This window comes from Suncus etruscus, chromosome 17, assembly GCF_024139225.1.
Source record: "Suncus etruscus isolate mSunEtr1 chromosome 17, mSunEtr1.pri.cur, whole genome shotgun sequence".
NCBI classification, from domain to species: domain Eukaryota; kingdom Metazoa; phylum Chordata; class Mammalia; order Eulipotyphla; family Soricidae; genus Suncus; species Suncus etruscus.
The window spans coordinates 52640669-52712757 of NC_064864.1; the positions used below are offsets into that span (position 1 = coordinate 52640669).

The window sequence follows — 72089 nt, forward strand, 5'->3', positions numbered from 1 at the left end:
AATTGATTAAAATTGAGGAGGCAACACAAATAAACACATCTTAAAGGTGTTATAAGAGCTAATTTTTTTAGAAATGAAAATATGAAGCACTAACATGTTCTACAGATTCTAACTATACACACATCTTTAATAAGTGGGCTTTAGGAAAAAACTTATTTCATTTCATTGTTCCACAATGAGTAAACTCTCTGTGACTTAGTTACCTTTTAATTATGAACATTTTCTAATAAGTTTTTGATTTGGTGAGGTTAAGTTGGGATAAAAGTAAACACTATATGTTGGAAAATAGAATTAGAATTTCATAGTGAATTGAAGTAACATGCTATGCATACCAAATTTTAATTGAAGTAACATTGGTTTATAAGAGTTAAAATGGTTGAAGCTTAGAAGTATATAAGTTACTTTTAATGACATATTTTCTAATGCTATAGTGATACAATACAATGTCAACAAAAATTGATATTCAATCTATAAGTCATCATACCTTTCTTTCTGAAAGAAATTGCTTTTCTTTGTGCTTTAGAAAAGATTAATGACACATACATTTGTTGTTTCTATTTTAGAGCAGTTTAATTTTTTAAAATTTGCATTCATTTATCATTCTTTAGCAACATTGTTGAATCAGGAGCTAAGCTTCACACCTCTATCTCTATCTACCCAGCCACTAGAAAAAGCCACTGTCCTCCCATACCAAAACCACCCCTTTAATTACTTCTTCCACTCTTCTTTTTTTCTCCTTTAGCACTCATAGTTTTTAGTAAATGTAGGACTAAGTTTTGTTGGCTTTTTCTCTTTTTTAAAATAATTTTATTCATATTCCCTATGTGTGAAATCAAGCAGTAATTTCTTTTTAAAAATATTTCACTTAGCTGGGGCCTAAGAGATAGCATGAAGGTAAAGTGTTTGTCTTGCATGCAGAAGGATGGTGGTTTGAATCCTGGCATCCCATATGGTCCCCCGAGCCTGCTAGGAGCGATTTCTGAGAGTAGAGCTAGGAGTGGTCCCTGAGCGCTGCTGGGTGTGACCCAAAAAACAAAAAAAAAAAATTTTTTTTTCACTTAGCATGCTTACTTCAAGATGGATTAAAGCTGTTCCAAACAACGCATGTTCATCTTTTAATGACAGACAAGCATCCCATTATTTATAAATCCACAAAAACATATATATGTATATATATACATATTTCATAGTTTCCTAAATCTTTATCCAGTTATTTGTCAAGGGAAATTTAGGTTGAGTCTATGTTTTAGCTAGTGTGAGTAGTGCTGCTATAAAGAGAAAGGAGTAAGGAGCCTAAAATAAGTTTATGTTATCCCTAATTATAAATGTCTAAGAGTAGTATAGTGGGATAACATTGGATTCTTTTTTGTTGTTGTTGTTGTTCTTTTAAGAGGCCTTCCCAAACTAGATGTAAGGTCTTAAGGAAAAAGTAGCAGCAAAATGGACCCAGCAATGTGATTGTTCTTGGGCTCAGTGGTGTTTAGGGTATCAGTTCACACTGTGCAACATATGAGAAGAAAAAATATCACTTATCAGAGTGATCATCAAGGTACAAACGTATCCATTTCAGTTCTGGAGCTGTGAGGGTCTCCATGGGAGTTCCCGGTTATCTACAGAAACAGCTACATTGGTGTTCAGGGGGTGTACCACTCAAGAACAGAACTTTGAGCTTCATGCAGGAAGGACAGCACTCTTACCTCTAAGCCCTTTTCCCAGTTCCTTCAATTTACATCTTTTGAAATTTCTATACTGCTTCAATATGAGCTAGGTCAACTAAAAATTCACTAACAGTGTCCCAGCATTCTTTATTCTTCACATTCTTATCTGAAGGAAGATGCGCAAATATCTCCTTGCAATTAGTAGATTGCCTGTTAAATTTTGTTCTTTTTTTACTGTGTAAGAAAATTTTAATTGATATAGTCATTATTTATCTTTGCTTTCATTTACCTTGCTGTGAAATTGAATCTCATATTTTTTCTTAGTTCTACCTTTTTTTGTCCAATCACACAGAGCTGAAGGTACATCACATTTTTTCAGTAGTTTGCCAAGAGATTAATTTCTCTTTTAATTTATTCAGAATTAAATCAAAATTATTAAGACGTATATCACTAGTAGCTAGAACTTTTGTTGTTTTATAAATCAACTTGTGTTGATTTATAGTTTCATACCATGTAATAGGAAAATATGTTTGATATGATTTTAATTTTCACATACTGCTTATTTTTATTATTTTGGCTTAGGATTTAGTTCTGGCTCTTTGCTTTGGGATCATTCCAGTGATGGAAGACAATATATAACCCTGAGAATCATTCTAGGGATCCAACCCTGAGTCAGCCACAAATAAGACAAGCATATAAAACTGCATACTACCTCTGGCTTGATGCATATCTGAGAATGTTTCATTTTGTGAAGAAAGTTCATTTAATATTTTCAGGGTACAATTTTTATATAACTTTCTTTTATTCATTTAAAGCGGTATTTAATTTGGGTAGAAAGTAGCTCATAGCCAGTAACTCTTCCTGACTATGTTGCTGGGGAATGAATTTATATGATAAGTGTTCAAAACTGGGATCATGCAGGATGCAAGGCAGGAGCCTTAATCCTTACAATATATATACCATTTTTGGGATAAATTTGTAATTTGATGATCATTCTGATAAGTGATATTTTTTCTTTTCATATGTTGCACAGTGTGATTTTTCTCATTTCACTAATGTTTATGTATCTTCAATTTTGCTCTTTGATCTCTTCTCATACTCAAGAATTATTATTTTCGTTTTGTTTTGTTTTGGGGCCACACCCGAGAGCGGCCCTCAGGGGCTACTCCTGGCTCTGTGCTCAGAAGTCGCTCCTGGCAGGCTCAGGATACCATATGGGATGCTGGGAATTGAACCATTGTCAGTCCTGTGTCGGCCATATGCAATGCAAATGCCCTACCGCTGTGCTATCTCTCTGATCTCTCAATAATTATTTTCAACATTGATTACAGATCTGGAAAAGCATTAGAAAACATAGCAAATTTTCTTTATCTGAAGATTTCTAGTTAGGGGGCCGAAGCGGTGGCACAAGTGGTAAGGCATAAGCGGTAAGGTGTCTACCTTGCTTACCCTAACCTAGGATTGAACGCGGTTCGATCCCCTGGTGTTCCATATGGTCCCCCAAACCAGGAGCAATTTTTGAGTGAAAAGCCAGGAGTAACCCCTGAGCATCACCAGGGGTGGCCCCCCCAAAAATACTGAAAATTTTATTATATTCGAATAATAATTTTATGTAGGAAAAAATTTTTGACTGGAATTTTTTATATCTTTTTCTAATATTAAAATATACTAGCTTTCTGTTTAGTTTGTAGAATTTCTTACTAGAAGTCTGATAAAATGCTTATTATAAGTGCCTTTGTATGTTACCATTTTCTTTTCTCTAGGAGCTTTTAATACTTTCCCTCTGTCATTCAGTTTTGAAAAGTAAAGAATACCTATCTTGGTTTAGGTAATTTTTTCATTTATTTGTGGCATCTGACAATATTCTGGACATCTTTAGTTGGTTATGTTTTGGTGTGGTTTTGGGAAGTTTTCGAATGAGCTATGATTTTTCATTCTTATAAATCCTCTGCTTGCTTCTCTTCTTACTTTCTTTTTTTTTCCAGCCGCCACTCAACTCTTTTCTTACTTTATAAAATTCTTATGACCTTATTGCTTACTCATTTAATGGACTCTGATAATCCACAGAAACTTTCATCACTTTTCCTAAATCTTATTTCTCTCCTCACTTTCCATTTTAATTATTATTGTGATATTTACCTCAATTTATTATATCATTTATTCTGAAATATAGACTGATTTGTTGTGTTTACTATATCTGTATTTAAGCATTTTTATGAAACCTCAGTGTGGTCTTCATAGTCAGAATCTCTGTTTAGGGTTGTTGTCCCTATTTCTTGTATTATTTGTACTCCTTTAGCTTTATTGATATCTTGAAACTGTTTCTCTGTTTTCAGTTGAAATTTATTAACTTTATAAAATTTTATTATATAAAGTTTATATTATACAAAAAGTTCTTTGTTACCTTCTCTGTCTCTAAGGTTGCTCTCAGAATTTTCATTTGTCTCTGACAAATTCCATCTACTGTTTAAAATGTTGACTGTATTTATTTTTTATCTACTTAGTCATCTATATTAGCTTGTTTTGTTTTCCTGCAGGTGGCACTGTGGTTTTAGTGTTAGAGTTTTCTCTTGTTTCCTTAATGCAAGGTCAAGCTAAAGGTGACAAATAGATGGAAACCATCTAATTAATGGGTATAGTGTACCTACTTGTAGGGAGAGGGATGACATAAAACAACCCAGAAAAAGAATACATATTGTTCTCCACTTCTGTTTTCAATACTGGTTCTGATCCATGCCAAAGTCTATATCATAATTTTGTTCCTATGATTTGCAATATGATCACTCTGCTATTCATTGAAGGACAGTGTAAGTAGGAACCAACTGGTCCAAATAGCTACTAGTATAAAATACAAAGATCGTTTGCCTCTCGCCCTTTGACTCAATTTACTCAAACAGAATAATCACGCACATCTGTGGAGTGTAAAAAAAAAAAGACATACTACGAGAACAATACCCAAGATAATATGAAAGATGTAGTGGGGTATTGTTAAGACAGAAGTGAGCACACAGACAATATAGTTGGAAACTATCTTGCTGGACAAGAACTTAGAGCTGAAAGGAAGGGCAAAGGTGAGGGAGGGGAGAAAGAAGGAGGGAGGAAGAACAATACAAACAGAGACTGAGGCATAAGGGAAATCTTAGGGGAAGAGGGTAACTGGAGAAATTGGTGACCAAAATTGAACACTAGTAGATAGTGTTGGAATATTGTATGTCTGAAACTCAAAACATCAACAACTTTTTAACTGTCTCTCATGATGATTTAATAACAAAATAAAATCCCAGGACTTTTTATATTTTTGTAGTTTGTTTATTTATTTATTTATTTATTTATTGTTTTTATGGGGGACCACATTCGGTGATGCTTAGGGTTACTCCTGGCTATGCACTCAAAAATCGCTCTTGGCTTGGGCTACCATAAGGGACGCCAGGGGATCGAACCTCATTCTGTCCTAGGCTAGCGCGGGCAAGCAGAAGCCTTACCCCTTGAGCTACAGCTACAGCCCCTGTAGTTTATTTTTTGTCACAGAGGTCAGTTTTTATTATCAGATATATTTTTGTTCTCATCTAAAAGGATAATGGTTTTTATGAAATACTATATCTAAATTATTTGATTTTCCCCAGAATCTCAGCCCAAAATAGTTAAGGCTGGTATGTGTCACATCATGTCATGGATATATTTTTTGATAAACCCACTTCCAATTTCATGCATGGTTATTTTAGCCATAAATATTCATGGGTATCTCAACTCAAATTCTCTCAGTTGATTTGGTTTTATGTATGAAATACAGTTGATTTCATGTTGTACATTAATATAAAGATTTTTCTAGTATATATATTTTTATCATTTTGCAAAAATTACTAAAGTATTCTTTTATGTCTTTATCAATGCAATTGTCATTTGACAATTTATTTAAATGCTATTTCAGATTGATTATTTTAATGAGACGAGAACAAGGAGGATCGAGTTGTCTGGATAAAGGAATGTTTTCAGTATAAAAAGAAAAATATTTTTTCTAGGAAATTTTTCTAGAAAAGAGTTTAGAAGAGTCCAGATCCACAGATGGCATTAGTAGAATATTGGGATGGAAGATAGCAAAGTATTGTATATTTTCTACATAGTTGATTATTAAATTAATTATTTCTACCATATTTCCATTTAAAAAATGTCAATGGGCTTAATGTGGAAGGACAGAAGTTGAAAGATTATGTTGTTTACTTCACCAAAAAATTACTAAAAGTAATGAACAAACAAGTATGATTCCAAATATGTTAATGTAATGCCCTTGAACCAATGAACGTTGTCTTTGGTCAGAATACTGGCAGTATGTTTACAACAACAGTAAAGGACATTAGCTATAATAGGTAGGTGCCCATTTAAAATGAGAGTGTGGGGGCTGGAGAGGTGGCGCTAGAGGTAAGGTGTCTGCCTTGCAAGCGCTAGCCAAGGAAGGACAGTGGTTCTATCCCCCGGTCTCATATGGTCCCCCCAAGCCAGGGGCAATTTCTGAGCACTTAGCCAGGAATAACCCATGAGCATCAAACGGTTGTGCCCCTTCTCAAAAAAAAAAAAAAACAAAAACATAACAAAAATAAATAAATAAAATGAGAGTGTGAGGGGGCCAGAATGATAGTGCAGCCGTAGAGTATTTGTCTTGCATTCGGCTGACCCAGAACGGAACTGAATTTGATCCCCAGCGTTCCATAAGGTCCCCCAAGCCAGGAGTGATTTCTGAGCATACAGCCAGGAGTAACTCCTGAAAGTTGCCGGGTATGACCCAAACAAAAACAAACACACAAACGAAAATATGAGTGTGTGTTACAAGGAACTCTTTGCAATTTCAAGCTATATCCCAAACAAGGTTCATCTGTTCTCCACTATGAAACTGTCTTAAATTCACTATATCAGCAAAAAAAAAAAAAAAAGTGTCCTGCATATTCAAATGTCATTTACAAAACAGATTTACCCTTCATTTTCAAACAGATTGTGTCCTTTTAGTATAGAAACTAATAGCATTTTAAATCACAAATATAACCCAAACTAAGACCAGAAACACTAAATAAGGGGCTGCTGCTCTTACCAGGTTCAGAAATGTTATCTGCTGTGAGCTAATTATCTCTAAAATGTACTTCATTAAGACATTTACATTAAATGAAGTTTTGCCCAACAGTAATAGTTTGATTAGGAATTGCGAACCTTTTATACTTTTGATCCTGGCTTAGCTTGCATATTATTAGAGCCAGTTGGCTGGAGCAATTTTCCTTTTAAATTGGAAATGAAAGCAAAAAATTAATTAATAAAAAATCATGGAGGTTTAGAGGACAATCAAGATCCTGAAATCATAGACTTCATTAATCTTAAGTGCCTAGTATTCGAAACCCATGGCAAATTGAAGTACTTTGTTTAATTACATTTGATTTTTTGACTGATATTAATGCCACATTCATTGCTATTGCACTGTGCTATTAAAAAAGTACTCCACCCAACCCAGAAAGAGTGACTTGAAATTGATGTCAAAAATAATTTAATCTGACCTCACATTTGAGGGATTTCCATTGTGTTGGTGTCACTTTATTAAACAAGTTTACTTATTGAATTAGACAGAAGCTGAACTTTTGAAATGGAAAGAAAGCATTTTGCTATAAAGGCCTTAATATAACCCCCAAATTACTCTGTGAATATTTTTCTCTAATCTTAGAAGATACATATAATCATCCAGCAAAATTTTACATAGCAATACTGTAAGGCATTTTGTGTTGCCATCTTTGTGCAGAGCAGTCCTTTTTCTATAAATATTGTACTTCCACCCACACAATGTCTTGCTAGAAAATATGAAAGACTATAACCACTTAAAATATCTTTAGGACCATCTACTTTCTCCTATAATGCAATTTACATGATTCAACACAATAAGATCTTGTTTCTTAATTTGTTTCTGTTATTATTTATTATTGAACTAATTCTTGATGTATTTGATTATTCCCTGCTTTGGTAGCAACTTATTCTCTTTTCTTTTACAAGTAGTAAGTAATGGGGTCTCTCCTGTTTCTACATCATCCTATTTTGAGAAAGTACATGGGATTCCTTAGATGAGAAAAGGAAACTGGAATCTGTACCAAAACTTAATAATAAACAAAAGAATATTTTAAGAAATGTTAAAAGGAAACAAAATAATATAGTGGGTATGTCACTTGATTTGCATGTGGCCAACCATTCTTTCCTTGATACCTTGATACCTCTTCTGAGTACAACAATCAAGAGTGATCAGAGCCAAAAAATAAAATCCCTTGGTACCATTGGGAGTGGCCCTCCAATATTTATTCAAATATGAGATAAAATTATCATGTATATGTACTGAATATATATAGTTTATTAGAACCTTGGCTAACTCTATGAATTAAAACCTTACTTAGATAGAGAAAAGAACATTGCATATTTTTTCTCTGTGATGATATGGCTTGGCAAATGTAGAGGCAGATGAGTGTAGATACTCAGAATATATTTTCCATACAAAATTCATCAGCTAGTTACTGGAGTCTGAGTTATCATATAATGTTGAAGATATCAAGCAACCAGAATGAAGAATATGGAGTTCTGAAATCAACAAAATCTATATAAATTATAGTTAATTAGCTTTGTGAGAATAAACTATCTTTTCTGACTTCAACATTCCTATTAGTAAAGTGGAATGAATACTAAATCTTTAGTTAATAATAAAACGTTAAAGAATATATTTATAAATTATTTCATAATCTATATTGTTAAGTATATAATACATTTTATAAAATAAATTATTGCTGAAAATTTAAATACTTCTCTTTAAATATTTTAATGTTAGCAAATGAGTTCTCAATACATTTACTGAAATACAATTTTACACCAATGCATTAATAAATATATTTAATTTCATTTATACTAGCACAGTATTTTTATTGTCCTATGATACTGATATATAAAGTATCATGCAACTAGGTTTAGGGAGAAAGTATAGCAGGTAAAGCTCTCATCTTGCAATCAGCCAAGAAAGGTTTGATCCATCACTTCTAGATGGTTCCTGGAGTGCAACTGGGATTGAATACTGAGTCAGAATCAAGAGTAAAATGTAAGTAAATTAGTTGTGATCCTCTAAATAAAGTAACAATAAAACAAGCAAATAAGTAGTTTTGAAATGAAATAAAAGAGTTTCAATAAAATGGGATTCTAAATTCTTTAATCAACAATATTTAAATATGTGAGGAATTGATATGAAAGTAAGCAATCTTACAGGTTATGGTAGCAAGTTCTTTATCCTCCATAAATTTTTTTTCATGTTGAAAGCAATTGTTTTTTGTTTTTTTTTTGTTTGTTTGTTTTGGTTATTGGGCCACACTCAGTGATACTCAGGTGTTACTCCTGGCTATGCACTCAAATTTCCTGGCTTGGGGTACTATATGGGAGCCGGGGATCGAACCGAGGTCCATCCTGGGTCAGCCACGTGCAAGAAAAGTGCCCTACTGCTAAGCTACTGCTCTTGCCCCCAAAAGCAATTCTTTTTTTTTTTTTTTTTTTTTTTTTTTGGTTTTTGGGCCACACCAGGCGTTGCTCAGGGGTTACTCCTGGCTGTCTGCTCAGAAATAGCTCCTGGCAGGCACGAGGGACCATATGGGACACCGGGATTCGAACCAACCACCTTTGGTCCTGGATCGGCTGCTTGCAAGGCAAAAGCCGCTGTGCTATCTCTCCGGCCCGCGAAAGCAATTCTTAACCATAAATCACGGTTTTTTTTTGTTTGTTTGTTTTCTACTTTTCTTATAAGAACTGTTCCAGTATATCTTTCTCTTGTATTAGGAATTTTCATGTAATTTTTCATGGAAGAATATTGAAATGTATTAACAATGGATATAGTTTATTTATAAGTAAATTTGGAATAGCAGCCTAGAGAAAAATCAGATATGATAGGAAAAGCTCTTCACCATTTAAATGATTTATTTAAAATTTTTTTTTAGTAACCACATATCATGGACCATGACGTCTACTTGAGTTTTAAATATTTTGGTGATTATTTTTAATAACTTATTTCAGTAAATATTCACCTAAATAATAGAGGTAAATAATACAGACTATTTCCTACTACACATTACTGTGCTCAATGTCAATATATTTTTATTTATTTAGTTTAACCAAAGAAATCAGTAATTATTTATAAGTAATAAAAATGATTGATGAATGAGATTGGAGCAATGGCACAAGCAGTCGGAAATCTGCCTTGCATGTGCTAACAAAGGACAGATGGTGGTTCAATCCTCAGCCACCCATATGGCCCCCAAACCAGGAACAATTTCTGAGTGCATATCCAGGAGTAAGCACTGTGCATCACTGGGTGTGTCCAAAAAGCCAAAAAAAAATATTGATGAAGACCTATTTGTTTGTATTTTTTTGGGGGGAGGGGGAGTTTAGTAGTAGGAAGTTGCCAAACACCATTACAAATAAAATGAAGAAAATGTTACAGCCAGTATTAATAAAAATTTCAATAGTTCAAATAAAGAGTAAATAAGTTCCCTCTTTGGGGACTCTTCCTAACTTAGCATGTGCCTTAGCATAGTGATTTTAGTAATCTCTAACTATTTGGTTCATTGTCAGTGAATTGGTCCAGTGAATTTCAAATTGGTATTTAAGTTTGAACTGAAGTCTGATGAGAGAACAGTTAGCTTAACCAAGAAACAGATTTAACTTTACTACACGTTTAAAATAGCTCATGCTTCCTGAGGACCTTCTACCCCTTTCTCCCTGGTGGTTATCATGCATTTATAACCCTGGATCCCATAAAAATGAATTTCTAAAACTAACAAAGGAGCATACATGCTACTAAGACCACAAAAAAAAGAGAGAGAGAGAGAACAAAATTTTCATTTTCTATGTGTCAAATGGTCAAATTGGTATTAAAATTGAACTGTTAGAACAGAATTCTCATTTTGAAAATGAATTCCAAAAAAGTAGAGATCCTGTATGTACCATATGCTTTTTGAAATAAGACAATCCTATTCCTTAAATTTAACAATTATAATTTATCATATTTAAAATAAAATGTGTCGCTCTATTTTACAATGCAGTCTAAGGGAAAATAATTTACTCTCTTTTGAATAATTCTGCATTTCTGATAGTGCTTTGTACATTGTGGCTATTCTATACATCTTTTTTTAGACTAACATATTAAAATAATCTCATCACATATTATATCACATAGGAGAATAAAAAGCAGAAAATATTCACATTTATAGGTATATAGAAATTATTTCTGAATTATTGGAACTGTTACCAAGTATCTTCTCCTAAGATTATTTTTTTACTTCCAAGTGAAAGGTAATCTGGTGTAGTTAATAAATAAGTTTCTTAGGATTTCTCAAATGCATCTTAAAAGTTCACAAAATTTTTCATTGCACCTGTTGGAAAATATGTGGCTAAGTGCACAACTTAGCATTTTTCCCATTTCTACTGAGATTTACTTTAAATTTTCAGTATGACTGTGAGTGCAAGAATGATAGAGAAAAGACAGAGAAAGAAAAAGAAAGTTGAGATGTGCATGTGAAAAATGCATCTTATAGATAGAAATGCATATAATATCAAAGCAGAATCACTTAGAGTCAGTGTATAAATCTACTTAATTTTCTTTCCCTTTAGTTAATTTACTATTGTGATTGATTTTAATATTTAAGAAAAACTACCACTGATTATGAGATTTAGTTTCTATTTTTCCTTCATAGAACAGATTTTAATTTTTTTGCTTAAATTCAAATTGATATTTTTGGTTTTATTTTATTTTTAAATTTTGCTACACACATGGCTGTGCTCATGGGTTGTTCCTGCCTCTATTACCAGGGATCTCACTCCAAGAAGGGCAGGTAGGACAAAATGCAATACTTAAAATTGAACCTAGCTTCACCGCCGGCTAAGAAACACCCTACTCACTGTATTATCACTCTGACCCCTTAATTCAAGTTTATTTTTGTGTTAGAAGAAAGAAGAGAGATTTTTCTGGCATTGACTAGGTAGACAATGCCATTAATCTTTCAGAAATTATATAGCCTCATTCAAAGTCAGTAATAAAATAATAATGGTGAACAGAGAACCCAGTAGCTGAAGGTGTCACTATAAAAAATGAACAATGTACCTTCTCTGGAGGAAAGTGGATGGTTTCTAAAGTACCACAGGGAAAAACATATACATATCTAGAAATGAAAGTGAGTTTATTGTAATCATGTCCTGAGAGGAAAACAAGGGGATGGTTGAAAATCATAAATATGTTGTAAATTTCCATAAACTAAGGTAGATACAAGGAAGTTAAACCAGAGACTTTTGTTTACAACTTTTGTAGATATTCAGAGTTGAAAATATATTTCAAAGGTAGGTGATAATACAATGGGTTTTATTAATTGAAATACCGGGGTTCAATATCCAATAGGATAATGAAATTAAAGTAATCCCAGAGAAGGAGTGTCAGATTTGTTCAGGTAAGTTATGTATCTTCAACTTCTTTATCTTAACCAACATCACTTCCTCCCAAATGCCTGTAATCCTTTTTCTTTTGACATCAAAGCTTCTTTGGCCAATTGCACTTACAAAATCCTGAACTTTTACAGCTGAATAAAGTTGTAACCAAAAAAATGATTTCACTGAAATTGGTAAAACAAAAAGTTAAGATATTTGTTCTTGAATTTGTATTTATAATATAATAGTGCTTAAAAACGGAGTCAACATTTTACAAGATTTAACTTCATCAGCCCTAGATCTCTCAGATCTATCACTACATAACTAGGAATAAGGAAAAACATACTGTAATGTCTCCTTGACTTTATTTCACTTCTAAGATCCATTTAAATAACCTGTACAAAGGAGAAAAGGAGACCATCAGATGAAAGAATTCTCAGAGTTTGAGCATAGTTTTGACAATTTTAATGAGAAGATTGGAAGAATAAATGTTAGAATTTTTTAGAGAAGGAAAAAAGAATTATCATCATTACAACTTCATAAATGAGACAGGTATATTCCACGGTAAAGGAAAAAATATGATAAAGAATATCTAAAAGTCAAAAGAACAAAGAGTTGATTTATCAGCCACAATAACTGACACATATTAAATGAACTATAGTGTAATATAAACTTTATTACTATCCTTGTCCCATAGCAATCAGCAAAAAGTACAACAGAATTTGTACTATTTTTTTCTTTGATTTGTAATTTCTTTTATGCTTAAAATTTTTTTGAAAAAAATTAATAAAATAGGGCTAGAGTGATAGCACGGCTGTAGGGCATTTATCTTGCACGTGGCTGCCCAGGACTGACCTCTGTTTGATCCCCAGAATTCCATATGGTCCCCCAAGCCAGGAGCAATTTCTGAGCACATAGCCAGGAGTAACCCCTAAGCTTCACCAGGTGTGGCCCAAACAACAACAACAACAACCAAAACAAATACTATAGATAGATAGAATACTAAAAAGCAAAAAGATCAAAAGGGGTTTTACATTCAAAGAAGCATCCTTAAGATTTACAGCAGATATGTCACAAGAAACACTCAAAGCCAGAAGACAGACGTGGGAGATTGTGACAAGACTTAATGAAATAGATGCTTCACCTAGACTACTGCACATGGCGTGACTCACATTCAGGTTTGAAGGAGTGATACATAGCTTCACAGATAAGCAACAACTCAGAAACTATACAGATGCAAAATCAGCCTTAAAGAAAAAACTGAAATGTCTACTTTAAGACAATACATAACAAAAGACACATCAAATTTATACACAAAGATGACATACAATTCTATGACATTCATTTCCCTCAATGTTAATGGACTAAATGCACCAATATAGAGACAGAGTGGCTAAATGGATCAAAAAAATGAACCAACCTTCTTCTGCCTAAAACAAACACAACTGAAAAGTCAGACCAAACATAGACTCAAAATCAAAGGCTTGAAGAAAATCATCCAAGCAAACAACATCCTTAAAAATGCTGGGGTGGCCATATTAATGTCAGACAACTCAAAGTTTAGACTCAGAAAAGTTGTAAGGGATAAAAATGGACACTTCGTACTAATAAAGGGATATGTGCAACAGGAAGAAACCACACTACTAACCAAATATGCACCCAATGAGAAACCAGCAAGATATCTAATATATAATTATTGACAAATTTGAAGGACATCAATAATAACATAATAATTGTGGGAGACCGCGGCCCTATCAATGCTTGTTAGGTAAACCAGTCTGAAACCCAAGAAAAATATAATAGCTCTGAAAAGAGAAATGTAAAAAAAAGGCCTAGTAAATATATATAGACACTTCATCCCCAGATGTCTGGATATATATTCTTCTACAAAGTACATGGATCATTCTCCATGATAGACCACATACTGGCACATAAAACATACCTCCATAAAATTAATAGAATAGAAATATTGCGGGCTACATATGCAAACCACAAGGATCTGAAATTAGATGTGAGTTACGAAAGGACACAGAAGAAAAACTTTAACACCTGGAAATTAAACAGCCTACTATTGAACAAACAGTGGGTCTGATATGAAATCAAAGAGGAAATCTAAATTTTTTTGGAAACAAATGACAATGAAGACACAAACTATCAGAATCTATGGTACAGCAAAAGTGGTACTGAGAGGAAAATTTATAGCTTTGCAAGCACACATCAGGAAGAAGGAGCATACATGAATAGCTTAATGATCCAGCTTATACAATTAAAAATGATCAACAAAAAGAACCAAAAATAGGGAGGCATAAGGAAATAACAAAGTTTAGAGCATAAATCAGTGAAGTGGAAACCCAAAAACTACAATCCGAAAAATCAACAAAAGCAGAATTTGTTTCCTTGAAAAAATAAACAAGATTGATAGGACATTGGCAAAACTCACAAAGAAAGAGAGAAAAAATTGATAATCCGTAAAAGAAATTAAAAATGGGAGATCACTACAGATATTGCAGTAATCAGAGACTTCTTTGAGAAACTGAATGCCGCAAAACATGAGAACCTGGAAGAGATGGACAATTTTTTGGACTCTTACAACCCTCCATGGTTGAATAAGGAGGATGTAGTATATCTGAACACCCCCATTATAATTGAGAAAAATAAAAAGTTAATCAAATGTCTGCCCCAAAACAAAAGCCCAGGCTCAGATGCATTCACTAAAGTATTCTTTCAAAATATTCAAGAGTAATTACTACCAATCTTGGCAATGGTCTTTCATGAAATTAAAAAAACAGTAATACTTCCAAATAGCTCTTATGAAACCAACATCACCTTAATAAAAAAAAAAAAACAGAGAGAGTTTGACAAAAAGAACATTACAGACCATTTCCCCTGATGAACATAGATGCAAAGTTCCTCAACAAAATCCTGTCAAATATGATCCAATGCCTCATCAAGAAGCTCATTCACTATGATCAAGTAGGTTTTATCCCAGGAATAAAAAGATGCTTTAACATTCATAAATCTATCAACATAATACACAAAATCAACAAGTAAAATAAAAATCACATGATCATATCTATAGATGCAAAAATATTTGATAAGGTCCAAAACCAATTCTTGATAAAAAAAAAAACTCTCAGCAAGATGGGAATGAAAGGAACCTTTCTCAATATATTAAGACCATATACCACAAGACAATGGCAAATATCCTCAATGGAGAAAAAATAAAAGCCTTCCCTCTAAATTCTGGTACAATACAAGGCTGTTCCCTATTTAACATAGTACTGGAAGTACTTGTTATAGTGATTAGGCAAGAAAATGATATTTAGGGAACACAGATAGGAAAGGAAGAAGTCAAGCTCTCACTGTTTGCAGATGACATGATACTCTACTTAGAAAACCCTAAAGACTCTACCAAAATGCTTCTAGAAACAATAGATTTATATAGCAAGGTGGCAGGCTACAAAATTAACACTCAAAAATCAATGGCCTTTTTATACACAAAAGATGATAGAGAAGAAAGGGACATTAAGATAACAACTCCATTCATAATAGTGTCACAGAAACTCAATCATCTTAGAGTCAACTTGAGCAAAGACATAAAGGAACTATACAAAGTAAATTCTAAAATCCTACTACAAGAAAGAAGAGAGGACATGCAGAAATGGAAAAACATACCCTGCTCATGGATTGGCAGAATTAACATCACTAAAATGGCAATACTCTCAAAAGCATTGTAAAGATTTAATGTGATCCTTCTAAAGATACCCATGATATACTTCAAAGTAGTGGATCCAACAGTTCTTAAATTCATTTGGAACAATAAACACCCTCAAATATCTAAATCAGTCATTGGGTAAAGGAATATGAGAGGCATTACTTTCACCAATTTTAAACTGTATTACAAATCAATAGTTATCAAAACAGCATGGTATTGGAATAAAGACAGACCCTCAGATCAGTGGAATAGGCTTGAGTAATCAGAGATTTTCCCCAGACATACAATCACTTAATTTTTGATAAAGGAGCAAAAAAATCCTAAATGGAGCAAGGAAAGCCTCTTCAACAAGTGGTGTTGGCACAATAGGTTATCCATTTGCAAAAATGTGAGCTAATACCCCAGCTAATGTCATGTATGAAGGTAAAATCGAAATGGATTAAAGACCTTGATATCAGACCTGGAACAAAAAGGTATATAGAATAACACATAGGTAAAACGCTCCATAACATTGAGACTAAAGGCATCTTCAAAGGGGAAAACAATCTCCAAGCAAGTGGAAGCAGAGATAAACAAGGGGAATATATTAATCTGAGAAGCTTCTGCACCTCACAGGAAATATTGCCCAGGATACAAGACACCCACTGAATGGGAGAAATTATTCAGCCAATATCCATTAGATAAGGCTATAATATCCAAATTGTAAAGGCACCAATTAAACTTTACAAGAAAAAAATCTAATCCCATCAAAAAATGGGGAGAAGAAATGAACAGATACTTTGTAAAAGAAGAAATACAAAAAGGCACATGAAAAAATGCTCCACATCACTAATCATCAGGGAGATGCAAATCAAAACAACTATAAGGTACCATTTTACACCACAGAGATTGGTGCACATCACAAAGAATGAGAACAAGCAGTGCTGGCAGGGATGTGGAGAGAGAGAAACTCTTATTCACTGCTGGTGAGAATGCCATCTCATTCAAACATTATGGAAAGCGATATGGAGATTCTTCAAAAAACTGGAAATTGAGCTCCCATATGATCCAGCTATACCACACCTGGTAATATATCCTAGGAACAAAAAATACAATACAAAAATCCCTCCATCAAACCTATATACATTGCAGCACTATTTACAATATCCAGACTCTGGAAACAACTAAGATGCCCTTCAACAGATGTTTGGCTAAAGAAACTGTGGTACAAATGCACAATGAAATATTATGTAGCCATCAAGAGAGATGATGTAATGAAATTTTCCTATACATGAATGTACATGAAATCTATTATGCTGAGTGATATAAGTGAAAGGAAGAGAGATAGACACAGAATAGTCTCACTCATCTATGGGTTTAAAGAAAAATAAAAGACATTTTGCAATGATTTTCAGAGACGAAAGAGAGGAGGGCTGGAAGATCCAGCTCACGACATGAAGCTCACCACAGATTAATCTGTGCAGTTAGAGAAATAACTACATTGATAACTATCATAAAAAAGCAAATGAATGAGGGAAGAAGAAACTCTGTCTAGATTACAGACGGGGGTGGGGTGTGGAGGAGGGAGATTCGGGATATTGGTGCACTGTTGAATGGGGGTGTAACACATTTACATGACTGAAACATAACTACACTCAATTATAATCAAGGTGTTTAAATAAAGATATAAATAAGAAAAGAAATTTACCAAAAAATATTACACTTCTTTCTTTAACTAAACTCATCACTCTTTGTGGTGAGCTTCCTGAGGTAAGCTGGAACTTCCAGCTCTTTTCTCTTTTGTGTCTGAAAATTATCATTGCAAGAATGTCTTTCATTTTTCTTAAAACCCATAGATGAGTGAGACCATTCTGCGTTTTTCTCTCTCTCTGACTTATTTCACTCAGCATAATAGATTCCGTGTACATCCATGCATAGGAAAATTTTATGACTTCATCTCTCCTGACAGCTGCATAGTATTCCATTGTGTATATGTACCAGATTCTTTAGCCATTTGTCTGTTAAAGGGTATCTTGGTTGTTTCCAGAGTGCTGCAATGAATATAGGCGTAAGGAAGGGGTTATTGTATTGTATTTTTGTGGTCCTAGGGTATATTCCTAGGAGTGATATAGCTGGATCATATGGGAGCTCGATTTCCAGTTTTTGGAGGAATCTCCATATAGCTTTCCATAAAGGTTGAACTATATGGCATTCCAGCAGCAGTGGATAAGAGTTCCTTTCTCTCCACATCCCTTCAAACACAGTTTATTCTCATTCTTTGTGATGTGTGCCATTCTCTGGGGTGTGAGGTGGTACCTTATAGTTGTTTTGATTTGCATCTCCCTGATGATTAGTGATGTGGAGCATTTTTTCATGTGTCTTTTGGCCATTTGTATTTCTTCTTTGTCAAAGTGTCTGTTCATTTCTTCTCCCCATTTTTTGATGGAATTAGATGTTTTTCTTGTAAAGTTCTGTCAATGCCCTGTATATTTTGGAGAATAGCCCCTTACCTGATTGGCATTGGGTGAATAGTTTCTCCCACTCAGTGGGTAGCTCTTGTATCCTGGGCACTATTTCCTTTGAGGTGCAGAAGCTCTCAGCTTAATATATTCCCATCTGTTAATCTCTGCTTTCAGTTGTTTGGAGAGTGCAATTTCCTCCTTGAATATGCCTGTAGTCTCAATATCCTGGAGTGTTTTACCTATGAGTTTTTCTATATATCTTATGGTATTGGGTCTGATATCCAGGTCTTTAATCCATTTAAATTTTACCTTTGTACATGATGTTAGCTGGGTGTCTAAGTTCAACTTTTTGCAAGTGGCTATCAAGTTGTGACAACACAACTTGTTGAAGAGGCTTTCCCTGCTCCATTTAGGATTTCCTACTCCTTTATCAAAAATTAGGTGACTGTATGTCTCTGGAACATTCTCTGAGTATTCAAGCCTATTTCACTGATTTGAGGGCCTGTCCTTATTCCAATACCATGCTGTTTTTTATAACTATTGCTTTGTAGTAAAGTTTAAAGTTGGGGAAAGTAATTCCTCCCATATTCTTTTTCTCAATGATTGCTTTAGCTATTCTAGGGTGTTTATTGTTCCAAACAAATTTCAAAAGTGCCTGATCCACTTCTTTGAAGAATGTCATGGGTATCTTTAGAGGGATCGCATTAACTCTGTATAATACCTTTGGGCGTATTACCATTTTGATGATGTTAATCCTGCCAATCCATGAGCAGGGTATGTGTTTCCATTTCCACTTGTCCTCTCTTATTTCTTGGAGCAGAGTTTTATAGTTTTCTTTGTATAGGTCCTTCACATTTTTAGTCAAGTTGATTCCAAGATATTTGAGTTTGTGTGGCACTATTGTGAATGGGGTTGTTTTCTTAATGTCCATTTCTTCCTTATTACTAATTGTGTATAGAAAGGCCATTGATTTTTGTGTGTTAATTTTGTAGCCTGCCACCTTACTATATGAGTCTATTGTCTCTAGAAGCTTTTTGGTAAAGTCTTTAGGGTTTTCTAAGTAGAGTATCATGTCATATGCAAACAGAGAGAGCTTGACTTCTTCCTTACCTATCTGGATTCCCTTGATATCTTTTTCTTGCCTAATCACTATAGCGAGTACTTCCAGTGCTATGCTGAATAGGAGTGATGAGAGAGGACAGCCTTGTCTTGTGCCAGAATTTAGAGGGAAGGCTTTTAGTTTTTCTCCATTGAGGATAATATTTGCCACTGGGTTGTGGTAGATGGCCTTAACTATATTAAGAAAGATTCCTTACATTGACATCTTGCTGAGAGTTTTGATCAAGAATGGGTGTTGGACCTTATCAAATGCTTTCTCTGCCTCTATTGATATGATCATGTGGTTTTTATTTTTCTTCTTTTTGATGTTGTGTATTATGTTGATAGATTTATGGATGTTAAACCATTCTTGCATTCCTGGGACGAAACCAACTTGATCATAGTGGATGATCTTCTTAATGAGGCATTGAATCCTATTGGCCAGGATTTTGTTGAGGATATTTGCATCTCTATTCATCAGCTATATTGGTCTGTAATTTTCCTTTTTTGTAGCATCACTGTCTGGTTTAGGTATTAAGGTAATGTTGGCTTCATAAAAGCTATTTGGAAGTGTTTCCGTTTGTTCAATTTCATGAAAGAGTCTAGCCAGGATTGGCAGTAGTTCTTCTTGGAAAGTTTGAACGAATTCATTAGTGAATCCATCTGGGCCTGGGCATTTGTTTTTGGGAAGACATTTGATTACCATTTTAATTTCATCAATAGTTATAGGGATGTTTAGATATGCTACACCCTCTTTTTTCAACCGTGGAAGATTATAAGAGTCCAAGAATTTATCCATTTCTTCCAGTTCTCATTTTTAGTGGTGTAGAGTTTCTCAAAATAGTTTATGATTACCCTTTGAATCTCTGTCATATTAGTAGTGATCTCTCCTTTTTCACTCCTAATACGAGTTATCAAGTTTCTCTCTCTCTTTCTTTGTTAGTTTTGCCAGTGTTCTATCAATCTTGTTTATTTTTTCAAAGAACCAACTTCTGCTTTCTTTGATCTTTCGGATTGTTTTTTGGGTTTCAACTTCATTGATTTCTGCTCTCAGCTTTGTTATTTCCTTCTGTCTACCTATTTTTAGGTCCTTTTGTTGAGCACTTTCTAGTTCTATTAGCTATGTCATTAAGCTACTCAGGAAAGCTCTTTCTTCCTTCCTGATGTGTGCTTGCAAAGCTATAAATTTTCCTCTCAGTACTGCTTTTGCTGTGTCCCATACGTTCTGATAGTTTGTGTCTTTATTGTCATTTGTTTCCAGGAACCTTTTGATTTCCTTCTTGATTTCATCTCAGACCCACTGGTTATTCAGTATGAGGCTATTTAACTTCCAGGTGTTAAAGTTTTTCTTCTGTGTCCCTTTGGAATTCACAAATAATTTCAGAGCCTTGTGGTCTGAGAAAATAGACTGCAAAATTTCTATCCTCTTGATATTATGGAGTTATGTTTTATGTGCCAGCATGTAGTCTATCCTGGAGAATGTCCCATGTACTTTGGAGAAGAATGTGTACCCAGGTTTTTGGGGATGGAGTGTCCTATATATATCCACTAGGACTCTTTCTTCTATTTCTCTTTTCAGGTCTAGTATATTCTTGTTGGGTTTAAGTCTGGTTGACCTATCCAGTGTTGACAAAGCCGTGTTGAGGTTCCCCACAATTATTGTGTTGTTATTGATATTATTATTCAGATTGGACAACAATTGTATTAAAATTTTGCTGGCCCCTCATTCCGTGCATATATGTTTAGGAGAGTTATTTCTTCCTAATCTACATACCCCTTGTTAATATAAAATGTCCATCTTTGTCCCTTACAACCTTACTAATTATAAAGTTTGCATTGTCTGATATTAATATGGCCACTCCAGCTTTTTCATGGGTGTTGTTTGCTTGAATAATTTTTCTCCAGCCTTTTATTTTGAGTCTATGTTTGTTCTGACAATTCAGGTGTATTTCTGTAGGCAGCAGAAGGTTGGATTGAGTTTTTTGATCCATTTCGCCACTCTATGTCTCTTACCTGGTGCATTTAGTCCATTGATGTTGAGAGAAAGAATTGTCCTGGTATTTAATGCCATCTTTATATCGAAATTTGGTGTGTCTTTTGGTTAGTCTTGTCTTAAATTAGGTCTTTCAGTTTTTCTCTTAAGACTGGTTTTGAGTCTGTAAAGTTTCCGAGCTGTTTTTTTCTGTGAAACCATGTATTCTTCTGTCAAACTGGTAAGTGAGTTTTCTTGGGTACAGTATTCTAGGTGAAGCATTTATTTCATCCAGTCTTGTCACAATATTCTACCACTGCTTTCTGGCATTTAGTGTTTCTGGTGACAGGTCTGCTGTAAATCTCAAGATTGCTTGCTTGAACGTAATTTCCCCTTTTGATCTTGCTGTTTTCAGAATTCTGTCTCTATCTGTGGGATTTGTCATTGTGACTAGGATGTGTCTTGGGGTGGTTTTTCTGGGGTCTATTTTGGTTGGTACTCTTTGAGCATGCAGGATTTGATCATATATATTTTTTAGCTCTGGAAGTTTCTCTTTAATGATGTTCTTGATCGTTGATTCTTCCTGGAAATTTTCTTCCTGGGTCTCTGGGACTCCAATGATTCTTAAGTTGTTTCTGTTGAGCTTATCATAGACTTCTATTTTTATCTGTTCCCATTTTTTGACTAATTTTTTCATTCTCTGTTCATTTGGTTTAAGTTTTTTTTCCAATCTCTCCTGCTGTATGGAATTGTTATTTATCTCATCTTCCACAGCACCAAGTATATCCTCAGCTTCTGATACCTTTCACTTCATTTATTGAATTTTTCAGGCCTGTTAGTTGACAAGTTATTTCAGTTTGGAGTTTTGTGATATCTGTGTTCATATTTTCTTGGTTCTTATTAGTGTTCTCTTCAACTCAATCCATGGTTTCTTTGAGTTCATTGACCATCTTCCATATTGCTTATTTAAATCCTTATCTGAGAGGTTGATTAGTTGGCTGATCATTTTCTGGTCATCAGAATTGTCATCTTCATTCTCTATGTCTGATGCTGGCCTGCGTTGTTTCCCCATTGTCACACTTTTATTGTGGGTTTTCTACGTGTTGTGGTGGTATTCATTGGCTAAATAATGCAGGCTGCACACTCCTCTGCCCTTTCTGGATGGGTCGACTTGCCTCCAAGGGAAGGGAGTGCTCCGTGGATGAAGCCTCACACAGGATCAAATCTTAGGCCCGAGCACGCAGCAGAGAAGACAGTCCGGAGAGAAATGCTGGGCTTCAGTGATCCAGCACAATTCTTAGTGTGATTTTTTCTTCTTGTTGCAATGGTGTTCTTTTCTTAGAAAGAGCACAGGGCCGCGTAGTGAAGGGGAGCTAAGTGCTCTGCTGGAGCCTCTTTTTGGCCCACTCCCAAGTGGTTCATGCAACAGGATAGTAGACAGACACACACAGGTAGCACTCACAATTTTTCACAGTCGGGCCCCACTGGGCAGGCATAGTGTCGTGGATTTTCCCAGCCTGACGTCACCTTTATTAAATATTTTATTCTCTTTTTACTCTTGATGTTTCTAAGTTTTATAATAGAACTTATATTTTGAAGGTATTATTTGTATACTATATGAACATATATACAATAAATGTATAATTGTCCCAAATTATATATTGTGCATATAGATTATTAAAGCTATTAAAGGTTTAGTAATATAACTACTGTGGTGAAGCACATGCTCAGATGAAGTCCAGGATTTATCCAAATATCAATAACTACAGGAACTTAAACTTTTAATAAATGTCTTTTACCCTGTTGAAGATGAATTTAGAAATTACTCAGGAAAAGCAAAGTTTCTGTAAATAGGTCAAGGATTTTACTCCTTGGATAACAATTTAAAGTTTTATTATATTCAAACATATATTTTTATAAATTTTTAACCTCACTTATACTATGTCCAAATAAAATCCAAATTGTTTGTAGTGGATATTCTGGCATAGGGTGTGGTCTTGGAATTATGCATATAAAATGTAAATATTTTATTGTACACTACAAACTCACAATCAATGCAAAAATGAATACATAAATAAAATGTGATGAAATTTATATGATCATATCATATGATGTGAAAAAGTTTCTATAAAATTGAAGAGTTATTGGTGATTAAAAATATTGAGCAAAATTAAGTTAAAAAGAACATATCTCAAGATAATAATGAACATCCATAACAAACCCATGGCTATATTATTCTCCTTGTTTAAAAGCTGAAAGCATCCCTCTGAGATATAAATAACATGATATAGGTCTCTCTTATTTTTTGTTAAGTTAATTTCTAGGTATTTTAGAAACTACTTTAAATTAAGAATACAATTTTATTTCTTTCTCTTCTAATTTATTATTTCCACATATAAATGTAACACATTTTTTTGCATCTTACAGTATTGGTTTATTGCATTACTGTACTGGTTTATTTATTGTAGGAACTTTTTTTTGAACTTCTATGTATATTATTATGTCATCTGCAAGAAATGAGCACCTAACTTCATTTCCAACTTGAATTATTTTTATTTCTTTTATTTGCCTGATTGCTCTTGTTGACTTTTAATACTATATTAAATAAAAAAATTGTTGATATTTGCCTGATCTCAATATCATAGGACCTAGGTAATGAATAAAAATATTTGATGTTTTGGAATCAATAAATATTATCAAAATGGTCATCCTACCTAAATTATAATGTAGATTCAATGTAAGTCATTGAAATTCTGATAACATCTTTTTTAATTTTTCTTTTTTGGTTTTTGGGCCACACCCAATGACGCTCAGTGGTTACTCCTGGCTATGCACTCAGAAATCGCTCCTGGCTTGAGGGACCATATGAGATGTCAGTGATTGAACTATGGTCCAAAGGTCCATCCTAGGTCAGCCGCAGGAAAGGCAAGCATCCTACCACTGCGTGACTGCTTGGGTCCTGATGATAACACATTCTAAAAATTTGACTTAGAAAAGTTGGGGCTTGAGTGGTAACACAGCTAGTAGGGTATTTGATTTGCATTCAGCTGAACCTGATTCAATCTCTGGCAGCATTCTATGAGCATCTCCAGAATGTCCCTGAACACAGAGCCAGGGGATACTCCTAAACACTATGTCTCAAAAAACAACAACAACAAAAAAAAAAAAACAACCTAAACAAAACTCAAGGCCTTATCAATAGCTTAGCAGATAGGGCATTTGCCTTGTATGTGGCCACTGTTGATTCCATCTATGGCATTAGATAGGTTCTCCCAAGCCTGCCAAGAGTGATTTTTGAGCACAGTGCCGGAGTAACCCCTGAGAAGAACTGGGTTCTTTTCACACAAAAATACTTAGGAAGTCAATGAAAATCATAAAATACTCCAAATAGACAAAAATATTGATATTAAAAAATGAGAGAAGTTTTAATTCCTTAACCTGAAATTATATTTAAAAGTTATGGTAATTAAAGCAGATAGTACTAGAATAAGGGTAAACTCTTGCCAATGGGTTGATTTCAAGGATCTAAAGACAAATCCTCAGATCCCTGATAAATAATGTTTTACAAAGGAATTCATTACATAAAGTGAAATAAAAATAGTATGTCCAAGAAATGATGTTGAGAAAAATAGATAGCCATCAACAAAATAATGATACTGGACCTATATATCACACTATACACAAAAATCAATTAAAGTAGATCAGAGATATTGAAATCAGAATAGAATCCATAAGATGCCTTAAAGAAATATAGGTAGACATAAAATAAATTTTGCAACAATAAGATTGGTAAGGGCAAAAATAAATAGGCCTACATCAAAGTCTCTGACATAGAAAAAGAAATGTGCTTAAAGTCAAAGAGACCCAATGGAAGTAAAAACTATCTGACTTCACACACCATATAAAGAATTAATTTTCAAGATCTATAAAGTACTAACATATTTTACAAAAAAATAATACAACTATCCTATCAAAAATGAAGGGGAAATAGAAACTATTGGAAGAATACATACAAAGAACCTGTAGGCATTAAGAAACATGTTCATTTTCACTTATTTATATGTCAGTTTCTCCTATATTCATCTGAGATATCAAGAATTCAGTCTTAGCAAATATTTTGTGGATAGTGAAGTTTGGCTTGGGTTCTAGCAGCATCAGAATTGGCTATACGATGGGAGGGACAACTTTAATCCAATTTTACTGTCAACAAATTAAATCAGATTTTTTGTTGTTAATTATGTTTTGAGGCCATGCTCAGAGGTATTCAGAGCTTACTCTTAACATGGAACTCAAGGTTCATTCCTGCAGGTGCTTGGATGGGGAATCATATGTGTCATATGCATAAGAAATTTATATACATGCAAGAAAAACAACTTAGACCTTACATATAATTCAATTTTTCTACTTCTGCTTAACTCTTTTCTCTCCCATACATACACACACAGTCCCATATTCCTGCTTTTTGTACTTCCTTGTAGTATTAATTTCTCTTGTTTTCAAGGCATGATTATTCCATGTGTGTTTGACCACCACTCAATTGTTCTAGCGTTTTATATAATCATCTATCAATTAGTTTAGTGTTTTTATTATAAAATTAGCAATTTATGAAGAACTAATTCAATATTAAGTCCCATCTCATATTTTAAGGCAGTAAGAGCAATGCTTGGGTATCAGAAAAATAGAGGGATTTTATTTATTGAAATTAAAACTTACTTAAAATCAGCTGTAGTGGCAAGAGAGATAGTAAAGTGCTTAAGGCACTTGCCTTGTGTGCTAACAACTCAGTGCACATATGGTCTCCTGAGAACCACCATTAATCACCCCTGAGCACAGAACTAGGAGTAGACTTGAGCACTGCTGGATGTGCCCCTCAATAAAATAAACAAAATCCAAATATATATAGAAATACATCCTGCTAAAGCCAAGAGTAAAGCCCTGTTAAGAGCTAGATACCTGTATTCCAAAGTCCTGAGTCAAAGCATTAATGAAACAGAGCAAGCCATAGGAGTGAGCTGGTATACTGGGATACTTTGACAGGTAAGTGCTTCTTTAGAACAGCAGGGTCAGTTATTAATATTTAGCCTGCCAGTTCTAAATTTATCTTCCCTTGGCCTGATTTTGCTAGCAGAGTTGAATTCTGCAGACTATGTCTAAAATAATATTTTTGCTGGTTTGTTTTGTTTTATTTTGTTTGGGCTCTGGAGAACCATGTTTTTTCATACTTGTTGGTGCTCAGGACTTATTCCTGGCAGAGCTCATTGGACTATAGGTGATACCAGAGATGAAACCTGAAGAGGCCACATGTAAAACAAACACCTTACCCTCTACACTATCACTCTACTTCTATTTTTACTGGCTTTGTAAAAGAAGTAATGGACTAACTTCATTTTATTAAATATGCAACATATATAATAAAAATAATCTCGAGCACCAAGATATTAATATTTAGAAAAGTTCATTAAATGCACATATATGGTAACATTTGCATTCTGCATTGATGAAAAGACTCTGACAGGGAGATAATGAAGGTTGCTTTCACCCCTACAATTTCTCCCCTGGAACTCAACTCCTATGTGACAAGTAGATAAGAAAGATCACTTGTGTGATTAAGAGTAACACCTCCAGCTGCTAGAATTATGTATTTCTCACAGTAGCAATCAGTAGTTATATAGAGACTAACACATCTGTCAGAGCATGGCAATGACCGTTTATTTTTATCATTAGCAAACACTAAGTCATTCATCACACTAATGTTAATATTTTGACAACTTTGAGTAAAACTCTCCAAGAGGTATTATGTCACTCTCTGGATTTTTAGTGCAAAATTTTTGTACCAATTAAAATTTATTGATGAGCTTAAAAGTGAAATATTACCCAGTATGGATATGATGCATATGAATACTAAATTAATAAAGTAAAGTTAAATTGAATTTAGAAGATTACATTCCATGATATAAATATTATCTTTGCTGAGGAGAATTATTATTATTTCACATGCAAATATTTATCTACTTAACATTTATAACATAACAGATGCTGTACATGTTTTTCTGATAAGGGTTTACTGTTTTGTAAAATTACATGCAGGTAAAGCCAGCTGGCATTATTTTTTGACAAAAATTAACACCTTTCTTCAACTACATGAACATTTTATGTTTTGTTTTACTTACTTGGCAAGAAAATAGCTTCTTACAATATATGGTTTGATTACTATGTCTATCCACATACAACAAAGTAAAGTTCAGTGTTATAAACTAAGTTACATTAAAAAGAAACTTGCTTGGCTTTGCTTTATTGGGGAATCATTAATAAAATCAAATGATTTGATGCCTAGAATCAAATAAAATTGGTTCATATATTTAGTATACAAGAAATGAATGGAAGATAGAGGAGAATTTTTTCCAATTTATAAAACACATTTACTTTTATAAATACTATTTATCAATAAATTTAAACTTTGTTCACCCAGGGTTTAAAATACCTTTAATTGCTAGAAGCACCTTGCTCATTGTTGGATACTGTCCTGAGGACCCTGAGCAACGTGGAATAAGGCACTAGAGGCTCTTGTACTTCACTGAGGCAGCCCTGGTAATACTCTGTACATAAGGATAAAAGAGCTCTTCATGTTTGGTTCCTAAAGTTAAATAACTGACCTATTTGGTTGAGTATAAATAGGACTGGTCTATGGATATGCTAATCACTGGTTAGGATGCCCCTAAAGAAAAAAATTTCTTCCTACAGTCGAGACTCAATGATAACCATCACTCAGTGCATAGATACTCTCCAAAAAGGCAAACAACATCATGAAAATTCACAGATACTGCAGCTCACAGTTGATATGCTGGGGCTCTTGGGGAGTGGGCAGGGTAAGTCACCATGACAAATGCTACCATGTCAATGGCCTAGTTTCATTGTTTCTTCACTAATTTCTACAGAGATATCTAATCGCCAAAAACTTCAGATATTCTGGTTCTGTGACTGACATATTTGGGAATCTTTGAAGCCAGGAGGGCCATCTCCCCTAGAGAGACTGTGTTTCTAAAAGTCTAAGCAGCTGTGCCTGCCATTCACTGCTGTCACCATATGAGCTCCTCAGGTAAGCTACACAGATACTCGAAGCCTTAGACACCTTTTTAGTTGTAATTCTGACATCCTAGTAGAATCTACCAAATTAAATTTGAAATTATCATAGAAGCCACATAGGTTCAACAAACAAAAACCAAAACAGAATGCTCAACTTGCCAAAAAAAAAATTCAGTAAATCTTCAAGTAATAACATAATGAACTTCATTTCAAATAATAATATTTTTACAAATATCTCTCAATTAAAATTTTTGTTGATAATTACATTATAATTTAGTTAAAACAAGTACTGTTAAGTAAATTATTTATGCATGCCAAGGGTCAGGCTTAGGAAAGGATTCGAAACTGGGGTGGAAAGGATATTAAACTTGTAGTGGGATTGATGTTGGAATATTTAGTATCAGAAGTAACCATTATGAACAACTTGAAAAAAACATGGTGTTATAAATAAGTTTATTAAAATATTTATGAATAAAATACATTAAAAAATAAAGGGAAAGCTTGACTTTTGATAGCACATGAACAGAACTGCAATTGTCACACTACACAAAACAAGTCAGAAGATAAATACTGGAGAATCTCAGTCATTTGTGCTTTGTTAACAAATAAATCAAAGAAAGTAATAAAGCCAAAATAAAAGAGGTCTGAGACTCTGTACAAAGAACTAAAGAAACCACAGAAAACAACAGCACATGTAAGGGAGTAGAAAGGAGTACATTGGATTATTGTTAATGGGCACCTTTAACTTTGTGTTATGTGGTGTGGTATGGTGACATATATTTGAAGAATATATGTGAACTTCTGACTCCAATGTCTAAGGTTATTCAGATTAATGCCATTCTAATAAAACAAAATGCTTTTCATCTCAAAAAAGAAAAAGAAAAACAAATTTTCTTGCATTCTTTAATTGCAAATGTCTGAACCAATATGTAGGTTGATCAATGATTTGAAAACATATGACAACTGAAAAATTTAGTATACTTACATAAATCAGCAAGTTGAAAATTTTCCTATTTATATTTGCTAAAAGTTTTTTTGTAGTTAATCAATATTATTTAGCTAATTGAAGTTAGATATTAGGATTTCCATTTTTTAATGTACTAGAATTTTGTTTAAACTAATGATAAGAAGATACATTAAAGAAGAGGCACTGCATTAAAGAAGAGGAAGGAATAACAGTACACAAAGAGCTAGAACACCTGAAAAGTCAACAAGGTTTGGAATTTGATGTTAGTTGTCAAATGGCTCCCAGAGAATTGCAGGAGTGGCCCCAGAAGCCTACAGCACCACCTACCAAAGAGTAATTGGATGCAGTGTGAGACCCTGCAATGTAGTGGTGCTTAGAAACTAATATTGGGTGATGTTGTGAAACTCTACTATGAGTCATTATTAAAGACTAATCTAAGACCCACTATCAGGCAACTCTTCTGGTACCTAGGGATGAGAGGCTCTATCATTCATTTTTGAGACACTTGGCTGATACCCCAAGACCAAAATATTAATTAATGATAAAACAGAGAGGCATTAAGGAGGTTAAAATCAGTTATTATTCCTGGCTTTGTACAATTAATGGTAGAGAAGACTAGGCAGACTCTTTTCTGACATATGCAATTTTATCTAGGGCTGTTAGGTTCACTTAAAGGGGATGCAGTGACAAAGTGTGATTTGTGAAATCACACTGGAATAGAGAGATAATATTAATATTTTGATTAGATAATAAGAATAGATGGTGACATAAATGTAGAATCATCAAAATGTGTAATGTGTAAGCAATTCAAGGAAATGTTGAAAAGTTGGTGTGTCTAAGAGCCTAAAATCACAAAAAACAATTTTATTAAAAAGCTATGTACCCGGGCCCGGAGAGATAGCACAGCGGCGTTTGCCTTGCAAGCAGCCGATCCAGGACCAAAGGTGGTTGGCTCGAATCCCGGTGTCCCATATGGTCCCCTGTGCCTGCCGGGAGCTATTTCTGAGCAGACAGCCAGGAGTAACCCCTGAGCACCGCCGGGTGTGGCCCAAAAACCAAAAAAAAAAAAAAAAAAAAAAAGCTATGTACCCACACCACAGTCAGGCTGGTATAAAAAATGAAAACAATCTTATTAATGTAAAATTTATGTTTTATATCTATCATAACTTCTAAGTAAAGCTAAGTAAAAGAAAGTAAAACTAGGTCTATTTCAAGGATAACATGTTTCATGATGTTAAATGTTGTGCAGTTTAAGTTAAAAATAAAAAGTATTTTATTAAGTTTTACAGTAGAAAAATATTTGAGATTATGAAAGATAAAAGAAATGAGGAATATTAACAGAAAGTCATGATTGGGGACCATGAGTATATATATATGCCAATTTTGACTATTTTCTTCATGATGATAAATTCAGAACAAGACAAAATCTTGAGAGAGCTGACAATAGGGGGTATTTGTAATATGTTGTGTTCTGTTGGGGGGCACATTCAGCAGTGCTCAGGGCTTACTCCTGATCTATGCTCAGGCATCACTTCTGGTGGTGCATGGGGTAACATATGCAATGTCAGGAATTAAAACAAGGTCAACATTGCACAAGACATGCTCTTTAATCCCTATATTATTTTATTGCTAGTTGTAAATTATTTATTATGTGTTTGTTAAACACAGGGAACAATAAAGCCTAGGTAGGAATACACTCTACACACAAGATCTAATTTTGATTCAATATATCACAGAATAGTTAGGAGGAAACCATTTTCACATCAACAAAAGAGAAAACTGACTCAATACATAGAAGACATTTTGTAGGAAGTTAGCTCCTTCTTTCTATAAAATGATCTCTGTAGATTCTTCCACTAACCATAAAAAAAAATACAGGTCAAAACAAAATGGGCAAATACCTGAGATAAGGATTAGAAATTTAAAACTCAAAATTATTTCTAAAGTAGTCTTTCTGTCTCTCTACCACAATATTTGGTATCTTTCTTTAAAAGGCGTCTCTCTCTGTCAGAAATACTGACTACTGAATTTCAATTTACTGGCTTTAAAAAAAATTTACTTTCCATAATCACTAAGTAAAAGTTAATGAGTCAATAAGGAGCAGTATACATGTTCATTTGCAATCTTCATTTCCTTTCCTGCAGTTTTATGAATGATATTTAATACCATCAACCAGAACCCTTCACATCAGTAATATCTAAGCTATGTTCCCATGACACAGTCAGGTTGGTATAAAAAATGAAAACAATCTTATTAATGTAAAACTCATGCTCAATTTCTACCATCAACTTTTTCTAAGTAGTTTTAATGCCTCAAAAATTTAAAAGGATTTTAATTTACTAACTTTGTAATATTTTATAAGAGACAAACTTTGTGTTTTAGACTCCATATCTATAAAGGCAAACAATAATATCTTGTTACATAGTATTTATATTAGAATCACCTTAAATTATAATATATAAGATAATAATCAGTAAAATACTTTCCATAACAACAAAGTCAGTCCCAACTGCGTTAATAAGGCAGAAGAAATCACAATGCTATTTTTTTGGGTAGAATCAGGGTTTTCATATCCTTCAGCAGTACTTTTACTGTAAAACTTGTTATGTTTTCCCCTTTATAGTTATCCATTCTTTTTCTTTGTGTACATTTCCACTTAATAAGGAGGATAAGGATTAGTTTTTGGTCTTTTATCCTTCAGTAACTGAAAAACAACTCTACTTTTCAATCCAAGTACTCTATTAAGACTCTAGGGTAACAGTTAGATAAGGATCCCTCAGTAATAGGGAAACAGTGATATAGGTATCTAATTCAAAATGTTTACTTCCTTAAACCCAAATCAAATGTCATTTCCATTAAATTCATTTGATTCTGAGTGTATGTTTTTGTAACATGATAATTTAAATAGTCACCTCAGGAACCAAGTAAATAGTACAAGTTTAAGGTTCTTATGTATGCATGTGACTTAATCTGGTTAAAACCCTGGCACCACATACAGTTCCTTGAACACTGCCAGGGAGGATACCTTAGAATAGAGTCAGAATCAAATCCTGAGCATTTACATCTGTGCCCATTCCCAAAGGAAATAAAGTTGCTTTATTAGTTTTCTATGAAAACTAAGTACATTACTATTGGATAACACATGATAATCTGCAAATGAGAACCATGACAAAAATCAGGAAAAGTAGTTATTCTTCTTGCACTCAAAATGGGAGTCATGGTATTTTACTCTGAAGACATGAGTAGATCCAACTCAGGGTCTCAAACTCACAGCCTGCCAGCCATAAACGACCCTCCTTACAACATTTTGTGGCCCTGCCCTAGAGGAATCTTTTTTTGTTTTGTTTTGTTTTAGTTGTTTGGGTCACACACCCCAATGTTCAAGGCTTACTACTGACTTTGCACTCAAGGATCACCCCGACTTTGTCTCCTGTGGCCCCCAGGTAAATTGAGTTTGAGACCCCTGACTGAAACTACATCAGAAGTCTAGAAGATGAGTGAATCTCAGGCAAAAATATCATACCCATTTAAAAGTTAGCTGAAACTACTAAAAACAATCTCGTTGACTGTCCCATCTCCCCCCTAAAAAAGAGGAAAATATATTTTAAGAGTTATCATTGTAGAAAGTTCAAGAATAACCTATGTAGAGTATAGAATAAGGATAAAATATACCATTTGCTACTTATAAATAAGTCCTACTGGCAGGAAATTGAACCATCTCAAAATGAAGGTAAATTAGCACACAACATAGTTAATAGAAACTTACACTTTTATCTTCTACTTTAACTCCTCTTAGCTCCGTGTCACATGCCCACCAAGATCAGAGTAGTTATGCAAATACGGGAATACAATTTAACTAATTTTACTCTTATTCATTCTAGCATTTCATTAAAAATTAATGTATAGGGGATGAAAAGAGGACAGTGTGTAAGACTCTTCTTATCTTATATGCAGCTGATTTGAGTTCAATCTGATCACCAGAGATGTTTTCCTGAGCACAGTCAGGAGTAATCTCTGAGTATAGATCCAGTAGTACTGTGTGAGTCAGGAAGGATATAGCCAACAAAATCAAAACTATATGCAAAATATTTTCATGTCTAAGAATTTGTAGAAATAATGACCATCAAAAATTAAATGAAAAAGAAAAGCAGCAATATGGTTGACTTGGTTTGAGAAAATAAAGCTTTGAGACATAGGAAGTAGGTGAGAAAGTGTTATACTCTTAAACAAGAAAACAAGCAACAATAAAAGCAGACAAAGAGGACCAGAGATCATAGAATGGTTAAAGTGCTTGCTTTTCATGCAGCTGACTCTGAATGACACTGAGCAAGAGCCTCTGAGCACTCTCAGATGTGACATTTGTTCCCTCAAAAGTGATGAAATGAGGAAACTTTGAGAAGCGCAAATATTTGAAAAGAATAAAATGCTTAACCCAATAAATTAATATTCCTTTCCATGTTAATTATGAGGAAAGTCAAAATGAAAAAATAATTTTTTACTTAAAGATAAGGGCCAGCGTGATAACACAGTTGTAGAATGTTTCCCTTTCATGTGGCCAACCTGGGACAGATCCGGGTTTGATCCTCAGCATCCCATATGGTCCACTAATTATTCCAGGAGCATTTTTTGAGGGCAAAATCAGGAGTAAACTCTATGCACTGCTGAGTGTAGCCCAAAGGCCAAAAACCAAAAATATTTTGACAAAAGATTAAATTGTCTCCTGGAAATAAGGGAATCAAGTATTCCTATGTCAGAATATTTAATTTAGAAATTTAAGTCTAACATAGTGTGAACTATGTTTCTGCTTCTTGAATGCACTTTAATAAAAATAATTTGTCATTTGCTATCTTACTGACTAAAATACATTTTTCAGGAATCTGGAACCACTTCTTAGGAATGTAATCAAAAGGAATATAATATACCATTTTTATTTTTATTTTTTACATAATTTTATAGTGATCAAAGTGAATTACAAATCTTTCACAGTAATATTTAAGGTACATAGTGATAATGAATTAGGGCCATTCCCATCACCAGTATTTTCCTCCTTCCACTCCTATTCCCAGCATGAATCCCTTTTGCCCCATGGACTGCTAGTTTAACAGATCCTTTTTGTGTATAGCTTGTTGTAGATTGGTTATCGATTCTGATGTTGTTGACTTTAGGTTCGGTGTTTAAGTATGATCATTTTCTATTTCCACTCGGCGGGGTGGGGGCAGACATAGGATGGGGTGGCGGGTGGCGGGTGTGACAGGCTAGGGACCCCTGGTTCCTTCTGCAGCCCCTCTGTGAGCCCGCGGTATTTTCCTTATATGATCTGGCCCCACTGCAGGGCCTGAAAGGGTTAGGAGGTCACCTGTGTCTGAGAGCCCTGGTCAATGATGACAAGCCCATTGCGCAATCTGAGTTCTCTCTCGAGAACCCAGTAATGGAGCTCTGAGAACGGACTGAGACCTTGGGAAAAAGGTTAAGTTAAATTAAAAAAGAAAGAAAAGAAAAGGAAAGGAAGAAAAGGAAAGAAAAGAAAAGAAAAGAGAAAAGAGAAAAATAAAATAAAACAAAAGAAATAAAAGAAAAGAAAAGAAAAGAAAGAAAGAAAAGAAAAGAAAAGAAAAGAAAAGAAAAAAAAAAGAAAAGAAAAAAAAAAGAAAAGAAAAGAAAAGAAAAGAAAAGAAAAGAAAAGAAAAGAAAAGAAAAGAAAAGAAAAGAGGTAATGCCAAGTCCTATCTTTTAAGAACTGTTACATTATGAATACAGGTAAATTACATGCTACTTGGCCAAATGAAAGGTAAGTTGTGTGTGTGTGTGTGTTTTTTTTTATATATAGTGTATTTGTCTAGGCTCTCATATAGGCTCCAGATTAATTAATTAATTAATTAATTAAACTTTTTTCTAAATTTGATGAGTGATTTTATGAGTTATGAGATTTAGGGTGTTTACTAATTTCTTCAACCTATAGTACAAACAATAATTTTTTAACTTTTTTATTAAAATGATTAAGAACTTAAAATTAAATCCAAGAAGCAGATGAATGATAATGGTGAAAATTCAGAACAGCAAATTACTACTTTGGAGTGAATTACAACCAAGAAATTAACTGAAAATAAAAAAAAAGAAATAAAGTGTTTAACACTAAAAGCCTGAAAATTCGAAATAAAACAAAGCAAATTTCTAAAGAGATTAATTACAAAGAATGCATTTTAGTGGGCTCTCAATGAGAAAATAAGATGTTTATGAAAAAAAATGACAGGTTTTATAAATGGATCTCTATCATTTTAAGGCCTCAATACTGAAGACACAGAGAAACTACTCTAATAGTTTTACTTTAAGCACTTAATCTGAAATCAAACCCTTAAAGTTATCAACCACAACAAGAAGACAAAGCTTTTATTATGGAAGAAAAATGAAATCTTCTATAGATATTCTCTAACTTAGTTTGTCTCAGACAATGCAGTAAAATATTTCAGTTTCAAAAGATAAAGGATTGAACGCTGGAGTCGTAGTACAGTAGGTTGGATGTTTGCCTTACAGGTAGAAAGCCAGGTCTCAACTCAAGGCACCTTGTATGGTCCCTTGAGCCCTCCAGGCACAATTCCTTAATTTCAGAGTGAAGATATTTGCTCTGAAATCAATGAATCAATTAACCAGTCAATCAATAAAGGATGGCATCTATAACAATATGATTATCACTATCATGTCTCCCTAAAATCCTCAAATAGTAGGTTTAATGAAAAAAGTTTATAAGCCTGTTTTGGAGAAAATAGGAAATAATTCACTTAAAGTTTGACAACTCAAATAACTCAGAATTGAGGAAATTAATTTAAAACATTATGAGAGATAATTCCACTCAGATTAAATGCCAAAATATAAAGTTTTGATTATTTGTCTAACACAGAGAAATAAGAATATAACATAATTGTTGAAAATCAGAAGTTGATATAAGGATTATAGTAGCTAATATGAAAGGACTATTTTAATAATAAGCAATCAAATAATAATATTCAGAAATTTAAAATTATTTTAAGAAACAACTATTACTTCATCACATATTTAACTATTTTCTTAGATTTTATTTAGAAAATATATTGTGTGATGATGAAATATTTATTAATAATTGAATTGTTGCTAGTTTTTTCTTTACAGTTTATATGAATTTGAATTTAATGGATTTGATTATGTTCATAATAAAATGAATACTATTCTTAATTGTGTGAATTGAAAGTTATACATAGATATTTGCCAAAAATACATTTAACTCATTTGTTTTTTGCTTTAAATTTAATTTATATATTTGTATAATCATTGTCTCAAGATTTTAAATTATTTCTGAATTAATATTTTTCTTATTTTAATATATATCATGACCTAATTCTATTTATTATTAATTTTTATCTCTTGAAATTATAAAACCTTTTTATAAAAGTCAAAAAATTATTATTCTGTTGTTTACGCTTTCCATGTGTTTTTATTCATATACTACAAGGCAGTGAACATATTTGCATAGTATTAGATCTAAATGACTTCTTATTTTAAAAAAGATATTTAAGCTATTATTACTAAAAAGTAGTATAAAATTTTTCATATGATTTTACAGCTCTGCCTTATACCTTTTTACTAGATATGCAATATTCTATTATATCTATATGCAATCATTTTATGTTATTTCTATTCTTTCCAATATTACTATTACAATAAATGTCATTACATGCATAACTGTAAATATGCTATTGGCTAATCACTCAATTCGAATTATAAAAAAGGTTTCTGTTCTATTCTGTTTCCTTAAGATCCATGAGAAAAGATATGAGAACTAATTCAACACCTTTTTAGTGCACTAAGGATAAGTGCTATCTAATCAAAGTGTAATTTTTAGCATTTATTCAAAACAACTTCGGACAAGATCACTCAAAGTTGTACAAAAATAAAGATAAGAAAAACGATGCATATGAATATAACAATGTGATAGTTTGAGCTAAACAAAAACACATAAACCTACACATTTTTAAAAGAATAGATTTTTATTTGTAATTGTAAAACATTTATAATTAAAATTTCTTACTGATTCCTCTAAAAACTGGGCAACTCAAATAGGTATGACTTATATAGTTTCAGGCTAATTGGGAAAGTCTCGTTAAAGGATCCATGTTTTATGCAGAGTAGAGCTGTCACCTTGGAAATATTTCCAAAGGTAACTGCCAGCAGCTTCCCACTTTCCATACAGAAGAACAGTCAGATGTTTTGTAAAAACAGTGACTTCCTGGGCCTTTGTTAAGGAATGGCTCTACCTAGAAACCACTTTAACTTTCTTTTTTCCCCCTTTTTATTTTCCTCCTGTGGACACTACAGGAGTTTAAGTCAGTACCTGCAGGAACATATCCATAAAATATATTTATTATAAGAATATTTTTCATTCTTTTTGATAGATCTTTTCTATAGTATCAATAAATTAATTGTTTTTCTCTATTTAATCTGAGTCAGAAAATTAAGTAAAGTCCCAATTGATTTGTATGACATATTGAAAGCCTCTTAATGAGACACCATTACCGCACCATAATCACTTCTAGAGACTTTGTTTAAACATCAGTTAAATACATGATTAGCCATTCACCGTAAATTGACTTAAAAAATCCATTATAAATTTAAGAATTATCAATGCAATCAAAGGGAATTTGGTTAGGGCACAGTTAACTAGAGCAGATACTTTGTATCTGCTATTAAAAATTTTAAATATGTATCTTTTTGTTTTTGTTCTGCAGGCAGTGTGCTTAAGAGTTGCTTCTGGTGACCAAGTGATGTTAGGACTTAGACCCTGACTTTGTGCATATAAAGTGTATATGCAGCCTGCTAAGTGATCCCTCAGCCCTGAAGCAGATAACTGCATGAACTCCCTGATTGGTCAAGCTCGGATACTAGATAGATTTTCTTCTAGATACCAATACTTTATCAGAATCCTTTTCCTCCTCTGCTTTTCTTCACATTTCTCCCAATCAAGTCTTTCTCCCAATAATGTGATCATAAGATACTGTACCAGGATTTCTGTTTCTCTTCATCTGTTGTATGATCTATGTATAAAAGTCTCGGTGTTACAACATCTAACATTTGTTTCTCTGAAATATTTATCTGTTTTCTCATACATACAGAATGAAAGAAGATAGAAAGAAAAAAAGAAAGAAGAAAGAAAAAAGAAAGAGAAAGAAAAAGAAAAAGAAAGAAGAAAGAAGAAGAAAGAAAGAAAGAAAGAAAGAAAGAAAGAAAGAAAGAAAGAAAGAAAGAAAGAAAGAAAGAAAGAAAGAGAGAGAGAGAGAGAGAGAAAGAAAGAAAGAAAGAAAGAAAGAAAGAAAGAAAGAAAGAAAGAAAGAAAGAAAGAAAGAAAGAGAGAGAGAGAGAGAAAGAAAGAAAGAAAGAAAGAAAGAAAGAAAGAAAGAAAGAAAGAAAGAAAGAAAGAAAGAAAGAAAGAAAGAAGAAAGAAAGAGAAAGAAAGAAAAAGAAAAAGAAAGAAGAAATGAGATAAAGACAAAAGAATGGGAGAAAGAAAAGAAAAAAGAAAGAAGCTTACAAATGATATACTTCATTAAATAATATATATGCAAATACTTTGCCCATAACACTTTTTAAATATGAAAGCCCAGGAAATTGTGGAAAACAAAGATCATAGACAAGATCTTTTCAAATGGTGAATATATTTATTTTCTGAAACAATCACAGGACTAATCTCATTCATTTCCTTGTACTACTTTATCCCCTTTATCAGGTATAAGGATAGACAGAAAATATGCAGAAACCCAAAGTATGCAGGATGTAGTTTTATTTAAAATTTTCCCAAGCATTGGTAAAATAAGATCACAATTATTCCTCTGTCATTGTACATATCTCATAATTCCTCTAAACAAATATATAATATTTACATATATATTGTACAATTATCCTTTGCTTATCTCCTTTATCTTATATCTGCCTAATTCTAGTGTTTTTTATTCTGTGTTCTTTCACCACAAGATAATAAATTTTAATGTAAAAATACATCTATAAACTATATAAATAGAAGCTGTATTACTGATAAAGCTATTCAGAAAAGAGGAGATATCCCCAAAGAAAATAATCTACTTCTTTTAGGATTTTCTGGTTATCACAGGAAGTGAAGGCATAAAAGAGTCCGTTACTCTCTTGGATTTTGCCTTCAGAGAAACCACTCTGGGAAAAGTTTGCTTTTGTTTGCGGATAGGATTGATTCCTGACCCTGTACCTTGATTCTATTTCAAACATTTTTGCAGAAATTTTATCAACCACAATGTTTTGGGGAAAAATGAAATGTATCTTATATCCTTCCTTGTTTATTTATACTTAGAACTCTAAAGGAAGATACATCTAACTTATTTTATCTTAACCAATTAACCCACTAAATTTTTTATTAAACTAATCTCTATAGCTAAGAATGCCTCTTAGCATTATTTAAAATTACACCGGATATATTTGTGTCTCATGACTTTTAGTTATTAGTATTATTTTTCAGAATGGGAAAGTATAAAATGAATAATATATGGATCACAATTGTTTATATAATAACATATCTTAAAATTTACCTTCTGAGCTAAGTAATAGTATGCAGTGAGTAATTGAAATTTAGAGATTAGGATTCCTTTACATAGATTATACTATTATAGACATGTTCTCTCACTTTTATATTTGAATTTTATTGATAAAAGCAACTATAATTTTTCTTATATTTTTTGTTTTGTTTTGGGGTCATTCTTGGCAGCACTCAAGGGTTACTCCTGGCTCTGCACTTAGAAATCATTCCTGGAAAAAATTGCGGACCATATGGATGTCAGGATTTGAACCATCTGTCCTAGATAGGTTGCGTACAAGGCAAACACCTTACTGCTCTGCTATCTTTCTGGCCCCAAAAGCAACTCTTTTTTTAAGTGAGGCATAAAACATACTTGGATATCCATGGCAGATTAGATGATTTTTATGACTCGAATCTTTTCAAAGACTCAATGATAAATGAAAAAAGATATGGCAGCTGAATTCTCCCAAGAGCCAAAGATTCAGAAATTCAGTTAAGGTTGAAGACACCATTTTATTCTAAAGAAATAAAAACAAAACCTGCAAGCAGTGAACTGCGAAATTTCCACTAGTAAATTCTCATACCAACCAACCACCAAATGAGATATCTGGAAACTGTAGGGATTGGTGCAGACCTACGGAGCACTCAGTGAGAGAGAGCCTCACTGAGAGTAAATGTCTTAATCTGTTGATCACAAGAAGAGTAGAGTATGACTTAGAATAATTTTACATTTTACCTTGATCAACCTCATGCGTAGGGAAAATGGCTAAACTTGACTATGGATCTTTGCTTTGAATGTACTTTATCTTAAAAGGGGTTATCTCCTCATGGAATCATTCCACATCATTGGAAAAGAAATATAGTTAGTAAAAATAATCACTGATTGATGAGATAAATTTCGAGAGAGAGAGAGAGAGAGAGAGAAAGAGAGAGAGAGAGAGAAGCAATTTGCCTGCTCTAGAGCAAGGCAAGGATGGGGTTAGAAGGTGGTAGAAAAAATGGGAGATATCAGTGATATGATGAGAAGGGTGGACTGGAGAAGGATGGTATACATTATATGACTTTAACCCAACAATGAACACATTTGTAATCACAGTGCTTAAATAAAACAATTAAACTTTAATTAATCAATTAATGGTACCACTGTTGGGTTTGGCCCCTGAAATCCTAAGCACCAGCATGGTGGACCAGTGGATACACTGTATCACAGAGCCTAGAGAATCCCCACCTTTGAGCCTGATCAAATTAAACATTAAAGGAATTGGAATTTAAGTGACTGAACACTGCCTGAGTATCCCTCTACCCAACATTCACATATACACACAGGCGAGCCCGCGTGCGCGCGCACGCACACACACACACACACACACACACACACACACACAAACATCACAAAACATTCAAATAATTTACATATAATTAGCCTCATTCAAATAAAGTTGTAGATTCAATACATCTCACTTAAATTTTGAGAGCTTGTGATTGTATGTGCTAGTTATTGTAGGAATTGATATGTTGATTCCTGGCTCTGCACTCAGAAATCTCTCCTGGCAGGCTTGGGGTACCTCATGAAATGCCAGGTCTCTTACAAGTGTCTGTCCTGGGTCAGCAGCATGCAAGGCAAACACCCTACTGCTGTGCTATCACTCCAGCCCACATGTTGATATTTTAATTTTAATTTTTTTTTTGGTTTTGCTTTGGGACCACACCTGGTGATGCTCAGAAATTGTTCCCAGCTATGTGCTCAGAAATTGCTCCTGGCCTGGGGGACTATATGGTATGCCAGCAGATCAAATCGTAGTCCCTCGTAGGTCAGCTGTGTGCAAGGAAAATGCCTTACCACTGTGCCACTACTCTGGTCTCACATTTTGATATTTTTAATCAGTTATGTTGTGGTACTTGAATTTACTATATTGCTACTCAGAATTTTTATAGCTATTCAAACAGAAATTCAAGAATCCAAGCTTATTAGACAACGTTGCAGATAAAAACTAGAATATATGTAGCACTAAATATTAATATCTACATCAAATTTGTGATAATGTGTTGTAATAGGAATATGATAATTGTTCAAGATATGCATTCCAAGGATATATAATCCAGGAGACACCCACACTCTAATTCACTAGAATTGATAACAAAATTAACTATAATAAGTGGAGAAAAGACAATTTAATATTTATGTGCATGTATCATATGCATGCTTTTTTGCTATTTATACATATATCACAAAAGATAGAAGAAAAGTAAATATATAGTGTTTCTTAAATGAACCCTGAGATATTGCTTCAATTGGAGCTAAACTCTTCTAATTAGTAGCTGTATTACCTTATACAAATTCTTATTACATTATTTTACAACCTAGAATTTATGCATAAGAAAGAATGAATGTGCACATAACTTTTCTCAGCAACTTCCTGTCAAAGAAGAATTTGATTTTCAGATGTAGCTGCAGGCATCTATTTTGGCTGTAACTAAGGGGAAAAGAAACACACATTTGACTGTGCAGAACATAGTCTCAAAACAAAATGTTCTAACATAAAAAGAAGAAATAAAAGTGCAAACAGGAAAACTTTGACTAGGATTAGGACCAGTGCATGAAAGGTCTCTTAAGTAATATCACCCAATAAAATTCAAATGATTAAGAGTAAACTTGGTTTAAAAAATTTTAAAGGAGTGGCTAGAAAGACAGCATAGCCATAGGCATTTTCCTGGCATATGGGTGACCCAGGAGGGACCTGGTTCAATTCCTGGCATCCATATGGTCCCCCAGCCTGCCAGGGGTGATTTCTGAGTGCAGAGCCAGAGTAACCCTTGAGCACCACTGGTTGTGACCCAACAATCAATCAATAAGTAATTAAAGAAAGAAAAGAATTCTAAAGGGAGAAACAAATATATATATATTGTTAAAATAATAATAATAATAATAATAATAGAGTAAAAGGTTAGCAACAAAATAAAAAAGCACACATAAAATCAGAATACTAAAAAAATAATATGTTTAGCCCTTAAGTGTATCATGTATATTGGAGAAAATTAGGAATCAAACATAAATATAATTTTTTCCTTGATATAGAAGACAAAAACATTTATAAATACCAGAAAGATTCTTTATACAAAAAGACAAATGCATCTAGAATAACAATAAAATATTAGGAACCCGAGTAATAGAATATTAGATAGTGTTTGCCTTGCACACATCAGAGATTTGATTCCTGGAACCCCTACCCTATGAGACTCCCTGAGCAAAGAACCTAGTGTTAAGCTTTGAGCACCACTGGATGTGCCAATACAAAAAGAAAGATTAATAATAGTATAAAATAACAGTTTCTTGATTACATTTATTACACTTTCATCATTGCAAAATTAAAAATTACAATATATCTAAAATGTGCTATAAATATCTACAAAGAAATCCTTAGCATATAATTAAATACATGTAATTAATGTAATTAAATAAAAGTTATAGTAAAAAGTACCCCAATATGCACTAAATATTGGAAAATACTTAAAATCATTTAAGGAAGGTATAGGACTTCCAAAGATTCTGAACAGTGCGTGTACAAAACATTGTGTGAATAGTAACTTTATATATCTATTTTTGAAGTCCCTTGAGGGTTCTTATGAATTGTAGTTATTTAGGAATATATTTCTACCATTTCACTTTTGATATATTTATGTCCTCAGAACTGAAAAAATAGTACAAGGGTTAAGGTGTTTGCTTTGTATGAAACTAAATGTACTTCTATCCCTGCTACCACATAAGGTCCCATAGGCAAGACCAGGAGTAACCCAGGCACAAAGGCAGATGTATTTCCTAAACACATCCAAGTATGCCTCACTGTCTCCCTTCAAAAAAAAAAACTTGGGCATTAATAGTAATTATTACTCTGATAATCCCTGTACCTCGAGAAGGAGCCAACTAAGTGTTACAAAAACTCAACTAGAACATTTTGTCCAATTCTACAAGTGATATGATAAATCACTCATTGAAATATTATTAGAAAATGTTTTTAAGTATTTAGGAACTTAAAAAAGAATTTTCTTCTAAAAGTAGTAATCACATATTCACACTTGAACCTGTCACAAGCAAAATAAGGGTACAAAAATACTCTCCCAATTTTTAATATATAGAAGACTTTTAGAAAGAACAATCAAGAAAAATGCTATATTGATCACCTCTAGCATAGCTGTGCTCTCCATTTTCATCATACATGACCCTATCAACAACATGATGTTCCATGTTGCTAAACAAGCCTATCCTATTCTTTTCTATTGTCTAAAGGAAAACAAGAGACATCTCAGATATTCACAATATTATGCTCTTAAGCAAATTGAAAACAAAGAGAATAGTATAAGCAAATTATGTTTGAGAATTTGCTTGTGAGGAAAAAAAGTGTCTTCTATTAATAGACATACTGCCTCAGTGTTTTCAAATTTTCCTTTATGAATCTGAGTTTAGTTTTGCTACTATTTTTTAAACTTTTGATTTAAATTTTTGCTTTTTTGTTGTGGAACCACATTCAGCAATGGTGACTTTGGGTTCTTTGCTCAGAAATACTACTGCTGATGTTCAAGGGACTACAAAATCCTCGGATTGAAGAGAATCAATAACATGCAACACAAGAACTTTAACCACTATACTAAGACACTCTTTGGCTCTAAATATGTCTATTTCTGTTTAGATTTTGGGCCACACCTAGCTGTTCAGGGATTACTCCTGGCTCTGAGCTCAGAAATAGTTATTGGGGAGCAGGGGAGCAGATGGGATGCCCAGGATCAAATTACAGCTAGCTGCATATAAAACAAATGCCCTACCTGATATACTATTTTCTCATCCCAATTTGGATAATGTTTAAAGAAAAACCATCTGTATATAAATTTACATTTAAAATTTGATAAAATTATTATAAAAATTATTTGTTTTATATCCCATATAGATCACAGAGAACCAATTGGCACTTTCAGTGTCCTATTACAAGTCACCTAATTCAGGTCACCTATTAGGGGTAAACTTTTAGAAAGCACATTTTTTGTTTTTTTGTTTTTTTGGGCCACACCCGGCGGTGCTCAGGGGTTACTCCTGGCTGTCTACTCAGAAATAGCTCCTGGCAGGCACGGGGGACCATATGGGACACCAGGATTCGAACCAACCACCTTTGGTCCTGGATCGGCTGCTTGCAAGGCAAACACCGCTGTGCTATCTCTCTGGGCCCAGAAAGCACATTTTAAGATTTTTATTCTCATCAGAAACAAGCCCTGAATTTTCTTCCTCCTAATAGAGGTCTTAGGAGAGAGAGTTAGTTTTTCAAATCTGTAAGAAAGAATAAGTATTTTCTCATAGATATAACTGCTTATAAATGAAGAAACATTTATATTACTTTTAAATATCAATTTAAAATATATGATAACAATCATATGTCTATCTAATATTTTCCCAAGTAATAGTCTTACATAGTTTAAAATTATACTGAAAAAACAACGGTAGAAGCTTTTAAACTAATGACACAATCTAATGGATAATTTCCTCTAAATAGCTCAGAGATGTAAGTGAATAAATCATATATCATTATAAAAAGCTATTTCCTTCAATGAATTCTTGCAGCTAGAATATTATTGCTTCATAGATCATGCAAAATCTTTCAAATAAACTAAAGAGTCTGCCAGGGTTCTCTATCAAAATTAAGTCCTGAAGCTGAGACTTGTGAACGTACCTAAGATCTTTCTACTTTCCATGACCTTTATATGTCTCAAAGATTTCTTCTGCACATAACAAGTTATATCACTGAATTACAAAATTAGTTACAAAATTAGTAGCTTGAATCATTATTCTGAATCCCACTTCCTTGTTATAAACTGTGTTTTCCTTACAGGTTGTCACCATATATACTTTCTTATTGGTTTGCTGAAAGACTCAGTAGTGCTCAGGGCTATTCCTGGCTCCGTGCTCAGGAGTGACTCCTGGTTTTGCTTAGGCCAGATACAGTGACAGGGATTAGAATACAATACAAGAACCTTACCTCCTGCACTATCCCTCCAGCTCTAAGTGCACACTTCTTAACCTCTCGATTACAATCATGTGGCTGCCGTTTAACTTGTTATAGGCAGAGTGATACATTGATAAGAAAAACTTAAGGTAGAATTAGTTCTTCATTGTGGGTCCCATTTTACTAAAATATGCAGCATATTACATGGCTTATATAGTGTCTCTTAGTACTTGGAAGTTTCAATTTTCAAGAAACTTAAGTAATAAGTCAGCAAGTTAAAACCTTGAAAATTCTGAGTGATTATGAAAATAGAGTGTTTCTTATACAAATAGAATTCATAAGACGAATGTAGGTTATGGAATTAACTCACGTGTACAATTCTTTTCAATGTTCCAAGAGTAGAATTCAATTAGATCGAAATTTTTGAAATACACATCCAGAACCAAGTAACTCAAAAATCCATCTGTAAGGACATATTCAAGAAAATTTATTAAACTTTAAGTTAGAGAAATTTGTGATATCTCTTGCTGTAAATCCTAATACTTTAAAAGTCACTATTCTAATAAAAAAGCACTATTAATTCTTTTTAAAAAATTCTTGACTACCAGGGCAATATTCAACTGCATTTTTTTTGTAAGGAGGATCACACCTGATTGTAATCAGGGCTTTCTCTTAGCTCTGTGATCCAGGATCATTCTTGGCAGTGTTTGGGAGATGATATGGTATGCCAGGGAGAGTACCTGGGCTAAGCAGATGGAAGACAATCATTTTACCACTTATTTTTTCTGTCACTCAACTATGTTTTTGCCATTTTACTAAAAAGCATTAGCAATAGAGATGATTATTAAAATGTTTTGAATGGAAGTAGGGAATGCACATAGAGAAGATAGTTGGTGTATTCTAGATATTGATAGCTCTCACATTCTACATAAATCTCACTGTGTGATTCGAAAAGCTATATATGAAATAATACTATAGTCATTTTGAATAGAATGCAATAAAAAATCTAAGAGTTAGATATATTGAATGAATGTTCTCCTTTGCCTTTAAATATCTAATGATAATCTTGCTGTAAATGAAAGTGCAAGAAGTAAATATATTTCACTATAAACTCTTTCCAGCACTTGAGAAACAACTTAATTTGCTTTAATACACTTCACTATTTCCTTTGTTATTGTCAAAACTCAACCTCTACCCTTATACAAGATTTTGTCTTTATTAGGTTTTGTCCTCAGACTATCCACCTGAGACTATTTTATTAATTTTCTCAATAATTTATATTTAATTATCTCTCAATCTATAACATATTCTTCATTAATGTTTTAAAATATATTTTTATTTATTTAAACATAAGTGCTTGTAACAGAAATTATTATTTTATTTTTGTAAGTCTTTAAGACAATTATAGTTATTCATTTTATGTAATACCATTTTATTCTGATTATCTAATTAATTCTTATTTTCTTTATCTTTATGCCCTAATATTTTGTCACCCACCCCTACAAAAATACCAGTGAGTGAACTACACTACAGTATATTTTATACAATTTTTATTTATTCACTAAAAGGTGGGCGTGATACTTGAACTTTTCTTCTTCTTCTTCTTCTTCTTCTTCTTCTTTCTTCTTCTTCTTCTTTCTTCTTCTTCTTCTTCTTCTTCTTCTTCTTCTTCTTCTTCTTCTTCTTCTTCTTCTTCTTCTTCTTCTTCCTCTTCCTCTTCCTCCTCCTCCTCCTCCTTCTTCTTCTTCTTCTTTTTCTTCTTCCTTCTTCTTCTTGTTTTGATTTTTGAGCCACATCCGGTGGTGCTCAGAGTTTACTCCTGGCTCTCCGCTCAGAAATCGCTCCTGGCAAGCTCAGGGATCACAAGGGTTTGATCTGGTTTGGCCTCATGCAAGGCAAATGCCATAATACTGTTCTATTGCCCAGCCTCTTCTTTTCTTTTTCTTTCCCCCATTTACTCTTTAGGTTGGGTTAGACTTTTGAGAAATTATGACAATATGAAACTTCTAGTGTTGATTAGCAAAAAGATATATAGATTTGATATTATACTAGTTGAATTATTTGGAATTGAAAGTCAATTGTGTGCTCACATACAAATGTAAGCATCACATGAATATTGGCCTTATTGGTGTGAGTAGTAGCATAAAAGAATTATCATTAATTTCATTAACAATAGATATAAAATAACAATCATATTGGATTCAGAGGCTGGAGATACAGCACAGTGCGTAGGACATTTGCCTTGCACGTAGCCAACAATGGTTAGGTCCCTGGATCCCATTTGGTCTCCAGTGCCTGCCTACTTGGTGTGATTCCTGAGCACAGAGCCAGCAGTTAAACTTGAGCACCCCTGGCATGGCCCCAAAACAAAACAAATCAAACCATCATATTGTATTCAATAAATCAAGTTCACTTAATTCTTTGACCATAATCTCAGCAGTTGGGTCACAAATTCACCTTAACTTATAGACAAACGTATGTTCACAGAAGAATCATTGCTTTTGCCATCTCGAAACTTAAAATTCTGACAAATTGATTCCATGAAATTTTTCTTTAACCACAGTTTCACAGGATTACGTAACTCTCTGTCCAGAATAGAATTGGAGAATTGTTTTAGATATGCAGCAATGTAAAATCTTACCCATAATATTTAACAAAGAACGCAGAATTATCACTTAAAAATTACAAGACGGGCAGAGCAATAGTGCAGCAGTAGGGCATTTACCTTGCACGTGGCTGACCAGGATAGACATCGGTTTGATATCCATATGGTCCCCCAAACCAGGAGTTATTTCTGAACGCATAGCTAGGAGTAACCACTAAGCTCACTGGATGTGGCCGACCCCCGCCAAATTACAAGACAGGCTTTCATGAGGTGTCACCTTTTCACTATATCTGTAAATGTCAAGAAATAGAAATTACTGAGCACATAATAAAGTTCATTAAGTTTTACAATTATTATCAACACATTAAATTATTTCTTTACTGGTACAGTAAAAATTTATCTTTATTACGAATTTACAGGGAAGTATTTTTTATTTTTTATACTGCATTCTCTAGGAAGTATTTCTAAACAGAAAAATATATTTGATTTGAAACTAAACTTGCTGGATAAAAATATCATTTATGAAAATTTATACAATGAATCTAACAACAAGAGAATCATAAATTCTAGATTGAATTGAACCCTCATAAATATAATAGGAAAAAGATTTTGTGCTATAATTTTGTATTGTGGCACTGGACATAAATCAGTTAGGATGTCTCACAATGTAGACTCCTGTATAAACTTTCTTTGATTAGAAAAATTTTTACTGCAATTTTTTTTATTGTGACCAAAGTGCATTACAAATTTTTCACTGCATCATTTATGGTACATAGTGGCAATGAATGAGGGGCATTTCCACCACCAGTGCTGTCCTCCCTCCACCCCTGTTCCCAGCACATATCCCATATCTCCCTCCTTTACCCCCAGAATGCTAGTGCAACTGGTCTCCACTTTACAGCTTGCTATAGATTGAGCATCCATTCCACCATCATTGGAGATAAAAAGGATAAGAAAAAAGAAAGAAAAAAATTTGGTAACAACTACCAAAAAAAGAAAGAAAAATGGAAGAAAAAAGAAAAAAATGCACCCGACAAAGAAAAATAAAAAAAAAAAAGAAATCACCAAATAATAACCACAAGAGTGAAAAAGAAAGAGAATAGTGGAAGAAAAAAGAGAAGGAAAATAAAGTCTTTATTTCAGTTTTTTCTTTCTTTTTTTTTAATTTAAACACCTTGATTACTTACATGATTCTGTTTGGGTTTCAGTCATGTAAAGAACACCACCCATCACCAGTGCAACATTCCCATCACCAATGTCCCAAGTCTCCCTCCTCCCCACCAGACACACACCTGTACTCTAAACAGGCTCTCCATTTCGCTCATACAATCTCATTATTAGGAAAGTTCAAAATGTAGTTATTTCTATAACTAAACTCATCACTCTTTGTGGTGAGCTTCCTGTGGTGAGCTGGAACTTCCAGCTCTTTTCTCTTTTGTGTCTGAAAATTATTATTGCAAGAATGTCTTTCATTTTTCTTAAAACCCATAGATGAGTGAGACCATTCTGCGTTTTTCTCTCTCTCTGTGACTTATTTCACTCAGCATAATAGATTCCGTGTACATCTATGTATAGGAAAATTTCATGACTTCATCTCTCCTGACATCTGCATAATATTCCATTGTGTATATGTACCACAGTTTCTTTAGCCATTCATCTGTTGAAGGGCATCTTGGTTGTTTCCAGAGTCTTGCTATGGTAAATAGTGCTGCAATGAATATAGGTGTAAGGAAGGGGTTTTTGTATTGTATTTTTGTGTTCCTAGGGTATATTCCTAGGAGTGGTATAGCTGGATCATATGGGAGCTCGATTTCCAGTTTTTCGAGGAATCTCCATATCGCTTTCCATAAAGGTTGAACTAGACGGCATTCCCACCAGCAGTGGATAAGAGTTCCTTTCTCTCCACATCCCCGCCAGCACTGTTTATTCTCATTCTTTGTGATGTGTGCCATTCTCTGGGGTGTGAGGTGGTATCTCATCGTTGTTTTGATTTGCATCTCCCTGATGATTAGTGATGTGGAGCACTTTTTCATGTGTCTTTTGGCCATGTGTATTTCTTCTTTGTCAAAGTGTCTGTTCATTTCTTCTCCCCATTTTTTGATGGGATTAGATGTTTTTTTCTTGTAAAGTTCTGTCAGTGCCTTGTATATTTTGGAGATTAGCCCCTTATCTGATGGGTATTGGGTGAATAGCTAAACCAATCATTGGGAAAAAGAATATGGGAGGAATTACTTTCCCCAACTTTAAACTGTACTACAAAGCAATAGTTATCAAAACAGCATGGTATTGGAATAAGGACAGGCCCTCAGATCAGTGGAATAGGCTTGAATACTCAGAAAATGTTCCCCAGACATCCAATCACCTAATTTTTTTTAAAACAATATCTATAAGTTAGTTTATTAAGGTCTCATAAATTAAAAGAATATTGCTTTACAATGTATTTGTTTTGCTGTTTTGGGCTATGCTCTGTGCTACTGAGGGATTTTTCCAGGTTTTGTATTCAGGTATCAATCCTGATGTAAGTTATGATATGTGGTGCTGAGTATGAAACCCAGGCTGGGTTCTAGCAAGAGACATACCTAATATGCAGTACCATCTCTCTGGCATTTTAAATGATTTATTTATTATGCATTATCATAAAATTATTTATTTGTATATCTATTTTGCATATATTACATATATATATACTTGGTAGCATAAACATTTTTGCATGTTAGGAAAAATATTTAAGCATCTTACCTTGCACATGTCTGAAACAACTTTGATCTTTAGCATCCCATAAAGTCTTTTGAGCCTGCCAGAAGCAAATCCCTGAGCATGAAACCAAGAATAAGCCCAAAGGAAGGTATGACCCCAAAACAAACAAACTAATAAATAAATAAGGTTTAAGCAGTCTTAACCTAGATTAAATCAAATTATATTTTCCCATTGAGTATTGGTGGCTCCCAAAACTAATAACATTTACAAAAGATGGAAATTCTCTTTATCATTAATTTAACATAATACATCTTTATTTATGTTTGCAAAAATAATTGAGTTAATAATGGTGAGGGAATTATTGTATATCCTAAATAATTTGACTAGAAACCTAAGTAAAGTAAAATTCAATGAACTGTTTTTTCTTGGTGGGGAGGGAGGTGGGTTGGGCCACACCCAGTGACGGTCAGGGGTCACTGCTGGCTATGCACTCAGAAATCTGTCCTGTCTTGAGGACCATATAGGACACTGAATATTGAACAGAGGTCCTTCCTGTGTCAGCCACATGCAAGGCAAATGTGTTGCCACTGCGCTATTGCTCTGACCCTCAATGAACTGTTTTTTAAATGAAATTTAAATAAGTTGCTTTTTTCTATTTTATGAATACTACTTGAATTCCTCCTTGAATATGTTGAAGAGGCTTACAATCACCTAATTTTTGATAATGGAGCAGGAAACCCTAAATGGAGCAGGGAAAGCCTCTTCAACAAGTGGTGTTGGCACAATTGGATAGCCGCTTGCAAAAAATTGAACTTAGACCCCCAGCTAACATCATGTACGAAGGTAAAATCCAAATGGATTAAAGACCTCGATATCAGCCCCAAAACCATAAGATATATAGAACAGCACATAGGCAAGACACTCCAGGATATTACAGGCATCTTCAAGGAGGAAATTGCACTCTCCAAGCAAGTGAAAGCAGAGATTAACAGATGGGAATATATTAAGCTGAGAAGCTTCTGCACCTCAAAGGAAATAGTGCCCAGGATACAAGAGCCACCCACTGAGTGGGAGAAACTATTTCAGTTTTTTCTTATGACTCAATATATTCATTCAAAGAGGGGGGGGCATTTATTTACTTGGGAAATTTTATTCTCCTTGGACAACGGTATTGTTTTTTATATTTGTATTTGTATCAATTATAATTGAGAAATAAACAAATATATTTATGATAGAATTAAATTTTACTCAATGAATTAGATGTATCGAATCAAGAAATCAATTGCTAATAAACTTCCAACTTTTTCTTTAACTTGTAACTTAAAACCTTTCTTTCTCCTGATGTTGATTTTATCATAATTTTACCCAGGTACACCTTATCAACATTGTCTCTAAATACAGATATTTATTATTGCAACAAGATATTTTATTTGTAATATATTTTATTAAATTTTTAATTATTTTATTGCAACAAAACACCTTTTTAATGCTGGTTTAGAACAAAGAGAAACATTTACTGGAGATAAATATTTTAGTCCAACTTAAATGTATGGAAGTTGAAACATGTAATGAATATAGCTTGCAACCATAGAGGAAAGACAGTATGGGCAGTTAAGAGTTTCCTTTACATGCAATGAAATTTGGTGTGATCCTCATCACCACATTTCATCCCTTCGGAACTGCCAAAATTGATTTTTGAGCATAGAGCCAGGTGTAAGTCATGTGGACAGACAGGTCGTCCTAAAAAAAAAAAAGTGTTATAGTCAAAGAATAATTCAGGTGGTATATGTGTGTGTTATACTTGTTTATTTTCCAGAATTTCCTCCATTACACAAAAATGAAATCTAAACTGCAAATATAATGTGTAGCCTTTGCTGATAATTTGAATTATAATGTCAGAAGACCGGATAGTGGCTGTATGTGACTGCCATGTACAACTATTGCATCCCAGTGCTGCCAGCAAAACCACAAAAAATAAACGTTTTCATTGATGGATCTCCATTTTGTGTCTCCAGTAAACAGCTAAGCAAGTACTTATATTAAGAAGTCTAAACTTGAAGAATCTGGGGCCTATAAGAATAATTTAGTATATATGTATAAGTTATTCAGACATTTCTGTGCAAAAATAATAGTCTCAGTAAAATAAATCTGTTTTGTGTTCTATATCAAATATAAATTTAACACAGGTCATATACTTTGTGCTATAAAATGTGTGAACTTTCTGCTTAGTTCATAATGATGAGAGATATCAGTTAAAGAATACTACATGAAATGTATATGTGCACATATTTAGGTATATATATATCACTTGCTATTTTTCTTTACTGTAAATTGCACATTTGATATATGAGCCATTAAAAGTGGTAGCATGTAATTCACAGAAAACTCTACTCAGTAAACTCTCAGAGCCTCTGATCTACACAGAACCTAATATCATCCAATGGTTTGACATCTAACAAATCTCTCTGCCTTTATTCTTTATTTACTCATTCTCTTACATATTTTCAAAACATTACTAAGGATATACATACAAAGACACAAAGACACACACTCACACACACACACACACACACACTCATCTGGTATGGCATAAATTGCTTTGAGGTTAAAATGCTGAGAAATGCTGCAAAATCTAGTTGTTTTCACATTTTCAACTTAACCAGTTACCTAATTAAAAGTCATATAAAACAGAAACCTAAGTCATACTAATTAACTCTATGTTCTAAACACTGTTCTTTATAAAAATTATTATTTGTAGAACAGACTCTTCTCTGAGGTAGACCAACATATGGCCAACAGGCACATGATAAAATGTTTATCATCACTTGTCATTAGGGAAACTCAAATAAGACAATGAGATATCATCTTATACCAGTGAGGATGGAACAAATAAAATATATTGGGAATAATTGTTTTTATGGTGGGATGTGGTGAAAATGTAACTTTCACGTACTGTTGGTGGGAATGCTGCCTAGTCCAACCCCAGTGGAAAGCAGTATAGAGGATTCTCAGTAACTAAGAATTGATCTAGCATATAACCCATCAATCATGATTTGGATATCTATTTTCAGGGCAGAAAAACACTGATCCAAAAGTATGTATGCACATTGCTATTCATGCAGAACTTAGTACAATAGCTAATAGTTGGTTCAATACTGATGTCCAACAACAGATGGTGGATCATGAAAAAGGGTACACACACATACACATATGCATATTATGAAATATATATATATATAAATTTAAGGAATGATTCAATAATGAAATTTGCTTTAACCTAGTTGGAACTGGAGGATACTATATTAAGTGAAGTAAGCCAGAAGAAGAAGAAAGGCAGAATGATATCATTTTATGTGGTATTTAAAATAACTGCATAAAAAAAGAAATGGTTTAAATGGGGGTTGTCAAGAACACTATAGGCCTCAAAGTATAGTGAGGAGAAGGAAAGAAATTAAGTGGAGGAGGAAAAGCATAAATATGAAGGACAGGAGCCAGGGGGTATAAGTTGCATTGTTGATGTTAAGAAAGAACAGAATTAAATATCCAAACCATAATTAAAAATAATTAGATAATGAGATCAAATTTCAACAATCACAATAACAACCAGTCCTGTTATGCTGGCAGGCAAAGGGCAAGGAGTGGTAGCATGAGATGGACTCTGGAACACTGGTGGAAGTGGTTGACACTGGTGCTGGGATTGATTGTTCTGAAGCATTGTAAGTTTGAAATCCACCTATGAATAACTTCAGATTACATAATGATGGATTAAATATAAATTTAAAAATTCCATAAAATCTTCTTCAGAATAAAAAAATTAGTAAAATTTGTAGATATAATTATATCAGGAGTTTCAGGGAAACTTAATATTATAGATTCTTCAAGGGAGGTAGAGGTAGAATGTTTTATGAAATAGCAATATATCAGTCCTTACCATGAATTTCTAAATATATAATAGTGTTATAATGTGTGAGTTTTTTAAAATTAAGTGCAGTACTTTACATAGAAGGTGCCTACCCTCTAATCTTTAATTGTATTATTAGTTTAGTACATAGAGTAATAAATTAGTTTAAGTCCAAGTTGTGAAGAACAGAGCAACCTTAGAGAGGAAGTCATGTATATGGTCCCATGTACATTAAATTCATAATTGAAATTTGCCATTGAACCTTCAGGAAAATTGTAATAATTCTATTCAATAACTTACTTTAAATCTTTGAATATAAAGTCAACAGAAAACAAAAGGAAAATGTAAAGGCATAGAATAAAGTTTTCTCTTTTATATTTATTTTTCTTTTTGTTTTTCATTAAATTGGGCTAATGTATAAAATGTTTAAAACTGTGTAGGGTCAACTGAGATTACATACAAGCTTGTTAAGTTTCATCATATTCTGGAAAATACTGTGGTATATCTAATAATGATACATCTTCTCTGTTGGAATTACTTTACATACCCAATCGCCTTGATTTTTATGGTGTCTCAGAAAATTATTTATAAAAACAACCATTTTTAATAAGCATGATTGACTATGGAGAAAAAATGATGTCCAATTTCAGCTCCCTTTAGGTTTCCATACAGAAATCCAATACTCTATAACTGGCAAACTGGCACTTAAGCAAGGAACACTAGAAATACTTAGAGTTTTTATTCCAACATGCTGTAAAGAATATTGAGACAAAATGAAAGAAAAAATGCTACATAGTTTCACCCATTTGTGGGATATTTTTAAAGCAATGTGCAATTTTAAATGACAAAAATGTGAAAGTCACTATAGATAAGGAGGAAGAGAATGGATTAGGGGATTGACTGGGTAATAATAGATGGTAATGGAACATTTGGTAGTATGTGGTTTGGCATATATTTTCTGAGGTGAAAAACTAGATATCTGAAAATTATTATTTTTGACCATTGATAAAAGCTCATAAAATCCTGTGACCTATCATTTTTACACATTAAAATGCTCATTTAGGAGTTGGAGCCTTATGGTGGAGAAGCCACATCCAGATCTGGCCCTGGATCTTGTAGCTCCTGCAGAGCTACAGGATGGAGGGGCTGAGGCGACAGCCGGCAGACCTCATCCACGTCGAGGTGGACTTCTTCAGCCATCTGATTTAGCGAGGCCCGCAGCCCCAGCCTCCGTCCTGGCCACCACCGCTGCCTGGCCTTTCTCCTCCCAGAGTTCTGAGTTCTGAGCTCTGGATAGGCCGGCTAAGGCAGACAAAGAGACTGGTAGGATTATTAGCTCTTGCACATTCCAATTCCGAGAAGATTTGACCAGCAAGTATCAGTCTGTGCTGAGGCCTTTCACCCTGATAAGGAAGAGGATAACACAGATCCACAGGTGGTTCATCCCAAAACCAATCGCCAGAGATGCAGACTTCAAGAAGCTTGCATGGACATTCTCATTTTCAAAAATCTTGATGAGGAACAACTTTCTTGAGTTCTTGATGCCATGTTTGAAAGGACAGTCAAAGTTGATGAGCATGTCATTGTCCATGGAGACGATTCGTATGTTATAGAACAGGAATCTCAGACATTTTAGTATGAGATAATCAAACCCGCTCTGTTGGTCAGGATGACAAATGTGGCAGTTTTGGAGAACTATCTCTGATATATAACACACCAAGAGCTGATATCATGACATCATTGTCTTCACTTCAGAATGTGCTTATGGGGACAGGATCATGTAACTTTTAGAATAATCACAGTGAAAAAACAGTGCAAGAAAAAAGAAGGATGTTTGAAGCATTATTGAATCTGTACCTCCACTTAAAACATTAGAGGTTTCAGAACAGATGAAGATTGTGGATGAGTTTTTTGATTGGTTATGTCCTATATAAATTAATATTTGAAAAGTAGCCAATTTGATTAAATAGATAAAACAACAAATAAGAGGGTTGCAGCAATAGCATATTTTGTAGGGTGTTTGCTTAGAACATAGTTAATATGGTTTTGATCCCCAACATCCCTTATGGTCCCCCAAGATTGCCAGGAGTAAATACTGAGTACAGAACATGTAGTAACCCTTGAGCACCATCAGGTATGACCCCCATATTATATTATATATAATAGTAAGCATATGTAATGATTATTAAGATATTTTTTGTTTGTCTGGCCCAACCTCTCTCACCCCTCTGCAAAATGCTATATATTGCTTTTACCATTTATTTACATATTATTTTAAGTTTGTCTTAGTATTCCAAGCTCATGAGAGAACCTAAGTTGCTTGTGTATTTACATTATTGTAAAATATTCTATTTATACTAATACATTCTTTTTTCTTTTTTCTTTTTCCCTCCCCACCCCTCATTTCCCCTCCTCCTATACTAATAAATTTTAATGATGAGTAGTATTGAATAATTAAGAAATTCAAGAAAATGTAGAATAACCAGATTATGCTTCAATTACATAAATAACAGAACTTAAGAGAGATATTAATTTTAAACTATGTCCTATGTCAGATTAAAATAAATGTCTAGTGGTTGTGTGTAAAATCTCTAGCTAAGATGAGGTCACTCACAGTCATTTAAAAGCTAGTAAATTTGAGTGATGTGTGCTCTATATTTAATTCATAAGGATGAAAACCTAAGATGTATGAATTAAATAGTTCAAATTTAACATGTTGAGAATAGTTCCTTTAAGTTACAAGTAGGGGATAATTATATAGAAAATATTTTTACACTGTCAGAAAGCTCTAGTAGTAATATTTTGGAACAACTGAAAAATCATCAAATGATTGAATGAAACATATGATCCAAGAACATTAAGTTTTTTTTTCCCAATGCCACAATTGTTATCATCATCAGCTAAACCCAAGGTTCTCAAACTATAGGTTGCAGTCCCACATGGGAACATGGGGCTAAATGTAGGTATATAAACATTTATTCTAAAACAGTGTATAATATATTATCAGAAAATCTTTTATTTGTATGCATATTTCATATAAATAGTGTCACATAAAATGGTTAAAGGAGTCATGAATAGAGAGTTTAAGAAGCTCTAATCTAAGCTATTCTGACAATGATGCTCTTAGTTGATTAATGCTGAAATAGATTTTGCATACTCCTGAGTAATAAGTATCTTTTGAATGTCGTGGTATAGTTAGAGGGGGTTGAATATTATAATATTTATGTTATTATGAAATTAGAATTAGTGGATTAGATATTATGAAATTAGATTTTTTTGATGATATCCCAGCCTTGAACTTTCAGCCAAAGAACATTAAGAAAAACAAAACTAAACCCATGTACAATACAATTACTTTGTCCCTCAAATCCCCAGTTGTAGTACATACTATTTCTTAGCAGCACACAATATAATCTAAAGACATTAGACTTATGTAACTCCTTAAACATTGAGGGCAAAGTACATTTCTCTAGTTCCATGCACATGCTTACTAGTTTAAGTTAACCTCAAAAGTTTTAGTGAGTTGTTTTTCTTAAGGATTGGAGTCAAGGGAACTTAGTAAAAAACGGTATTAAAGTGGCATTTGTTTGCATAGGCCCACCAAAACATAAGGGACATGGAAAGACAAATTATGGTCTAAATACAAGGAGACCCTACCACTGAAGTTTCCTGGCACAGGACTGACTCTAGGCTCCAGGCAAACTAGTTTGTCCAATTCAAGTCATCGTCTGTAGTGGCAATACACCTCCATTCCTCACATAGTCTCTGTTGTTGGTATCATGCTTCTGTATTAAAGATCCTGGAGTCTGCATATCCCATATTGCAGTCAGGATGGTGCAGAGCATGCTCTCGTTTCACCTCACACTTAAGGGGCACTAGAGAGAACCATGTCCTGTAGAGCAGGTCATTGTTGTTGTCAAGTCTTCTCAGTGTAAACGGAAGTCTCTTTTTAGGGGGTCTATGTCAGACCCTTGGTAGATATTTTGAAATTAGAACGAGTGGATATAAATGGTCTTAAGAGAAAAATGTTGTAATTATGTTATAGCTCTATTCTTTACTTTTTTCTGATCAGTTAATACAATAATCACTTCTTGATTAAATAATCTATAATGAATATAATATATTATAATCTATAATGAAATTTTAGAATTTTTTAATTTTTATATTTGAGAACAAATGTGGACTTTTTTACAAGATAAATGAGGGGATAAAAGGCTAAAATATGTCCTCCCTTGAGAAAGGTCATGGGAGGATTATTACAATAATACAGTAAATTTGTACAGATCTGTGGTGTCTTCCAAATGCAACAATAGCTGCAAGAGAACAAAGTAACATTTTTACACTTTGAACTTCTGTATCAGACACTTAAATTGTTGGAAAGACATGCCATTTCAATCCAAAGATGTAAAAAACGAGGCGGGTGTCATTATGACATGTTATCTAATAATGGACTTTCAGAAGCAATATGGAGGTGTGGATGGAAACTTTGACCACCTTTTAGTGCTGACTTTCAAGTTTTATAAATGCCCATAGCCGTAACTATGGCAGTAGTGGTGGCAACAGCAGGAAGAATTCTGTCCTGTGTGTTTTGTGGCTGATTGGAAGGTTATGATGTCACACTGAGAAGGCTCTGAGGTGTGGCACACTGATTGCCTAGGATTAGTCAGATCCATGCTGGAGCCATTTTCACCAGCTGTTCCTCATAGTCTGAGATGTTTCTCTTCATGATGTCTGTACAGGGTCCAAGAAGCTGCTCAAATGCTTGTGCGTACCTAACTAAGCATTTGATATCTCCTACAGCACAGACTGAAGCAGCTCTGGGATTGTGGTTGACTAGTGCAAGCTCTCTAAAGTACTGCCTCTTATAGCAACAGGCAAACTCCACCTCCTAGTGTGAATCCTCTTTGTTTGCTTTAGTCTTGCTTTTAATTAAGATGTTTCTATCATGGGACTCTATAATCTAAAAGCTCTATCAATTTTAATTTTTTATTACCTGAGTGATTATATGGTCTCCTTGTCTATAGGTCTTCTCTCCTATTACATCCACAATCTCATCCATTCTGAAACCTCTAGTGATTTGAGTAGGGGTACAAATTCAATAAATGCTTCAAACACCTTTTTTTCTTGCATTGTTTTCATTGTTTTTCTTCGAAAAGTCACATGGTCCTGTCCCCACAAGGCACCTGCTGAAGTAATGACAATGGTAACAGCTCTTAATGTGTTGTATATCAGAGATAGTTCTCCAAAACTGCCACATTTGTCATACTGATCATTAGAGCTGGTTTGATTATCTCTTTTTTTTTTTTTTTTTTGGTTTTTGGGCCACACCCGGCGGTGCTCAGGGGTTACTCCTGGCTTTCTACTCATAAATAGCTCCTGGCAGGCACGGGGGACCATATGGGACACCGGGATTCGAACCAACCACCTTTGGTCCTGGATCGGCTGCTTGCAAGGCAAACACCGCTGTGCTATCTCTCCGGGCCCTGATTATCTCTTTTTACTAAAATGTCTGAGGTTCCTGTTCTATGGCATAAGAATCAACTCCGGGGCCCTGATTATCTCTTTTTACTAAAATGTCTGAGGTTCCTGTTCTATGGCATAAGAATCAACTCCATGGACAATGACATGTTCATCAACTTTGACTGTCCTTTCAAAAATGGCATCAAGGAGTTGAGAAAATTGTTCCTCATCAAGATTTTTGAAAATGAGAATGTCCATGCAGCTTCTTGAAGTCTGCATCTCTGGCGATTGGTTTTAGGATGAACCACCCGAGGATCTGTATCTTCCTCATCCTCATCAGGGTGAAAGGCTTCAGCACAGATTGATACTTGCTGGTCAAATCTGCTCAGAATTGGAATATGCAAGAACTCGTCATACTCCCAGTCTCTATTGGCTTTCGCAGGCCTGCCCAGAACTCAGAAATCTGGGAGGAGGAAGGTTGGGCACCAGTGGTGGCCAAGACGGAGGCTAGGCCTCAGACCTCTCTCAAGCAGGCGGCTGAAGAAGTCTGCCAGCTGCCACCTCAGCACCTCAACCTTGTAGCCCTGCAGGAACTACAAGATCCAGGGCAGGATCTGGCTGTAGCCCTTCCACCAAGGCCAGCTGGAATAGCATAGTCTCGCAAGGTCGGGTAAGACACGTAGGACCTGACAGTGGCACAGCAGGCCCAGTCCTGTGTCAAACTCGAGAATGGATAATCAAAATGAGAAATCTGAAGGCAGTGGCCGCCAGCAGCACGGAACCCCTTCTGTCCTCATGACCCCCATTGTCAACATGAGAAATAATATTTAAAAATATTGAGATAATGTACTAGACAAAATAAACTATGGTAAATGTGTACTTTTTGTGTTTGTTTATATTTTAACTACATCAGTAGAGCTCAGGGTTTACTCCTGACCCTGTCCTCAGAAAACACTGTTGGCAGGCCCAAAAGACCATATGGTATGTTGGGGATCTAACCTGAGTCAGCCATGGGGAAGTCAAACACCTTATACCAGGGGTCTCAAACTCTCGGCCTGCGGGCCGTTTGCGGCCATCCATAAAACATTTGTGGCCCGCAGCCAGCCTTCAAATATCACAGTATTCGTGATTATTTGCATACTGAATAATCGCAATAAAAATCGCATTAGTAAGAATAAATCGCATTAAACATTTGCATACCCAGAGAACTTTCATTTGGGGTATGCAAATGTTTAATGTGATTTTTTGCGATTTTTTTCTTACTAATGCGATTTTTTGTATATTTTTATTTAACCAATTTCATTACATACATGATTGTATTTGGGTTTCAGTCATGTAAAGAACATCACCCATCACCAGTGCAACATTCCCATCACCAATGTCCCAAATCTCCCTCCTCCCCACCCAACCCCCGCGTGTACTCTAGACAGGCTTTCTATTTCCCTCATACATTCTCATTATTAGGATAGTTCAAAACATAGTTATTTCTCTAACTAAACTCATCCCTGTTTGTGGTGAGCTTCATGAGGTGAGCTGTAACTTCCAGCTTTTTTGTCTTTTGTGCCTAAAAATTATTATTGCAAAAATGTCTTTCATTTTTCTTAAAACCCAGAGATGAGTGAGATCATTCTGCATCTTTCTCTCTCTCTCTGACTTATTTCACTCAGCATAATAGATTCCATGTACATCCATGTATAGGAAAATTTCATGACTTCATCTCTCCTGACAGCTGCATAATATTCCATTGCGTGTATGTACCATAGTTTCTATAGCCATTCGTCTGTTGAAGGGTATCTTGGCTGTTTCCAGAGTCTTGCTATCGTAAATAGTGCTACAATGAATATAGGTGTAAGGAAGGGATTTTTGTATTGTATTTTGTGTTCCTAGGGTATATTCCTAGGAGTGGTATAGCTGGGTTGTATGGGAGCTCGATTTCCAGTTTTTGGAGGAATCTCCATATCGCTTTCCATAATGGTTGAACTAGATGGCATTCCCACCAGCAGTGGATGAGAGTTCCTTTCTCTCCACATCCCCGCCAACACTGCTTGTTCTCATTCTTTGTGATGTTTGCCATTGTCTGTGGTGTGAAGTGGTACCTCATAGTTGTTTTGATTTACATCTCCCTGATGAATAGTGATGTGGAGCATTTTTTTCATGTGTCTTTTGGCCATATGTATTTCTTCTTTGTCAAAGTATCTGTCCATTTCTTCTCCCCATTTTTTGATGGGATTAGATGTTTTTTTCTTGTAAAGTTCTGTCAGTGCCTTGTATATTTTGGAGATTAGCCCCTTGTCTGATGGGTATAGAGTGAATAGTTTTTCCCACTCAGTGGGGGGCTCTTGTATCCTGGGTGCTATTTCTTATGAGGTGCAGAAGCTTCTCAGTTTAATATATTTTCATCTGTTAATTTCTGCTTTTACTTGCTTGAAGAATTCAGTTTCCTCCTTGAAGATGTCTTTAGTCTCAATGTCCTGGAGTGTTTAACCTATGAGTTTTTCTATATATCTTATGGTTTCAGGTCTGATATCGAGGTCTTTCATACATTTGAATTTACCCTTCGAACATGATGTTAGCAGGGGGTCTAAGTTCAATTTTATGCAAGTGGCTAGCCAGTTCTGCCATCACCACTTGTTGAAGAGGATTTCTTTGCTCGATTTAGGATTTCTTGCTCCTTTATCAAAAATTAGGTGATTGTATGTCTGAGGAACATTCTCTGAGTATTCAAGCCTATTCCACTGATCTGAGGGCCTGTCTTTATTCCAATACCATACTGTTTTGATAACTATTGCTTTGTAGTAAAGTTTAAAGTTGGGGAAAGTAATTCCTCCCATATTAATTTTCCCAATGATTGCTTTAGCTATTCTAGGGTGTTTATTGTTCCAAATGAATTTCAAAGGTGCCTGATTCACTTCTTTGAAGAATGTCATGGGTATCTTTAGAGGGATTGCATTAAATCTGTACAATGCTATGGGGAGTATTGCCACTTTAATGATGTTAATCCTGCCAATTTTTGAGCAGGATATGTGCTTCCATTTCCACATGTCCTCTCTTATTTCTTGGAGCAGAGTTTTATGGTTTTCTTTGTAAAGGTACTTCACATTTTTAGTCAAGTTGATTCCAAGATATTTGAGTTTTTGTGGCACTATTGTGAATGAGGTTGTTTTCTTAATGTACATTTCTTCCTTATTACTATTGGTGTATAGAAAGGCCATACATTTTTGTGTGTTAATTTTGTAGCCTGCCACCTTGCTATATGAGTCTATTGATTCTAGAAGCTTTCTGGTAGAGTCTTTAGTGTTTTCCAAGTAGAGAATCATGTCATCTGCAAACAATGAGAGCTTGACTTCTTCCTTTCCTATCTATATTCCCTTGATATCTATTTCTTGCCTAATCGCTATAGCAAGTACTTCCAGTGCTATGTTGAACAGAGTGGTGAGAGCCTTGTCTTGTGCCAGAATTTAGAGGAAAGGCTTTCAGATTTTCTCCATTGAGTAAAGTATTTGCCTCTGGCTTGTGGTAGATGGCCTTAACTATATTGAGAAAGGTTCCTTTCATTCCCATCGTGCTGAGAGTTTTGATCAAGAATGGGTGTTGGACCTTATCAAATGCTTTTTCTTCATCTATTGATATGATCATGTGATTTTTATTTTTCTTGTTGTTGATGTTGTGTATTATGTTGATAGATTTACGGATGTTAAACCAGCCTTGCATTCCTGGGATGAAACCTACTTGATCGTAGTGGATGATCTTACTGAGGCATTGAATCCTATTTGCCAGGATTTTGTTGAGGATCTTTGCATCTGTATTCATCAGCGATATTGGTCTCTAATTTCTTTTTTCGTAGCATCTCTGTCTGGTTTAGGTATCAAGGTAATATTGGCTTCATAAAAGCTATTTGGGTTGCCAAAGCTATAGTGGGTTGCCAGTCTTCAAGCATGTCTAATGAGGCAACAAGATTTCTTCAAGAAAGCAACCAAAGAGAATGTCTCATCAGTTGAAGCTAGTTACATGGTTAGTGAGATGATTGCTAAGGCAGGGAAACCATTTACAGAAGGAGAGTTTGTTGAAAAATGCATGTTACAGGCTGTAAGTATTATCTGTCTAGAAAACAAAAGTCAGTTTAGCAAAATCAGCCTATCTGCCAACACTGTGGCAGAGTGCATTTCTGACATGTCAAGTGACATTTATCATCAACTGTGTGAGAAAGCCAAATGTTTTGATGCATACTCAGTTGCTCTTGATAAGGGCACAGATATAACAGACACTGTGCAGATCACAATTTATGTCTGTGGTGTTGATTGCAATTTTGAATTGACAGAGGAACTGCTCCCAATAATTCCAATGCATGGCCAGACCACCGCTAATGAGATATTTCAGCATCTGTATGATGCCAATGAGAATGCAGGTTTGCCATGTAGGAGGTTTGTTGGAATAATAACCGATGGAGCACCATCGATGACAAGGAGGAAAAATGGGCTGGCGGCACTTATTCAAAAAACTTGAAGAGGAGTGTGTAGAGAAGGCCATTGCTCTTCACTGCATTATCCATCAGCAGGCCCCTTGCAGTAAATGCCTGCCGTGTGACAATGTGATATCTGTTATTGTGAAATGCATCAATCAAATCAGATCCAGGGGCTTAAAGCACAGGAGGTTTCATGCTTTTTTAGAGGAAATGGAGTCATAATATGGAGATGTGCTCTATTTCACCGAGCTACGTTGGCTCAGCAGGGTAAATGTCCTGAAAATATTTTTTTGAGTTGAGAGAAGAAGTGAAAGCCTTCATGGAGAAGGATGGGAATGCTGTTTCTGAGTTGAGTAATCAGAAATGGCTCATAGACTTAGCTTTTTTTGTTGACATCACACAGAAGCTGAATGTACTAAAAAAGATGTCACAAGGCCCAGGGCTGCTTATAGGTGCTGCCTATGACAATGTGAAAGCATTCTCCACAAAACTTGTGTTATGAAAATCCCAGCTCTCTCAGACAAACCTTTGCCATTTCCCAGCATGCAAGAAATTTGTTGATGCAGGCATACCATTCTGTGGTGAGAAATATGTTGATGCTATTTTTAAGCTAGAGAAGAAATTTGATCACAGATTTGCAGACTTCAAAAAGCACAGAGCCACTTTTCAAATTTTTGTGGACCCCTTTTCCTTTGATGTGCAAGATGCCCCTCCTGTGCTTCAAATGGAGCTTATTGACCTGCAATGCAACTCTGATCTCAAAGCCAAGTTCAGGGAGATTAGTGGAAAAGCAAACATGCATGGGCAATTTTTGGGAGAATTGTCCCCCAGCTCCCTGAGCTTTCCCAAATGTTCAAGCGCATCATGTGCCTTTTGGGGAGCACATATTTGTGTGAAAAGTTATTCTCCACATTGAACTTCAATAAGTCAAAATACAGGTCTAGACTTAATGATGATCATCTTCAAGCCATACTGAGGGTCTCAACTGCTTTCTCTCTAAAGCCAAATGTGGTTCAGATTTGTGCGAAGAAGTGCTGTCAAGTCTCTGGCAACAAGGAATACGCAAAAGATGCCATGTTCAGAAGAACTGTTTATGATCTTCACTCATTGTTCTATTCATGTTCAAAAGAAATAATTAGAACTGTTAATAATGATGTTTGAGGACTTTTTTTTGTGAAATCCCTTATGCGGCCCTGCCTCACCCTGACTTTGCCTCCTGCAGCCCCCTGGTAAATTGAGTTTGAGACCCCTGCCCTACACAATGTGCTATTGTTTCAGCTTCCTGATTTGTTGTTTTATCTAATGAATCAAATTGGATACTTGTCAAAACTTAATTTATAAATGGCATAACCAAACTGAAACAGAAACAGACTTAAAATTTCATAAATTCCTCTATGTTAGAAGATCTTTTGAAGTAAATAACGAATAAAGTGCCACACAATATTTGGAATTCTTTGTGTGACTCTTATCAGCTTCAACCCTCACTTATTAAAAGGCCCTAGTGAGCAACAGTTCCTTGACTTACTACAAACAACTTCCAAACTTTTCATTTTTCTAAAATCTTAATGTATTGTAAGGTCTATAATGGAAGGAAATGTTAAGTATATTTTCATTACAAAATAGTGTTTTAAGGGTTTCTTTAATTTTTCTCAGTTGCTAGATTTCCTCAACTGGTAAGATATGCAATGCTCTCAACTGTCTTAAATTGTTACAAAGGAAAGAACAGTTACTCAGCAATAAATGTTTTTGAGATGATTCAATACTCAAGTTCTTCAATCAATAATTCAGTCTTTTTCTTTATTAAACCATTTTTTCTCTCTTCTTCTTTTGTTCATATGATTATCCTAAGTGTATATATTTAGATGAGATCTACAAGTTTCAAATTCTCTGAAATAAAAACTGTTAATTGATTCTTTGAGAACCAAATTGTATTTATTAAAGAGCTTTGCATAATCTGTATCTAGGAACCCTACAAAATATTTCATTTTAAGGCCAATATTTAAAATCTGGAATATTTCAGATAAGCATTTTTAGTTTCTCATTGCAAGTTAAAACTTAAGTCACTTTTCTGGTCACCAACTGTTTATTGCTGAATTCTTATAGGCCATAGTAATGGTGGTCAGATATTTGGAAAGATTCAGTCTATTCATACACTGTTATGTTAATTTTCATATGTATATCTTTTAATCAATCCTGTTAGCAGTATTCCATAAATGTATCAAAGTTTATCATTTCTATATTAATAGATTATTGCACTGCCAAAAGTTGATGCAATACTTTAATTTTCAAAAAAAAAGAAATGTAGCACTACTTTATATGTCTCTTCGACTCCAACACAAGAAAAGTTGAAATGTCTGAACGTTCTCCATTTTTAGAATTCTAGGTTTTATCCAATAGGAGCACTCCATATCAAAAAGAGTAAAGTATTTGCTTTGTGTCATTGACCTGAATTTAATTTCAGCAGTCCATATGGCCACCCAAGTTCCATCAGGAGTGATCCTTGAGCACAGAGTCAGAATTAAGTTCTTAGGACAACTGAATGTGGCTCCCGAAACAAACTAAACAAAAATTAAAGACTACCAGTTACTATTTATTTTCTGCAGGGCTATGAGCTATCATGTTAAGTCTAACCTCTCCCCATAGTTTCCTAACATGGGATTGGTAAATGCCTTCTTTACTCATCTTACAGTTTGATGATACTTTCATAGATTTTCTGCCTTTTCATTGTTTTAATATCTGTAATATACTTTGGTAAAGTGTTATGTTTGTTTTATGTTTCTTGAATTGATAATAAGAATAGAATTATGGCCCATGATTATTTTCTCTATTTTCCCACCCCATATTCATATTTAATTTGTATAACTAATATATATGACTATAAACCACTTGTGTTCAAAAACTAGTCTCTGGACTTTTTATGAACTAGCTTATTCATCAATATACATGGAATTCAAACAGTTCCTCTTCAATTAAACTTTTGAGTTTTATATTTCTTATAGTTTATACAATAGAATTTAAGTTTAGTTGTTATGTAGGTGGAAAATTAACTCAACTTCAAAGTGTATGATGCTATTTAAAATAAGTACCATATAAAGTAAAAACTTGCTTAAAACTTGAACCAGACCAGAAAGGTAGTATTAAAAAGGAGTTAATTGCACACAGAATAAACCATAAGCTAGAAGCTTCACAAATTTAAATAGAAATTTATAACATAAGACATAATACGCTTAGGTAGAAAGATAAATACTATTTTATCTCCATATATATATATATATATGTATATATATATATATATATGATAAATTTCCATTTAGGGCAGGCCACAGAGCATTTGCACAAATCATCTATTATTTGAGTTTTAGAGAGATATTAAAAATTATTTTCTTCTATGCTTCCATTACTCGAGTAACCATAAAATGTGAATGAACAGGTAACTGGAATCCTAAGCCAAATTGAATACATGTAGCTTAATCTCATGTAGTTATAGAAAGCTAGATAGTTAACAGGTTTATTGTTAAGATTATAGAGTATTTATTCTTAATCATTTTTTCATGTATTTTAAAATACCTTTTGCAAATTAAAAGAAATATCTAAAACAACTGCCTTTAATTTTCACCATCAACCTAAATAAAGAAATGAACTTTATAAAGAGGCAACTTAAGAGTAGTAAAAAGCTATGTTCATATTAAAAAAGATGGAGAAAATTTGATTCTAGCACACAAACTATAGATAATTCAGTTGAAGTTTAAGGTAGACTGTTGCTATCTATAGACATGTAAAGAGTTGAAAGTAAGTAGTTGACTTGGGATCTCTGTGCTAAAAATATATTATGGGTTACACTTGTATGCAAGGCAAGGTCCTTACCAGTTCTACTATTATTTCTAGCTCTGACTGGGTTCATTTACTTTCTATGCCTCTGAAAGCCATATGTAATTTTCCAAAGTTGATAGGTGTCAACTTTTGAGTAATTCTCTATTATTTAAAAATGTTCTTAAATTCTTCAGCCAATCACTGTCAAGAATAGATTACTTTCTCATAATACATGCTGTTATATCAATATTCATGAGAACCTCCTCTTTCTGGCCTAAACTCCTTGCTTGCCAATTCTGTATATGTATATGCATGCATATGAATGATCTTGAACTTCTGTAGTTCATTAGTTAAAGGATAAGTTTAGTTTTCGGCAAATCAGGCATTGTGAGAAATAAGTCCTAGAACTTCTCAGTCCTTTTAAACTAAGGGCACACACACATAAGGCTTTCTAGTCTCTGATTCTTATTAAAATAGATCTTTGACTTCAAAAATGCTAAAATATAAAATGTGGTTTACTACTTTAAATCAAAACTCTTTCTTTCAGCTCTTTGAGGTAGTGGATTCTAAATTGTTCACTATAGTATTTTTGTCATCCTGCTTTACCATGCAAGGAGAATTTTTGAGATTGGAGGTATGAGGGTATACCCCTTCCACAAGTAATGGAATGAATATCTGACCTTTGTCAAAAATCAAACTGTTTACTGAAAGCAGCCAGTATTTTTGATATGATAAGGTTAAAATCTAAAATATTTGGCAGTTGTAAATACAAAATTCTCAGAAGTATCTTGTTTCCACACTATTTGTGTCAATCTTGGCACTTTTCAGAGATTAGGAGTGCAATTAAGTTTAATCAATTTTTTAAATTATTATTAAAGAAAATGGAAATCATAAAAAAGAACAAGAATGATGGTACCCCAGGCAGAAAACAACAAATATTTTTTACTTTCTCCAACATCATAACCCCCCATGACTACATCAAATTAAATCTAATAGGAAGACCATTGAACTCCGAACCCCAGATCCCAACCTTAGAACGAAACAAAATCCCCCACAACAGCACTGGGAATTAAACTCCCCCTCGCTGTGGGGGCAGGGGAAGTTGTCCCTAAAAGAGCTCTGGCGCCAACTTGATACAGGACCTGCTCATATGACATCCTGGTGACGAGAAAATTGCAACAAATAGACCTAAATGCAGGTTGTTCCACCTCACCACCTAATGCTAAGATGAAATCAGAAGACACTCTATTCTTTGATCTGTGCCAAAACCAAGATTACTAGATACAGAAGACTGACAGCAAAAATTGTGACTGAACAGAACTTCTGAAACCATAAAGACGCTATCCTAACTTTGTTCTCAAACCAAGATCTCAAATTACAGAAGATTGACTTTGTCAATCATAACCGAACAGAACATTTCCTGCCACCATAAAAAGACCTGGGATTCGAGAATGAACAAGGCCAGAGTATGTAGAAGATCCCATGACAATATGCTTCAAGGGGGGAGAAACCCTATATCTTCTATGTCAAGGAAATTTCCTTTCTAATTTCCCCAATATTTAATTGTTTATGCAAAAAAATTAAAAAAATAAAAATACAACACTAAAAACTACCACTCCAATCATTTCCCTCCCATTTTTTAAATTTTTGTTTAGTTTTGTTTTGTTCTTTTGGGTTTTGTTTTTCCTTTTTCTATTTTTGTCCCTCCACTTTTAAATTTATATTCACAGTTTTTAAATAGGGGCTGTTCTCCAATTTATTTTACTTTTTATTTTTACTCTTTCACTATTTTTTCCTTCTTTTTCTTATCAACAGAACCATATAACTTGAATAATCTTGTTCTGCCGCATAAACTGAGAAAAAAGTAGCTTGTAGCAAGGGCAAGCAGTCTCACAAACATTGAGTGGAAGTAAAAAAAAAATGACCAGACCTAAATATCCAACCCAAAATCAATGACAATGGAATCAAGAGACCCAAATTACAACAAGCTATGCACACACACACACACACACACACACACACACACACACACACACACACACACAAAACAAACTGTTAAACCAGCAGTCTAGGGGACTAAGGGTGGTGGTATGAGATGCATGCTAAAAATGAGTGGCGGGTGGTCAACACTGGTGGTGGGAATTTTCCCAATTTACTAGCACTATGTACCTTAAACATAACTGTTGAAAGAGTTTTAATTCGCATTGGTCTCAATAAAAACTACTAAAAATAAAAACTTAAACAAAATCTAATAGGAAGTAGCTTCAAATAGAAAAGAGGTTAGGTTGCTGAATCTAATTTGCTGGAGTTTTTGTATTTTTTATTATGCTTTCTGTTTCCATTTACTAACTTGGTATGCCAAAAAAGTTAATAAAAATCTTTCCTAAAAATATCTTCATAGAGTTGTGTTTATTCCATATTACAGATATAGAAAAACACTTGTTTAGGAAGTAACACACCTAACCTTTTCAATCGTATATCTTACTGAGGATTTACATAAAAAGAATTCAATTTAAAGGACTGAAGATATAGCTATCTCTAGATTGTATGGGGTTCTGGGATTGATTCATGGTATCTGAAGGAGAATAAAAATAACTCTATTTATTCTAAGGGTTTTTTTCTTAATAAAATAACTTGTAACCCATTCCACCTTCTGAACCCAAATAAACACATTCACTTAGATTGTTTCTATTCATTAGTACATAGCTTTAGTTCTTATAAAATCCATAAGAGTTTATAGATGAATATACACCAAAGAGGTCGTTTCAAATATCAGATTTTCAGCAAGGTAAGCATGTCTATGAGAGTCGATAATCCTTTTCCCTCATCAAATTATCTTAGCTCTCCAAAATTTTTCCTCTATTTTCACCTAGAAACCTAGTTCATTTCTTGTTCTATCTATTAAAAACATGCCACTGGCATTTGTTATATGAGAACAGAGAGAGCTTCTGTTGAAATGGTATTTGTTGGGATGGGGTGATGGAAGGAAAATGGAAAATTGGTGGTTTGAAATGAACTCATGTGAAGAAATGGGTTCTGAGACTCCACCATCAACCACTTTTTAATTCTAGATCTAAAAGTCATCCAATATGTCTATTATTAAATGTCATTTGCCACTCTAGACATTGATACTTCTTTAGCAGAGACACCCTCAAAAGGAGAGGAATGTTAGAAGTTACCTTAGACTGCAGTAAAAGACATG

General features: G+C 34.1%; 1 non-coding gene and 2 pseudogenes across 1 annotated transcript; 2 read left to right on the plus strand and 1 right to left on the minus strand.

Annotated features, from left to right (window-relative positions):
- Positions 1-28057: 28057 nt before the first annotated feature.
- Positions 28058-57089, plus strand: LOC126033447 (cAMP-dependent protein kinase type II-alpha regulatory subunit-like; annotated as a pseudogene).
- LOC125995534 (small Cajal body-specific RNA 18) lies at positions 34771-34854 on the plus strand. Its single transcript, XR_007491037.1, has one exon. It is a non-coding gene; the product is annotated as a small Cajal body-specific RNA 18 (non-coding RNA).
- A 2729-nt stretch (positions 57090-59818) lies between the features above and the next one.
- On the minus strand, positions 59819-61269 carry LOC126033448 (cAMP-dependent protein kinase type II-alpha regulatory subunit-like; annotated as a pseudogene).
- Positions 61270-72089: the final 10820 nt, after the last annotated feature.